Below are 71,700 nucleotides of genomic sequence, written 5' to 3' on the forward strand. Positions count from 1 at the left end.
GCCACCGTGAAGCCCCAATCAATGTTTATTTATATAGCCCTAAATCACAAGTGTCTCAAAGGGCTGCACAAACCACTACGACATCCTAGGTCAGGGGTGCCCACACTTTTTCTGCAGGCGAGCTACTTTTCAATTGACCAACTCGAGGGGATCTACCTCATTTATATATATCCATCCATCATCTACCGCTTATCCGAGGTCGGGTCGCGGGGGCAGCAGCCTAAGCAGGGAAGCCCAGACTTCCCTATCTCCAGCCACTTCGTCTAGCTCTTCCCGGGGGATCCCGAAGCGTTCCCAGGCCAGCCGGGAGACATAGTCTTCCCAACGTGTCCTGGGTCTTCCCCGTGGCCTCCTACCGGCTGGACGTGCCCTAAACACCTCCCTAGGGAGGCGTTCGGGTGGCATCCTGACCAGATGCCCGAACCACCTCATCTGGCTCCTCTCCATGTGGAGGAGCAGCGGCTTTACTTTGAGTTCCTCCCGGATGGCAGAGCTTCTCACCCTATCTCTAAGGGAGAGACCTGGAAACTCATTTGGGCCGCTTGTACCCGTGATCTTATCCTTTCGGTCATGACCCAAAGCTCATGACCATAGGTGAGGATGCGAACGTAGCTCGACCGGTAAATTGAGAGCTTTGCCTTCCGGCTCAGCTCCTTCTTCACCACAACGGATCGATACAACGTCCGCATTACTGAAGACGCCGCACCGGTCCGCCTGTCGATCTCACGATCCACTCTTCCCTCACTCGTGAACAAGACTCCTAGGTACTTGAACTCCTCCACTTGGGGCAGGGTCTCCTCCCCAACCCGGAGATGGCACTCCACCCTTTTCCGAGCGAGAACCATTTATATATATCATTTATATTTATTTATTTATGAAAGAGACATTTTTGTAAACAAGTTAAATGTGTTTAATGATAATACAAGCATGTGTAACACATATAGATGTCTTTATTTCACAAAAACAAGAATATAAGTCGGTGTATTACCTGATTCTGATGACTTGCATTGATTGGAATCAGACAGTAATGATGATAACGCCCACATTTTCAAATGGAGGAGAAAAAAAAAAGTTGTCCTTTCTGTACAATACCACTTGAAAGTGGTTGGTTTTTGGCATCTAATTCATCCAGCTTCCATACACTTTACAAGAAAAACATTGGCGGCAAATTCCGTAGCTTGCTTGATTGACATTCACGGCACCCGAGGGTCTTGTGAGATGACGCTGGCTGCTGCCAGTTCATTATTAGGAAAAAATGACAGAGAGGAAGGCGAGAAACACTTTTTATTTCAACAGACTTTCGCGCCGTCCCTTCCGTCAAAACTCTAAAGGCCGACTGCACATTTCCTATCTTCACAATAAAAGCCCTGCTTCATGCTGCCTGCACTAACAAAATAAGAGTCTCGGAACTTGTGCACGCCAGCTTTCTGAGGGATCGCTTGTGCACGCCAGTTTTCCAAGACTCTGTATTTAGTTAGCGCAGGCAGCATGAAGCAGGGCTTTTATTGTGAAGATAGGAAATGTGCAGTCGGCCTTTAGAGTTTTGACGGAAGGTACGGCGCGAGAGTCTGTTGAAATAAAAAGTGTTTCTCGCTGTCCTCTCGGTCGTATTTTCATAATAATGATCTTGCAGCAGCCAGCGTCATCTCACAAGACCCTCCGGTACCGTGAATGTCATTTAAGTGACGTCTTGGTGAAGATTGATGATCACTAATTTTTCGGTCTATTTTTTTTTAAAAGCTCGGCTCGAGATGGACTGACACACCCCCCGCGGTCGACTGGTAGCTCGCGATCGACGTAATGGGCACCCCTGTCCTAGGTAGAGCCCACATAAGGGCAAGGAAAAACTCACCCCAGTGGGACGTCCACAATGATGACTATGAGAAACCTTGGAGAGGACTGCATATGTGGGCAAACCCCCCCCTGTTTTTTTACATAAAACAGTTCGAGTTTTTTGCAAATAATCGACGTGCATTCAAATAAAACATTGCTAAATGATCTTTTGAAAATATAATTTTGTTCAGCTATTAAAATTAGTCATTTCTTAAGCAAGCTTTCATTATGAACGCGAGTAATCAATCAATGTTTATTTATATATCCCTAAATCACAAGTGTCTCAAAGGGCTGCACAAACAACAACGACATCCTCGGTAGAGCCCACATAAGGGCAAGGAAAAACTCACCCCAGTGGGACGTCGACAATGATGACTATGAGAAACCTTGGAGAGGACCAAAAGCAATAGATGTTGAGAGGATCTAAGGAGTTATTTTCATAATTAATCACAAAAAAATATTGCATTATTCATGCAGTGCTGGCTAATGTCACTCAAATGCATCCTGGAACAACTTTTTTTTTTACATAAAACAGTTCGAGTTTTTTGCAAATAATCGACGTGCATTCAAATAAAACATTGCTAAATTATATTTTGAAAATATAATTTTGTTCAGCTATGAAAATTTGTCATTTCTTAAGCAAGCTTTCATTATGAACGCGAGTAATTAATCATCCATCCATCCATTTTCTACCGCTTATTCCCTTTCGGGGTCGCGGGGGGCGCCGGCGCCTATCTCAGCTAAAATCGGGCGGAAGGCGGCGTACACCCTGGACAAGTCGCCACCTCATCGCAGGGCCCGAGTAATCAATCAATCAATGTTTAATTTTAGAGCCCTAAATCACAAGTGTCTCAAAGGGCTGCACAAACCACAACAACATCCTAGGTAGAGCCCACGTAAGAGCAAGGAAAAACTCACCCCAGTGGGACGTCGACAATGATGACTATGAGAAACCTTGGAGAGGACCGCATATGTGGGCAACCCCCCCTCCTGTCCCAGGGGACCAAAAGCAATGGATGTTGAGAGGATCTAACGAGTTATTTTCATAATTAATCACAAAAAAATATGCTAATGTGTATCCTGGAACAACTTTTTTTTTATAGATAAAACAGTTGGAGTTTTTTGCAAATAATCGACGTGCATTCAAATAAAACATTGCTAAATGAACTTTTGAAAATCTAATTTTGTTAAGTTATGAAAATTAGTCATTTCTTAAGCAAGCTTTCATTATGAATGCGAGTAATTAATCATCCATCCATCCATCCATTTTCTACCGCTTATTCCCTTTCGGGGTTGCGGGGGGCGCTGGCGCCTATCTCAGCTACAATCGGGCGGAAGGCGGGGTACACCCTGGACAAGTCGCCCCCTCATCGCAGGGCCCGAGTAATCAATCAATCAATGTTTAATTTTAGAGCCCTAAATCACAAGTGTCTCAAAGGGCTGCACAAACCACAACAACATCCTAGGTAGAGCCCACGTAAGAGCAAGGAAAAACTCACCCCAGTGGGACGTCGACAATGATGACTATGAGAAACCTTGGAGAGGACTGCATATGTGGGCAAACCCCCCCCCTAGGGGACCGAAAGCAATGGATGTCAAGCGGATCTAACATGAGTTATATTTGTAATTAATCACAAATAAAATATTGCATCAATCATGCAGTCCTGGCTAATCAATCAATCAATCAATGTTTATTTATATAGCCCCAAATCACAAATGTCTCAAAGGACTGCACAAATCATTACGACTACAACATCCTCGGAAGAACCCACAAAAGGGCAAGGAAAACTCACACCCAGTGGGCAGGGAGAATTCACATTCAGTGGGATGCCAGTGACAATGCTGATTATGAGAAACCTTGGAGAGGACCTCAGATGTGGGCAACCCCCCCCCCTCTAGGGGACCGAAAGCAATGGATGTCGAGCGGGTCTAACATGATACTGTGAAAGTTCAATCCATAGTGGCTCCAAGACAGCAGTGAGAGTCCCGTCCACAGGAAACCATCTCAAGCGGATCAGCAGCGTAGAGATGTCCCCAACCGATACAGGCGAGCGGTCCATCCTGGGTCCCGACGAGCGGTCCATCCTGGGTCTCGACTCTGGACAGTCAGTACTTCATCCATGGTCATCGGACCGGACCCCCTCCACAAGGGAGGGGGGGACATAGGAGAAATGTCATAATGTCATAAATTTAAAAAAAAAGTAATCCAATAAAAGCACATCAACATTAAAGTTGCACTTTTTGACATGCGTGCTTTGGTAAATAAGTGAATAAAAGAAAAAGTGCCTGCTAATAAAGGTTAAATATATGTAAACAAGGAAGTGAGGGTGCTGCTAAATGTTTATCCACTACATTACCCAGAAGGCTTAGCGCTGCAGACAGACAGGAAGTAGGCCTGAGCTATGCGGGAAGGTGGCAGTTGTGGCGTTTTGGTCTGTAAATAGTTGATTTATTGTTGTTTCTGCTTTGTATACAAAGGAAACACGTTTTAATCGGACGGTTGACATTGTGTGAAAATGATGCCGATTAGCCGAAATGTGCGGGACTAGTTTACAGTACAACTTTTTGTTTTATTTTGTTTTGTGAACTACTGCAGGTTTTTAAAAACCAGAAATAGAATTTACAGTAGAGCTTGCATCATTTACTGGCAACGCATGATGACCTCATCAAACAGCCCCATAACAAGAAGAGTATTGTTGCCGGTGCTGTAGCCTGCCTAAAAAGCTCGCTCGCTCGCTGACTGACTAACACAGGGGGAGGGAACCTATGGCTCTAGAGCCAGATGTGGCTCTTTTGATGACTGCATCTGGCTCTCAGATAAATCTGAGCGGACATTGCTCAACGGGATAAGTAATGAATAATTCTATTTGTAATAATAGTGTTAAAAATAACATTCATAATATAAAAAAATCTCATGCATTTTTATGTTCAAAAAGTTGCGTTAATGGTAATAAGTAATTTATTTATTATTGGTTAGTGTTGGGCTTGCCCTCCTGGGGGTTCTTCAGACCACCAAACACCGACATGAGAGCCTGTTTTAGGGTAAAATGTTGTTTTTCAATTAGTCTCTCAGTTGCTTTCCAGCAATTGTCTTTTTCTCTTTTGTCCTCGATCGCGCTCTGGCTCCAGCCCCAACCCTGTCTCTCCTCCTGGCTGCTGCTTATAACAGAGCAACAGGTGATTCGATAAAAAGGCCCAGGTGGGCCTCTACGCACCTGTCGCTGATTTCGAGGCCGGTCCTGGCAACATACCGCAGGCCACGCCCCCTCCACAGTTAGCTTCAGAATAACAATGTTATTACAAAGAATAAGAGACCTATTATACTCTGGAAATGTTGGTCTTACTTAAAAATGCACACATTTAGTTGTGTTCAGTGTTAAAAAAAAAGTATTATATGGCTCTTAGGGAAATACATTTTAAAATATTTGGCTTCTTGGCTCTGTCGACCAAAAAGGTTCCCGAACACCACGTCTATGGTTTGGGATTATTCTAAAATGTGTCTGAAAAAACTGGCAATTTGCAATGATTACAAAAAGTTGATTATGCGGAGAGGAACCAAGACTTCTTCCTCTTGATAGGATCAATTTGACCTCCCACCTCTTCAAGAATCATAAGGAGATGCAAGCGGAAGATGGATGAAAAGCAAACACCGAAAAAAAGTAGTACCACACATTTGTCGCTTAAACACTCCGCTGACAAAAAAACAAAAATACAACAAAAAACCCCCAAAGTGGAGTTTGGTGTGGCTTGTCTGCCCTGCATGGCGCACACTTTGCGGCTTGCAGTGAACGCAGGTGCCCTGTCTCAATGCAGCATGTCAGAAACTCTTACTGGCTGCGAGGCCACTTCAAGCACTCACCACTAGCTTGCAGAACATTTGTGTTACTCATACAAATAAATTGGAGCAGGGCAGATTGAGCCCAGTTTATAATTTCCTGTTATACAGCATGCCAGGGAGTCTTGCACTAAAGGAGGACTATGTTATTGTTTACTTTATTACTGTCGCATACTCCGGACTGAAGCCGTGTGCCTTCATTGTTTTTGTAGCTGTAGTTCTGAGTCATGTTTACAATAAAAAATTAAAAAATAATGCACTTTGTGAAAGTCAAAGTATAATACTTCTCATAGTTGTAGTGGGTATCAGGATTATCTCAGGGAGAGCATGTCCCAAATTCTAAGATGCTGTTTTTGATGCAGTACCGCCTGAGGGATCAAAAGCCCGTAATATCATCGCTTACGTGCAGTGATTTCTCCAGATTCTCTGAACTTTTTGAAGATTTTACGGACCGTAGATGGTAAAATCCCTAAATTCCTTGCAATAGCTCGTTTAGAAATGTTCTAAAACTGTTTGACAATTTGCTCACAAATTGGTGACCCTCACCCCATCCTTGTTTGTGAATTAATTAGCATTTCATGGAAGCTGCTTTTATACCCAATCATGGCACCCACCTGTTCCCAGTTAGCCTGCACACCTGTGGGATGTTCCATATAAGTATTTGATGAGCATTCCTCAACTTTGTCAGTATTTACTGCCACCTTTCCCAACTTCTTTGTCACGTGTGGCTGGCATCAAATTCTAAAGTTAATGATTATTTGCAACAAGGAAAAAATGTTTATCAGTTTGAACATCAAATATGTTTTCTTTGTAGCATATTCAACTGAATATGGGTTGAAAATGATTTGTATTCCGTTTATATTTACATTTAACACAATTTCCCAACTCATATGGAAACAGGGTTTGTAGAAAATGTTCCTCTAGTGTCCAAATAACTCTTACTTAAGTCTTTGTTACTTAGAATATGTTCAAACTGTCAAAATAACTCTTAAATCTTGGTTACTTAAAATATGTTCCTCTTGTGCCCAAATAACTAAGTCTTTATTACTTAGAATATGTTCCCCTAGTATCCAAATAACTATTTAAGTCTTTGTTACTTAAAATATGTTCACCTATTGTCCAAATAACTCTTAATTCTTTGTTCCTTCGAAAAGGTTCCTCTAGTGTCCAAATAACTCTTAAGTGTTTGTTACTTAAAATATGTTCCCCTCCTGTCCAAATAACTCTTAATTATGTCTTTGTTACTTGGAGTATGTTCCCCTAGAGTCCAAATAACTCTTGCTTAAGTCTTTGTTACTTAGAATATGTTCAAACTGTGTCAAAATAACTCTTAAATCTTGGTTACTTAAAATATGTTCCTCTTGTGCCCAAATAACTCTTAAGTCTTTATCACTTAGAATATGTTTTCTAGTATCCAAATAACTAAGTCTGTGTTACTTAAAATATGTTCACCTATTGTCCAAATAACTCTTAATTCTTTGTTACTTTGAAAAGGTTCCCCTAGAGTCCAAATAACTCTCACTTAAGTCTTTGTTACTTAGAATATGTTCAACCTGTGTCAAAATAACTCTTAAATTTTGGTTACTTAAAATATGTTCCTCTTGTGCCCAAATAACTCTTAAATCTTTATCGCTTAGAATATGTTGCCCTAGTATCCAAATAACTATTTAAGTCTGTGTTACTTAAAATATGTTCACCTATTGTCCAAATAACTCTTAATTCTTTGTTACTTCGAAAAGGTTCCTCTAGTGTCCAAATAACTCTTACTTAAGTGTTTGTTATTTAAAATATGTTCCCCTTCTGTCCAAAATAACTCTTAATTATGTCTGTTACTTGGAGTATATTCCCCTAGAGTCCAAATAACTCTTACTTAAGTCTTTTTTACTTAGAATATGTTCCCCTTGTGCCCAAATAACTCTTAAGTCTTTATCACTTAGAATATGTTCCCCTAGTATCCAAATAACTATTTGAGTCTGTTACTTAAAATATGTTCACCTATTGTCCAAATAACTCTTAATTCTTTGTTCCTTCGAAAAGGTTCCTCTAATGTCCAAATAACTCTTACTTAAGTCTTTGTTACTTAAAATATGTTCCCTTCCTGTCCAAATAACTCTTAATTATGTCTTTGTTACTTGGAGTACGTTCCCCTAGAGTCCAAATAACTCTTACTTAAGTCTTTGTTACTTAGAATATGTTCAACCTCTGTCAAAATAACTCTTAAATCTTGTTTACTTAGAATATGTTCCCCTTGTTCCCAAATAACTCTTAATTAAGTCTTTATCACTTGGAATATGTTCCCCTAGTATCCAAATAACTGTGTTACTTAAAATATGTTCACCTATTGTCTGAAGACTTCTTAATTCTTAGTTACTTAGAAAAGGTTCCTCTAGTGTCCAAATAACTCTTAATTATGTCTTTGTTACTTAGAATATGTTCCCCTCCTGTCCAAATAACTTCATTATGTCTTTGTTCCCCTAGTGTCCAAATAACTCTTACTTAAGTCTTTGTTATTTAAAAATATGTTCCTCTCCTGTCCAAATAACTCTTAATTATGTCTTTGTTACTTGGAGTATGTTCTCCTAGAGTCCAAATAACTCTTACTTAATTCTTTGTTCCTTCGAAAAGGTTCCTCTAGTGTCCAAATAACTCTTACTTAAGTGTTTGTTACTTAGAAATGTTTCCCTCTTGTCCAAATAACTCTTATGTCTTTGTTCCCCTAGAGTCCAAATAACTCTCCACGGCGCTTTTGTTTCATCCGGCTGTTTTTGTTCCTCCTCCTTGCAGCAACTGTTGAGCCTGGATCTGAGGGACGTGGACAACCGGCTGTCACCCATCGGCGGCGGGAAGGCGGCGCCAGGCTTCGTCGGACAGCAGCGTGGCTGCGACACGTCGCTCTCCCTGGGCGCCCTGACCCGTCTGGACGCGGGCCCCCCGGACGACGGCTTGTGGGGGCCGCAGCCGGAGGGCCGACAAGCTCCCGGCCAGTGGCGCAAGCGCGACTTTCTATCTCAGCGCTCGCTCAGCATGGTGGAGAGCGGCACGGCGCCGGAGAGCCCGGGCTGGCCCGGCTCGGACGTGATGATGATGCTGATGATGAAGAGCGGCCAGGAAGGCGCGGGCCCCGCCTCCGCCGCGCCGTCGTCCAGCTCCTCCGCCTCGTCCCGCTACAAGACGGAACTGTGCCGCTCTTTTACGGAGAGCGGCACGTGCAAGTACGGGGGCAAGTGCCAGTTTGCCCACGGGCCCGACGAGCTGCGGGATCTGAGCCGGCACCCCAAGTACAAGACGGAGCCGTGCCGCACCTTCCACACCATCGGCTTCTGCCCGTACGGGATCCGCTGCCACTTTGTCCACAACAACGAGGAGGAAATGGATCACCTGTCGCGCTCCTCGAGCTTCGCCCTCCAGTCGCGGGCCAACAGAATCCCGCTCATGAGACAGAGCGTCAGCTTCTCCGGGTTTCCGACCCCGCCTCAGCACTACCTTCCTCCCGCCGCCGCCTCTTTCGCACGCGCTCAGTCCGCCTCTCCCCCTTGCGCCGACATCACCGACCTCCTCGCTCAGGTCTTTTCAGAGACGGAACCCAGTACCCTCCAGGCCTCCGCCGCTCCGCAGTACCAACCTGTTTCCGCCGCGGATCCCCGCTCCCCTTTCCTGCCGTCCCCGGACTCGGGCTGTTCGCCCTCCGGTCCGTCGCCGCCTCCGAGCCCCGGCGTCCCGCCGCTGTTCTCGCGGTCCCTGTCCTACGCCTCGCTGTCGGATCAAGACCAGGACGAAGGAAGCTCGGCGAGCTCGCTCAGCGGACTGGAGTCCGGCAGCGAGGGGAAACGCCTGGCCGTGTTCAGCCAGCTCTCCGTCCCAGAGGACGGCGCCGGGTCGGGACTTTAGGTGCAGGACCAGAAGTACTACTCAACTCGTTTTGTATATAGAAGCGCTCCGAGTGCCTCTCCTCAAAGCCAAAGCGGACTAGACTTGTTCGAGTACGGTAGGTAGGCCTGGAGACCACGTTTCGTTGAGGTCTCCGGCCTCGGAAAGCCGATGTTGTGTTTTTTTTAACACGTCTTAAAAGTACCTGGGGTGTTACTGAGCAGGTCGTTCCTTCGTGTTTGAGGGTATTTCTTTTCCCTGTATACCAATCAAGAGTAGCATGGCTGGGGGTTTTTTTTTTTTGACAGACATCAGAAGAAAGTCGACATAAGTCACTTCAATTAAAGAATTGAAAGTGAAATGTGAAGGTATGTCCGTGTCAGTCTGCATCCTTTTCAATTATTGATGGCAAACATTCCAAGATGTTCTCTCATGTTTGGTATTAACTTTTTTTTCTTGTTGGGGTATTTTCACGATAGCTCTGCGGTTGTTGAGCCACATTTAGCACACTGTAGCCTTTCCCGTGCTAATAATAAGCCTTTTAGAAATGTTATCAGGCTCTTTATTTGTCTTTAATGTATTGTTAGATCTTGTTCTGCTATTTAAAAAGGACCTTTTTTTTTTTTTTTTTTCCATCGACGTGTTTTGAGGCTTGTTTAGTATGGTAGGTGATAGCCTTGGTAAATTAAATTTCTTTAATTTATTTTAACATATTTATAGAGGACTTTTGAGTTGGTAATGCTTGTATCAAGTTTAATATATTTGCCTTTTCTTTTTGGACATGTTTTTTTTCTACTGGAAATAAAGGTTGTTGTTTTTATTAAAACTGTCTTAAGACCTTTTCTGTGTGCTTTCAATGCATTACATTAAAATGATTATTTTCAATAGCTACTTGACACTAGGGAAGTGAAGTGAATTCTATTTATATAGCGCTTTTCATTGTGAACCCCAATATCTGAGTTATCGTATTTTTCGGAGTATAAGTCGCACCTGCTGAAAATGCATAGTAAAGAAGGAAAAAGACATTATACCGTATTTCCTTGAAAATATAATATGCGCCTGCCTAGAATTACTGCCGGTCCAACTCTTTTCGCAAGATAATTAGCGCATGCTTAGCATTAACACCGGGTCAAACTCGCTTTGCAAAATATAATTTTTATTAGCGCATGTCTAGAATTTCCGCCGGGTCAAACTCGTTTCGCCAAATAATTAGCATATGCCTAGAATTTCCACCGGGTCAAACTCGTCACGTCACGAGTGACACTTCATCTGTCATCATTTTCAAAATAGAGGAGGCTGATTTCAATCATTTCAAATCGCTTAAAGGGAAGAAGATTAAGAGCTATTCAGTAGGATTTAAGGTCCAAGCTATTGAATATGCTAAAAAGAACAGTAAGCAGCTATGTTTTAGGGATGCACCGAAATGAAAATTGGTGGCCGAAGCCGAATAAAATTTAAACGCTTGGCCGAATACCGAATGCAGTTTTTCACAATTTTTTTTATACTGCATAAATACCCTAGAAAAATATTTAGACATGTTTTTCGAATAAAGTAATTTTTTATTGAATATTGACATTTTTTTAATATTCCAGTAGCCTTTGCTTTTCAAAAAAAGCACAAAGTTTTTCATTTATATTAGGCCTTCAAACAAAACATGCATTCCACAAAAAAAATTAAGTGGATTAAACCCACAACAAATGAATTATTGTCCTTTTGGCAAAAGTCTGCTTAGCCACAGTAGATATGCTAATAATGTAAACAGAAGGCTCAAGTAAATCTCAATTAAGTGTGTGCTTGTAACCTCATACACTTATACAGGTACACAACATTGTAACCTCATACACTTATACAGGTACACAACATATCCCAACGTCACCGCACGTTGGTTGATTGCGTCACCCCTCAAAAAATTGCGTCACACGCCACTATTCGGCCTTGTTTTTAACTTATTCCACCGAAGGCCGAATGTGGCTTTTTTTGCCATATTCGGCCGAATATATTCGGTTACCGATTAATCGGTGCATCCCTAGTATATAGTATGCGCCTGCCTAGAATTACTGCCGGGTCAAACTCTTTTCGCAAAACAATTAGCGCATGCTTAGCATTAACAGGGTCAAACTCGTTTCGCAAAATATAATTTTTATTAGCGCATGTCTAGAATTTCCGCCGGGTCAAACTCGTTTCGCCAAATTAGCATATGCCTAGAATTTCCACCGGGTTAAACTCGTCACGTCACGAGTAACACTTCATGCCGTCATTTTCAAAATGGTAGAGGTTGATTTCAATAATTTCAAATCGCATAAAGGGAAGAAGATTAAATAAATGATAAATGGGTTGTACTTGTATAGCGCTTTTCTACCTTCAAGGTACTCAAAGCGCTTTGACACTACTTCCACATTTACCCATTCACACACACATTCATACACTGATGGAGGGAGCTGCCATGCAAGGCGCCAACCAGCAACCATCAGGAGCAAGGGTGAAGTGTCTTGCTCAGGACACAACGGACGTGACGAGGTTGGTACTTGGTGGGAATTGAACCAGGGACGCTCGGGTTGCGCACGGCCACTCTCCCCACTGCGCCACGCCGTCCCTAAATGCTATTAAGAGCTATTCAGTAGGATTTAAGGTCCAAGCAATTAAATGTGCTAAAAAGAACAGTAAGCAGCTATGTTTTATTAATATACCATAGCTGCGTGTGTCAAATATGAGTCATTAAATGACTCCCACCTCCTAGTAGTAGAGGGCGCTAGTGATCCTTCTTGCGACTGCTCGGCTGCAGAAGAAGTGACGACAAATGGCAAGAGTGAGCAGTGTATTTTTTCCTCTCGCTTGCACTTTTAACATGGAGGATTACATATCTAAAATAAAACAGTTTTTTAAGCTGGGCTTTCAATCGAAGCAGGAGGCAATAAAGGAAGATCTCCATCGAGACAGGGAGACTTTTAAAACTGAAGAAAGATAAGGAAAACTTCTATAAACAAGTTAACGCTTTTGATCGGAAGGAGCTGCGCATGGACTTCATTTATAAGTAAAAAGGTAAGACCATAATAACGTTTTTTTTTTTAATTAAATGTGCTTTTCCTGATGGTATCCTTATATCACACTCAAATCTATAAGCGCAGGCCTAAATTTACCACATGCCTTTGGTAAGTGCCGGACTGAGAAGAGGTTTTAAAATAATTAGCGCATGCTTGCCTTTTTTACCAAACCGGAACCCCTCAACGCCTTGACTGCGCCTAGAAATTCTGTCCATAAAAGTTATGAACACAAAGGACAGCCTTGGCGGATTCCAACCCTCACTGGAAATGTGTTCGACTTACTGCCAGCAATGCGGACCAAGCTCTGGCACTGATCATACAGGGAGTGGACCGCCACAATAAGACAGTCCGATACCCCATACTCTCTGAGCACTCCCAACTGGACTCCCCGAGGGACACGGTCGAATGCCTTCTCCAAGTCCACAAAGCACATGTAGACTGGTTGGGCAAACTCCCATGCACCCTCAAGAACCCTGCCCAGAGTATAGAGCTGGTCCACAGTTCCACGACCAGGACGAAAACCACACTGTTCCTCCTGAATCCGAGGTTCGACTATCCGACGTAGCCTCCTCTCCGGTACACCTGAATAAACCTTACCGGGAAGGCTGAGGAGTGTGATCCCACGATAGTTGGAACACACCCTCCGGTCCCCCTTCTTAAAGAGAGGAACCACCACCCCGGTCTGCCAATCCAGAGGTACCGCTCCCGATGCTGCAGAGTCTTGTCAACCAAGACAGCCCCACAGCATCCAGAGCCTTTGCCGGAAGGCAAAGCTCTCAATTTACTGGTCGATCTACGTTCCCATCCTCACCTATGGTCATGAGCTTTGGGTCATGACCGAAAGGATAAGATCACGGGTACAAGCGGCCCAAATGAGTTTCCTCCGCCGTGTGGAGGGTCTCTCCCTTAGAGATAGGGTGAGAAGCTCTGCCATCCGGGAGGAACTCAAAGTAAAGCCGCTGCTCCTCCACATGGAGAGGAGCCAGATGAGGTGGTTCGGGCATCTGGTCAGGATGCCACCCGAACGCCTCCCTAGGGAGGTGTTTAGGGCACGTCCAACCGGTAGGAGGCCACGGGGAAGACCCAGGACACGTTGGGAAGACTATGTCTCCCGGCTGGCCTGGGAACGCCTCGGGGTCCCCCGGGAAGAGCTAGACGAAGTGGCTGGGGAGAGGGAAGTCTGGGTTTCAATCAATCAATCAATGTTTACTTATATAGCCCTAAATCACTAGTGTCTCAAAGGGCTGCACAAACCACCACGACATCCTCGGTAGGCCCACATAAGGGCAAGGAAAACTCACACCCAGTGGGACATCGGTGACAATAATGACCCAGTGGGACGTCGGTGACAATGATGACTATGAGAACCTTGGAGAGGAGGAAAGCAATGGATGTCGAGCGGGTCTAACATGATACTGTGAAAGTTCAATCCACAATGGATCCAACACAGTCGCGAGAGTCCAGTCCAAAGCGGATCCAACACAGCAGCGAGAGTCCCGTTCACAGCGGAGCCAGCAGGAAACCATCCCAAGCGGAGGTGGATCAGCAGCGCAGAGATGTCCCCGGCCGATACACAGGCAAGCAGTACATGGCCACCGGATCGGACCGGACCCCCTCCACAAGGGAGAGTGGGACATAGAAGAAAAAGAAAAGAAACGGCAGATCAACTGGTCTAAAAAGGGAGTCTATTTAAAGGCTAGAGTATACAAATGAGTTTTAAGGTGAGACTTAAATGCTTCTACTGAGGTAGCATCTCAAACTTTTACCGGGAGGGCATTCCAGAGTACTGGAGCCCGAACGGAAAACGCTCTATAGCCCGCAGACTTTTTTTGGGCTTTGGGAATCACTAACAAGCCGGAGTCCTTTGAACGCAGATTTCTTGCCGGGACATATGGTACAATACAATCGGCAAGATAGGATGGAGCTAGACCGTGTAGTATTTTATACGTAAGTAGTAAAACCTTAAAGTCACATCTTAAGTGCACAGGAAGCCAGTACAGGCGTAATGTGATCAAACTTTCTTGTTCTTGTCAAAAGTCTAGCAGCCGCATTTTGTACCAACTGTAATCTTTTAATGCTAGACTTGGGGAGACCCGAAAATAATACGTTACAGTTTCCCTGCTTAGGCTGTTGCCCCCGCGACCCGACCTCAGATAAGCGGAAGAAGAGGGATGGATGGATAGATGGGTGGATGCTTGCCTTTACCAGCAGTGAGAAAAGGTTTTAAATTAATTAGCGCCCCGGCGGCAATTCAAGGAAATATGGTATAAGTAGCACTGGAGTATAAGTGGCATTTTTGGGGGAAATTTATTTGATAAAACCCAACACAAAGAATAGACATTTGAAAGGCAATTTGAAATAAAGAATAGTGAATAAGAGGCTGAATAAGTGTACGTTATATGAGGCATAAATAACCAACTAAGAAGGTGCCTGCTATGTTATGGTAAGAGTCATTCAAATAACTATAACATATAGAACATGCTATATGTTTAGCAAACTATCTCTCACTCCTAATCCATAAATCCCATGAAATCTTATACGTCAGGAGTCGGCAACCCAAAATGTTGAAAGAGCCATATTGGACCAAAAATACAAAAACAAATCCGTCTGGAAGTAGCAAAAAAATAAAAGCCATATTACACACAGAAAGTGTGTCATGAGATATCAATTGAAGTATGAGGACTTAAAGGAAACAAAATGAGCTCGAATATAGCTATAAATGAGGCATGATGATGCAATATGTACATACAGCTAGCCTAAATAGCATGTTAGCATCGAATGGCTTGCCGTCATGCAGTTTTGATTGATTGATTGATACTTTTATTAGTAGATTGCACAGTTGAGTACATATTCCGTACAATTGACCACTAAATGGCAACACCCGGATAAGTTTTTCAACTTGTTTAAGTCGGGGTCCACGTTAATCAATTCATGGTAACCATGGTGACCATATATGTCTGATTAGCACTACACACAAGTCAATAACAACAACAAAACTCACTTTTGTGCATTCATGCACAATGTTGATAGTTTGGTGGACAAAATGAGACGGAGAAAGAAGTGGCATAAACACGTCTTAGGAAGTCGGAGAAAGCTGCTCTACATGTAAGTCAGGGGTGTCCAAACTTTATCCACTGAAAAATCAAAGCAAGCGGGGGCCATTTTGATATTTTCTATTTTAAAAAACAATACAATATATGTATAAAAAATATACATTTCAGCCTCCACTCCAAGGGGTTTTGGTCAAAAAATATATAAAAAAATGTCATTATTCAGGATTATTTTTTTAAATTATTATTCAAGTTTTAACATTAGGTCCATCTGTCAATATAATGATTTTAAATATTTAAGTTGCTCTTTTTGTCACCAAAAAAAAAGTTTATGGAAAAAATCACAAAATATGCAATATTTTCCACCCAATATTTTTTTTAAGTGGAATAGTTGAGATTTTATAATAATGGGAGCATTAAAAAGGTCAATAACTCATAACACCATTGATTTTAAATCTTTTTTTTTTTTTGAGCAATGACACCTAAAAACAAATCATACAAAAAATTATTAGGGATCCAAAAGGGTCCTCCTACTCATTAAAGTGTTAGAAAATAAATTATACATTTTTTTTAACCGTTTTTTATTTTTAACACAATAATCTCGACATCAACTTCAGATCTATCCGTCAATTATAAGTTTTATTGTTGTTTATGTTTTTTATTTGTTCGTTTTAAGCCCTTCTTTAAAAAAAAAAAAACAGCTCAGTTTGTTTAAATGGCAAACACAAAATATGCTACATTTTCCCCCAAAAAAATCTCAAAGTGGAAAATTTTACGTGACATAATTGGAGCCTTGAATAGGTCAATAATTCATAATGACATTGATTTTGATTCATTATTATTTTTTTAAAGAAAGAAACAGCCTGCATGGCAGCTTTGTGTTATTAGAGTAAACATTTTCTTGTTACATTTCACCCGTTTCCACTTTTTTATCACTTTTTATGCGTAAAAAATGTTTCAATCGTATTTTTAAAATGTGCCATGGGGCCATTAAAAAGTTACCTGCGGGCCGCAAATGGCCCCCAGGCCGCACTTTGGACACCCCTTATGTAAACAAAGTGCGGTGAGTTCAAAGACCGCCAAAATTAGTAGGACAAAACGGCGCTCACCAAATACTCAAATCAGTGAAGCATGTTTAATATAAACATGCTTTATAACATGTGCTTTATAACAATTAGGGATGTTTGTGTCATGTTTGTCCTCCTACAGAAACCCTATTAAAACAAAAAAAACACAATTTTTACCATGTAGCATACTTTTTAAAATAAAAATAAAAACCTTGAAAAAGAAAATGAAATACAAAACAATATGCACTAAACTGCTATATTAAATGCATTCACATAATTAAAACAAAATGTTTCTAACTGTAATAAGGGAAATGTTCCATTATAATCTTGTCAGTGTCTGAGCAGGAACAGGCTAGGAAGCGCCCTGTCAATCCATTTTAAATGCGCTTCTTCACGCTCGTAACTTACGTTCATGCTCGCAAATTTAAGCAAAGAGACTCGTAACAATGGGTTTACCTTGGGGAGTAGACTTCAACGGCTTCTCCATATTTTCATGGATAAATGTTTGCCATTTAGATACAGGGCGTGGCTCAAATAGTGGCACGGTCGTCCAGAAACTTCCAAATTCTTACTAGTTCCTGCCGTTGTGTTCTAGGTAAGACACCTGTGGAAATAAAAATAGAATGTAGTACAAACAAGTACAGAATTTTTATGAAGGAATAATAATGTGCAGTATTTTTACCTTGGAGTGTGGACTTCTACGGTATATCCATCCAGCTGCTTCTCCATATTTTCATGGATAAATGTACGCCATTTATATACGAGGCATGGCTCAAATAGTGGTGCGGTCGTCCAGAAACGTCCAACTTCATACTAGTTCCTGCTGTTGTGTTCTAGGTAAGACACCTGTGGAAATAAAAATAGAATCTAGTACAAACAAGTACAGAATTTTTATGAAGGAATAATAATGTGCAGTATTTTTATCTTGGAGTGTGGACTTCTACGGTATATACATACAGCTGCTTCTCCATATTTTCATGGATAAATGTACGCCATTTATATACGAGGCATGGCTCAAATAGTGGTGCGGTTGTCCAGAAACTTCCAAATTCTTACTAGTTCCTGCTGTTGTGCTCTAGGTAAGACACCTGTGGAAATAAAAATAGAATGTAGAACAAACAAGTACAGTATTTTTATGAAGGAATAATAATGTACAGTATTTACCTTCTGCAGTATATTCATCCAGCTGCTTCTCCATATTTTCATGGATAAATGTCTGCCATTTAGAATCGAGGCATGGCTCAAATAGTGGCGCGGTCGTCCAGAAACGTACAACTTGCGTCTTCCTAGTTCCTGCTCTTGTGTTCTAGGTGAGAGACCTGTGAAAATAAAAATAGAATGTATTACAAACAAGTACATTATTTTTATAAAGGAATAATAATATAAAGTATTTACCTTCTGCGGTATATTCATCCAGCATCTTCTCCATATTTTCTTGGATAAATGTACGCCATTTAGATACGGGACATGGTTCAAATAGTGGAGCGGTCGTCCAGAAACTTCCAACTTCGTACTAGCTCTTGCTGTTGTGTTCTAGGTAAGACACCTGTGGAAATAAAAATAGAATGTAGAACAAACAAGTACAGTATTTTTATGAAGAAATAATCATGTAGAGTATTTACCTTCTACGGTATATCCATCCAGCATCTTCTCCATATTTTCATGGATAAATGTCCGCCGGTTAGGTATTATTGCGACCTCCTTGGCTGTCAACTCGTTCAGCAGTGCTACCGATTTGTCATGTTTTTGGAGATTTCTTTCTTTAATTTAACGAATATCGTCCGCTTTTCCGTCCTTCGCACTCTTTCTTTCTTCTAAGACTTGGAAAAACCAAGGTATGTCCACCTCGAGCTATAAGACACCTGTCGAAATAAAAATAGAATGTAGAACAAACAAGTACAGTATTTTTTATGAAGAAATAATAATGTACAGTATTTACCTTCTACGGTATATCCATCCAGCATCTTCTCCATATTTTCATGGATAAATGTCCGCCGGTTAGGTATTATTGCGACCTCCTTGGTAGTTCAGCAGTGCTACCGATTAGTCATGTTTTTTGATGATTTCTTTCATCCGCTTTTCCGTCCTTCGAACTAAGACTTGGAAAAACCAAGGTATGTCCACCTCGAGCTATAAGACACCTGTCGAAATAAAAATAGAATGTAGAACAAACAAGTACAGTATTTTTATGAAGAAATAATAATGTACAGTATTTACCTTCTACGGTATATCCATCCAGCATCTTCTCCATGTTTTCATGGATAAATGTCCGCCGGTTAGGTATTATTGCGACCTACTTGGCAGTTCAGCAGTGCTCCCGATTTGTCATGTTTTTGATGATTTCTTTCTTTAATTTAACGAATATCATCCGCTTTTCCGTCCTTCGAACTAAGACTTGGAAAACCCAAGGTATGTCCACCTTGAGCTATAAGACACCTGTGGAAATAAAAATAGAATGTAGAACAAACAAGTACAGTATTTATATGAAGAAATAATAATGTACAGTATTTACCTTCTACGGTATATCCATCCAGCATCTTCTCCATATTTTCATGGATAAATGTCCGCCGGTTAGGTATTATTGCGACCTCCTTGGCTGTCAACTCGTTCAGCAGTGCTACCGATTTGTCATGTTTTTTGATGATTTCTTTCTTTAATTTAACGACTTTTCCGTCCTTCGCACTATCTTTCTTTCTTCTAAGACTTGGAAAAACCAGGGTATGTCCACCTCGGGCTATAAGCTAATGCTGGACCCGATGTTTTGGTCGGATCTTACGGGATTTATTGTGACAAAGTACTTCTGAGTTCTGATTGGCTACCGCAACTACCAACCTAAAAGGTAATAATTAGCCTGCGGACGGCTGGTGATCCGAGGTAAACAGACCTATATTAACCACAATAATAAACTATTTTTTCAAACAGGAACCAGGCCTATATTCACCACAATAATACCAAAAAAAACAATCAAACTGGGAATAACTAACATCATGTAATACTTTGAAAGCAAAACACTTAACGTTGAATAAACCTAAGTGTATATTAACAGTACTTATTATTTAATTAGATCCTGTCCCTGTCCTGTGATCTATAAGGAGTCTTTTGGGGACGTCTGCGTGTTTTGCAAAAAAAGGAGCACTTGAGGCCTGCTGGAACCTGTGCTGCTGTGCAGATCTCATGTGGAGATAAGAAGCCTTTTGTTTGGGAGTTTAATCTTACCAAGCATGGTCTCCCACCCATTTCCTTTCTCCCTGTAACTCGCCACCGCCGCCCCCCTCTTCTCTTTCTTCCCCCTCGGTGATGCCCCCCCCCCCCGGTCACGTTGTATACTCTTCACTGCTTTTTACAGGGCTTCTGGGAGCCATTGGCTTCATTAGCACAACACTGCCTAATTATTATGACCTATTATTGGACTTTATTCCTCCCCCGAGCGAGAGTTCCTTTACACCGGGCTCTATTTCTGCTTTTAGTAGACAAAAGGCATCAGTCCAGGCACATGCACGAATGTTCCCCTGCTACAGACTACATGTTGCATCCATGAGCAGGTTGCCACTAACTTAAATTTTTTGTCATCCAGAAATCTATCCATTAGTTTGTTCCATTAGTCGCGTAGTCAGATGAAAACACTTTCGAGCCTCATTGCATATTTTATGGGAGCAATTTTAAATTAAAACATGTTTCCAATTTGCCATGAACTATATTACCTTTTATTTACCTCCTATTTATCTTATTTTAGCTTCTATTTACCTTCTATTTTAATTATTTCAGCTTCAATTTGCCTTCTAATTATCTTCTTCCAGGTATAATTTACCTTATATTTAATTTGTTTTTACTTTCTTGTACCTATTTACATTTTACCTTATATCAAATTTTTATTGATCTTTTTTAACCATATATTTAACTTTTATTTATCTTTTCTCAAGCATATACATAACTTTTTTCACATTATTTTACAATTTTTAATTTAGCTTTTACTTTTATTTACCTTATTTTGCCTTCTATTTTAATTATTTTAGCTTTGATTTGCCTTCTAATTATCTTCTTCCAGGTACAATTTACCTTATATTTAATTTGTTTTTACTTTCTTGTACCTATTTACACTTTACCTTATATCAAATTTTTATTGATCTTTTTTAACCATATATTTAACTTTTATTTATCTTTTGTCAAGCATATACATAACTTTTTTCACATTATTTTACAATTTTTAATTTACCTTTTACTTTTATTTACCTTATTTTGCCTTCTATTTAGCTTATATTTAACTAGTTTTTACTTTATTTTACCTTTTTGTACCTATTTACATTTTACCATATATTTAACTTTTATTTATCTTTTTGTAAGCATATATTTAACTTTTATTTATCTTTTTTAAGCATATATTTAACTTTGTTCACATTATTTTACTTTATATTTAATTTAGCTTGTATTTTTATTTACATTGGTGTGCCTTCTATTTACCTTATATTTAACTTGTTTTTACTTTATTTTACCTTCTTGTACCTATTTACATTTTACCTTACATTTAACTTTTATTTATCTTTTTTAAAGCATACATTTAACTTTTATTTAACTTTTTTTAAGCATATATTTAACTTTTATTTTTTAAGCATATATATAACTTTTTTCACGTTATTTGACCTTATTAAATTTACCTTTTACTTTTATTTACCTTATTTTGCCTTCTATTTACCTTGGGTTTATTTACCCTTTATCTTATTTTACCATCTTTCACTTTCTATTTAACTTGTTTTACTTTCTTTTACCTCCTAATTACATTCTATTTAACTTATTAACCTTCCACCTTTTATCTACCTTATTTTGCTTTATTTAACTTCTATTTACCTTTTGTCTTCTTTTAGCTTTCACCTCATATTTAATGTCCCTTTTTATTTAACCATATTTTGCTTTCAATGTATTTATTCTTTACCTTTTTTAACCTTCTACAAAACCGGTAAAGTTGGCATGTTGTGTAAAAGGTAAATAAAAACAAAATACAAGGATTTGCTAATCATTTTGAACTTATATTCAATTGAATAGACTGCAAAGACACGATATTTAATGTTCACACTGGAAAACCTTTTAGCTCATTTTTAATTAAAAAAAAATGGCATAAATGGCAAAAAAGACTGAGAAAGTTGAGGATTGCTCATCAAACACTTATTTAGATCATCCCACAGGTGTGCAGGCTAATTGGGAACAGGTGGGTGCCATGATTGGGTATAAAAGCAGCTTCCATTAAATGCTCAGTCATTCACAAACAAGGACGAGGCGAGGGTCACCACTTTGTCAACAAATGCGTGAGAAAATTGTCCAACAGTTTAAGAACAACATTTCTCAACCAGCTATTGCAAGAAATTTAGGAATTTCACCATCAAAGATCTGTAGTATCACCAAAAGGTTCAGAGAATCTGGACAACTCACTGCATGTAAGCGGCAATGCCCGTGACCTTGGATCGCTCAGACGGGACCGCATCAAAAAGCGACATCAGTGTGTAAAGGATATCACCACATGGGCTCAGGAACACTTCAGAAAACCACTGTCAGTGACTACAGTTCGTCGCTACATCTGTAAGTGCAAGTTAAAACTCTACTATGCAAAGCCAAAGTCATTTATCGACAACACCCAGAAACGCCGCCGGCTTTGCTGCGCCTGAGCTCATCTAAGATCAGTCAATCAACCAAAGTTTATTTATTTAGCCCTAAATCACAAGTGTCTCAAAAGGTTGCATAAGCCACAACGACATCCTTGGCTCAGATCCCACATCAGGGCAAGGAAAACCTCAACTCAACTAACCACAAAAGGTCTGTAGTATCATCAAAAGGTTCAGAGAATCTGGAGAAATCACTGCATGTAAGCGGCAATGCCCGTGACCTTGGATCGCTCAGACGGGACTGCATCAAAAAGCGACCTCAGTGTGTAAAGGATATCACCACGTGGGCTCAGGATCACTTCAGAAAACCACTGTCAGTAACTACAGTTCGTCGCTACATCTGTAAGTGCAAGTTAAAACTCTACTATGCAAAGCCAACGTCATCTATCAACAACACCCAGAAACGCCGCCGGCTTTGCTGCGCCTGAGCTCATCTAAGATCAGTCAATCAACCAAAGTTTATTTATTTAGCCCTAAATCACAAGTGTCTCAAAAGGCTGCATAAGCCACAACGACATCCTTGGCTCAGATCCCACATCAGGGCAAGGAAAACCTCAACTCAACTAACCACAAAAGGTCTGTAGTATCATCAAAAGGTTCAGAGAATCTGGAGAAATCACTGCATGTAAGCGGCAATGCCCGTGACCTTGGATCGCTCAGACGGGATCGCATCAAAAAGCGACATCATTGTGTAAAGGATATCACCACATGGGCTCAGGAACACTTCAGAAAACCACTGTCAGTAACTACAGTCCGTCGCTACATCTGTAAGTGCAAGTTGAAACTCTACTAAGCAAAGCCAAAGTCATTTATCAACAACACCCAGAAACGCCGCCGGCTTTGCTGCGCCTGAGCTCATCTAAGATCAGTCAATCAATCAAAGTTTATGTATATAGCCCTAAATCACGAGTGTCTCAAAGTGAAGTGAAATGAATTATATTTATCTAGCGCTTTTCTCTAGTGACTCAAAGCGCTTTACATAGTGAAACCCAATATCTAAGTTACATTTAAACCAGCGTGGGTGGCACTGGGAGCAGGTGGGTCAAGTGTCTTGCCCAAGGACACAATGGCAATGACTAGGATGGCGGAAGCGGGAATCGAACCTGCAACCCTCAAGTTGCTAGCACAGCCGCTCTACCAACCGAGCTATATGACAAGGGCCGCATAAGCCACAACAACATCCTTGGCTCAGATCCCACATCAGGGCAAGGAAAAACTCAACTCAACCAATGTGAGGAAACTGATGCAAAGTGTAAAAGTGTTCTGTGATCTGTGGAGTCCTCATTTCCAATTGTTTTTGGAAATTGCGGACGTCTTGTCCTCCGGACCAAAGAGGAAAAGAACCATCCGGACTGTTCTAGGCGCAAAGAGTAAAAGCCAGCATCTGTGATGGTATGGGGGTGTATTAGTGCCCAAAGGCCTGGGTAACATACACATCTGTGAAGGTACCATTAATGCTGAAAGGTACATACAGGTTTTGAAGCAACATATGTTGCCATCCAAGCAAGGCTATCATGGACGCCCCTGCTTATTTCAGCAAAACGATGCCAAGCCACGTGATAGAACGGCGTGGCTTCATAGTAGAACTTGCGCGGCGCATTATGAAGCCTAAAATACCACAACGGAGACTGTTGAACAAGCAAGAATGGAAGAGAATGCCGCCTGAAAAGCTTCCAAAATTGGTCTCCTGAGTTCCCAAATGTTTACTGAGTGTTGTTAAAAGGAAAGGCCATGTAACACACTGGTAAAAAATGCCCCTGTGCCAACTTTTTTGGAACATTAAATATCTCGTCTTTGAAGTCTATTCAATTGAATATCAATCAATCAATCAATGTTTACTTATATAGCCCTAAATCACTAGTGTCTCAAAGGGCTGCACAAACCACCACGACATCCTCGGTAGGCCCACATAAGGGCAAGGAAAACTCACACCCAGTGGGACGTCGGTGACAATAATGACTATGAGAACCTTGGAGAGGAGGAAAGCAATGGATGTCGAGCGGGTCTAACATGATACTGTGAAAGTTCAATCCACAATGGATCCAACACAGTCGCGAGAGTCCAGTCCAAAGCGGATCCAACACAGCAGCGAGAGTCCCGTTCACAGCGGAGCCAGCAGGAAACCATCCCAAGCGGAGGCGGATCAGCAGCGCAGAGATGTCCCCAGCCGATACACGGGCGAGCAGTACATGGCCCCCGGATCGGACCGGACCCCCTCCACAAGGGAGAGTGGGACATAGAAGAAAAAGAAAAGAAACGGGAGATCAACTGGTCTAAAAAGGGAGTCTATTTAAAGGCTAGAGTATACAAATGAGTTTTAAGGTGAGACTTAAATGCTTCTACTGAGGTGGCATCGCGAACTGTTACCGGGAGGGCATTCCAGAGTACTGGAGCCCGAACGGAAAACGCTCTATAGCCCGCAGACTTTTTTTGGGCTTTGGGAATCACTAATAAGCCGGAGTCCTTTGAACGCAGATTTCTTGCCGGGACATATGGTACAATACAATCGGCAAGATAGGCTGGAGCTAGACCGTGTAGTATTTTATACTTAAGTAGTAAAACCTTAAAGTCACATCTTAAGTGCACAGGAAGCCAGTACAGGCGTAATGTGATCAAACTTTCTTGTTCTTGTCAAAAGTCTAGCAGCCGCATTTTGTACCAACTGTAATCTTTTAATGCTAGACATGGGGAGACCCGAAAATAATACGTTACAGTAGTCGAGGCGAGACGTAACAAACGCATGGATAATGATCTCAGCGTTTTTAGTGGACAGAATGGAGCGAATTTTAGCGATGTTACGGAGATGAAAGAAGGCCGTTTTAGTAACGCTTTTAATGTGTGCCTCAAAGGAGAGAGTTGGGTCGAAGATAATACCCAGATTCTTTACCGTGTCACCTTGTTTAATTGTTTGGTTGTCAAATGTTAGAGTTGTATTATTAAATAGAGTTCGGTGTCTAGCAGGACCGATAATCAGCACTTCCGTTTTTTTGGCGTTGAGTTGCAAAAAGTTAGCGGACATCCATTGTTTGATTTCATTAAGACACGCCTCCAGCTGACTACAATCCGGCGTGTTGGTCAGCTTTAGGGGCATGTAGAGTTGGGTGTCATCAGCATAACAGTGAAAGCTAATCCCGTATTTGCGTATGATGTCACCTAGCGGCAGCATGTAGATGCTGAAGAGTGCAGGGCCAAGGACCGAACCCTGGGGAACTCCACACGTTACCTTAACGTAGTCCGAGGTCACATTGTTATGGGAGACACACTGCATCCTATCAGTAAGATAAGAGTTAAACCAAGACAGGGCTAAGTCTGACATGCCAATTCGTGTTTTGATACGTTCTAATAAAATATTATGATCGACGGTATCGAAAGCAGCGCTAAGATCGAGGAGCAGCAACATAGATGACGCATCAGAATCCATCGTTAGCAATAGATCATTAGTCATTTTTGCGAGGGCTGTCTCCGTGGAGTGATTTGCCCTGAAACCGGATTGAAAGGTTTCACATAGATTGTTAGACGCTAAGTGTTCATTTAACTGCTCCGCAACAATTTTTTCAAGGATTTTTGAAATAAAGGGAAGGTGAGACACCGGTCGGTAGTTTACCATGAGGTCAGGATCGAAGTTAGGTCTTTTAAGAAGAGGATGAATAACCGCTTTTTTGAATGCTAGGGGAACAGGGCCCGAGGAGAGTGATAAGTTTATAATATTTAGCACTGATGGACCTAATAATACAAAGAGCTCCTTGTGAAAAGGATTTCCAAATCATTGTATTCTGTTGTTATTTACCATTTACACAACGTGCCGACGTCACCGGTTTTGGGTTTTGTCGGGCTTGTGGAGGCGGATACACGCTCATACCAGCAAGAATGAGCAAAATAAGTATGCCGACGTGTCCCCGGCTTTGAAAGTCCTCCATCCAAACACTGCCCTATCTTGTCACTTAACATGAGAGGGGGTGTCTGGGAGTGATTAGTGGCTGTAAAGGCATGTGTGTGTGTGTGTGTGTGTGTGTGTGTGTGTGTGTGTGATAGACATTCTCCCACACTCTTGCCCCGTGGGGGCATAGGAGAGGCAGGCAGATGGCTACATTCAGGTCCACCGCGGGTCAACATATGGCCCACAGAGACAAAGTTTGTCCTTGTGTGTGAGAGTAAGAGACCGGAGTCATTCTCAGTGTGCCCGAGTAGAGGAGGCTGAATGACGAGGGAAAAGAGCGTAAAGAAGTAATCTCACAGGCAAAGGGGGTTAAAAGAAGAAGGAAAAAAAAAAAAAAGAAGCCGTGGGTTCGTTTGAGAGGATAAGAGTGAGCGGCGTCCCCGTGAGATCAATCGTAGAAAAGACGGCAATAGAAAGGCGACGGAAATATTTCCTTGATTGCATTTTACTGAGAGAGAGAATCAAAGCGCTCATTTTGGTCCAAGTACAAACCCCGTTTCCATATGAGTTGGGAAATTGTGTTGGATGTAAATATAAACAGAATACAATGAAAATCATTTTCAACCCACATTCAGTTTAATGCACTATAAAGAAAAGATATTTGATGTTCAAACTCATAAACTTTTTTTTCTTTTTTGCAAATAATAATTAACATGTGCCAAAGTAGTTGGGAAAGGGCATGTTCACCACTGTGTTACATCACCTTTTCTTTTAACAACACTCAATAAACGTTTGGGAACTGAGGAAACTAATTGTCGAAGCTTTGAAAGTGGAATTCTTTCCCATTCTTCTTATATGTAGAGCTTCAGTCGTTCTCCGCTGTCGTATTTTACGCTTCATAATGCGCCACACATTTTGGATGGGAGAGAGGTCTGGACTGCAGGCGGGCCAGGAAAGTACCCGCACTCTTTTTTTTTTTACGAAGCCACGCTGTTGTAACACGTGCTGAATGTGGCTTGGCATTGTCTTGCTGAAATAAGCAAAGACGGCGCTTAGATGGCAGCATATGTTGTTCCAAAACCTGTATGTACATTTCAGCATTAATGGTGCCTTCACAGATGTGTAAGTTACCCATGCCTTGGGCACTAATGCACCCCCATACCATCACAGATGCTGGCTTTTCAACTTCGCGTCGATAACAGTCTGGATGATTCGCTTCCCCTTTGGTCCGGATGACACGATGTCGCATATTTCGAAAAACAATTAGAAATGTGGACTCGTCAGGCCACAGAACACTTTTCCACTTTGCGTCAGTCCATCTTAGATGATCTCGGGCCCAGAGAAGCCGGCGGCGTTTCTGGGTGTTGTTGATAAATGGCTTTCGCTTTGTATAGTAGAGCTTTAACTTGCACTTACAGATGTAGGGACCAACTGTATTTTGTGACAATGGTTTTCTGAAGTGTTCCTGAGCCCAAGTGGTGATATCCTTTAGAGATTGATGTCGGTCATTCAATGTTGGTTTCCGGCCATGCCGCTTACGTGGAGTGATTTCTCCAGATTCTCTGAACCTTTTGATGATATTATGGAGCGTAGATGTTGAAATCCCTAAATTTCTCGCAATTTCACTTTGAGAAACGTTGTTCTTAAACTGTTTGACTATTTGCTCACGCAGTTGTGGACAAAGGGGTGTACCTCGCCCCATCCTTTCCTGTGAAAGACTGAGCATTTTTTGGAAAGCTATTTTTATACCCAATCATGGCACCCACCTGTTCCCAATTAGCCTGCACACCTGTGGGATGTTCCAAATAAGTGTTTGATGAGCATTCCTCAACTTTATCAGTATTTATTGCCACCTTTCCCAAATTTTTTGTCACGTGTTGCTGGCATCAAATTCTAAAGTTAATGAGTATTTGCACAAAAAAAAAATGTTTATGAGTTTGAACATCAAATATGTTGTCTTTGTAGCATATTCAACTGAATATGGGTTGAAAAGGATTTGCAAATCATTGTATTCCGTTTATATTTACATTTAACACAATTACCAACTCATATAAGTTGTAGAAATTTGTTATGTTTTAGCAGCATAAATGCTAACCTTAGACTTGTTCTAATATAAGTTGTATATTTTTTTATTGTTCTGCACAAATGCTAAAATTAGCCTTGTTACAATATAAGTTCCATCCATCCATCCATTTTCTACCGCTTATTCCCCTTTTTGGGGTCGCTGGCGTCTATCTCAGCTACAATCGGGCGGAAGGCGGGGTACACCCTGGACAAGTCGCCACCTCATCGCAGGGCCAACACAAGTTGTAGGTGTTTTTTTTTTTTGCAGCAAAAATGCTAACATTAGCCTTGTTATAAGTTGTAGGTGTGTATGTTTTAGCAGCAAAAATGCTAACATTAGCCTTGTTATAAGTTATAGATGTTTCTTTTTAATGTTTTAGCTGATCTCCGAGGAAAAGGCTTTATCAGTATCAGGCAGTATAACGCTTCAAACCCCGCTTTGAGAAGCTGTGCATTACAAAATGTACTCGTTGTCGTTATTAATCCTGACCTCCTCATTTTCATTTATGAAAAACAATGGTCACATTTTTTTTTTTATCCCTTTTTGTTTTGCAACCTGAGTTAAGGTTGCTGATCAATTATAATTCATTTTATTTTTCACTCTCAAAAGTTCATCAAAAATTATATATAATTTAAAGAAGGATATGGGTTTTTTTTCACATTTCCGGCAAATCGATACACTTTGAATTCTTTATGCTACGGACTAAAAACAAAGTTAATAAAGTTATTATTTTTTGTAAATGCATGTATATATTTTGTATGGCCATAAAGATACAATCTCATGCAGAGGTGTACTTATAACAATGCTATAAACAAATGATACTATTTATGGTCTCGGCTGAGCGTGTACCAGGAAATAATTGAGTAACAGCACTGTTACTTGTGTCCAATTTTTACTACTCGACCCACCCCTGCGGGTGACTCACACCCCCCTCCAGTTCACACCCTCCTCCACGTCTTCCTGTCCTGATTCCTACCCTCCCCGCCCCCCCCCCCCCCCAGCTCCTCCCAACTCTAATAAACTCTTCTTCTCGGCCTTTCCTTTCCCCTCAAATCTCCTAATTCTCTCCATCCCCAGTTTGTTCAGACTCAAGTGACACACTCTCCACCCGGTTTCTGCCTTCCTTCCTTCCTTCCGCCTTGCCTCTCTAATCCTGCCTTCAGACTTTGTTTTCCTGCTTTCAGAGAGGATTTGGGGGTTTTCGGTGGATTGCAGCTAATGGGCTGAACACGTGCGAAAGCTAGTTTGGTTTCAATCAACCCACACTTGGTTTTTGGACTTTGAATTGCAAGGGATCTATACATGCTTCACTTTTGTGGAAAGTACTTCACGTGTGGATTCAAACATGTTAGAGTGGGGCAGAAGTGCAGACACTGCATTGATCAAGTCGGTTTCAGAGTTAGTCCCCGTAGTTGACCAATTGGAGAGGGTACGGCCAGACCATCTCTTAAATGATTGGTCCAAAGCCCCTCACGTGACTACAGTGCTCCATGTTTGGGACAAACTTTTTGAGTTGACCATACTCTCCCTGGCAATAACAGTGTTGTGTGTCCCTCTGGTGTTCAAACAGGAAATTACATCAACATGAGACACGAACTGTACTTTTTCCTAGTTATTCAAATGTCCATCCATCAATCCATCATCTTCCGCTTATCCGAGTTCGGGTTGCGGGGGAAGCAGGCTAAGAAGGGAAGCCCAGACTTTCCTCTCCCCAGCCACTTCGTCCAGCTCTTCCCAGGGCGTTCCCAGGCCAGCCGGGAGACAGTCTTTCCAACGTGTCCAGGGTCTTCCCCGGACGTCCTCGAAACATCTCCCTCAGGACGCGTTCTGGTGGCATCCTGATCAGATGCCGCAACCACCTCATCTGGCTCCTCTACATGTGGAGGAGCAGGGCTTTACTTTGATCTCCTCCCGGATGACAGAGCTTCTCACCCTATCTCTAAAGGGAGAGCCAAGCTCATTTCGGTCGCGTGTACCTGTGATCTTGTTCCTTCGGTCATAACCCAAAGCTCATGACCATAGGTGAGGATGGGAACGTAGATCGACCGGAAAATTGAGAGCTCCTCCTTCACCACAACGGATCGATACAGCGTCCAAATTACTGAAGACGCTGCACCGATCCGCCTGTCAATCTCATGATCAACTCGTGAACAAGACTCCGAGGTACTTGAACTCCTCCACTTGGGGCAGGGTCTCCTCCCCAACCCGGAGATGGCACTCCACCCTTTCCCGGGCGAGAACCTCGGACTCGGAGGTGCTGATTCTCATCCCAGTCGCTTTACACCCGGCTGCGAAACGATCCAGTGAGAACTGAAGATCCTGGCCAGAGGAAGTCATCAGGACCAAGTCATCTGCAAAAAGCAGAGACCTAATCCTGCAGCCACCCAAACCAGAGCCCCTCAACGCCCATACTCCGCCTCGAAATTCTGTCCATAAAAGTTATGAACAGAATGGGTGACAAAGGACAGCCTTGGCGGAGTCCAACCCTCACTGGAAATGTGTTCGACTTACTGCCGGCAATGCGGACCAAGCTCTGACACTGATCGTCAGACTGAGTTTTTATATCATATTTAAGCACCTGCATGGTTTTTCATTGGACCATCATCATAGCTGCCAACAGGCAATCTAACAGATCTATCCCCCATCTAACTTGGTTGATCTGAGAATCGATTCTGAATCGAATCGCCACCCCAAGAATCATCCATCCATCCATCTTCTTCCGCTTATCCGAGGTCGGGTCGCGGGGGCAACAGCCTAAGCAGAGAAGCCCAGACTTCCCTCTCCCCAGCCACTTCGTCTAGCTCTTCCCGGGGGATCCCGAGGCGTTCCCAGGCCAGCCGGGAGACATAGTCTTCCCAACGTGTCCTGGGTCTTCCCCGTGGCCTCCTACCGGTTGGACGTGCCCTAAACACCTCCCTAGGGAGGCGTTCGGGTGGCATCCTGACCAGATGCCCGAACCACCTCATCTGGCTCCTCTCCATGTGAAGGAGCAGCTGCTTTACTTTGAGTTCCTCCCGGATGGCAGAGCTTCTCACCCTATCTCTAAGGGAGAGACAGGAAACTCATTTGGGCCGCTTGTACCCGTGATCTTATCCTTTCGGTCATGACCCAAAGCTCATGACCATAGGTGAGGATGGGAACGTAGATCGACCGGTAAATTGAGAGCTTTGCCTTCCGGCTCAGCTCCTTCTTCACCACAACGGATCGATACAACGTCCGCATTACTGAAGACGCCGCACCGATCCGCCTGTCGATCTCACCATCCACTCTTCCCCCACTCGTGAACAAGACTCCTAGGTACTTGAACTCCTCCACTTGGGGCAGGGTCTCCTCCCCAACCCGGAGATGGCATTCCACCCTTTTCCGGGCGAGAACCATGGACTCGGACTTGGAGGTGCTGATTCTCATTCCGGTCGCTTCACACCCGGCTGCGAACCGATCCAGTGAGAGCTGAAGATCCCGGTCAGACGGAGCCATCAGGACCACATCATCTGCAAAAAAAAGAGACCTAATCCTGCGGTCACCAAACCGGAACCCCTCAACGCCTTGACTGTGCCTAGAAATTTCTGTCCATAAAAGTTATGAATCAGAATTTAAAAATGTAATCGTGAGTTTTTGGAAAATTCACATCCCTATTGGTTGATAATCAAATGACATATTGCTAGAATCGATGTGAATCGCGGTGTGCGATGTGGAACAAAAGCATGCAGTCGTGGTCAAAAGTTTACATACACTAGTGAAGGACAAAATGTCGTGGCTGTCTTGCGTTTCCAATACTTTCTACAACTGATTGATTTAAACTTTTATTAGTAGATTGCACAGTACAGTACATATTCTGTACAATTGAAGACTAAATGGTAACACCCCAATAAGTTTTTCAACAATTCATGGTACACATATATACTATCAGCATAACACTGTCATCACGGAAGTTAATCATCATAGTATGTACATTGAAATATTTACATTATTTACAATCCGGTGGGGTGGGATGTGGAGGGAGTTAGGTTTGGTTGATATCAGCACTTCAGTCAACAACAATTATATCATCTGAGAAATGGACATTGAAACAGTGTATGTGGTGGGGGGAGGGTGTTAGTCTAGGGTTGTAGTTGCCTGGAGGTGTTCTTTTAGTGCGGTTTTGAAGGAGGGTAGAGATGCACTTTCTTTTACACCTGCATTCCATATTGTTGTGGCATAGAAGGAGAATGAGTTAAGACCTTTGTTAGATCGGAATCTGGGTTTAACGTGGTTTGTGGAGCTCCCCCTGGTGTTGTGGTTACGGCGGTTATTTACGTCCTGGAAGTAGTTTGACATGTACTTCGGTATCAGGGAGTTGTAGCGGATTTTATAGACCAGGCTCAGTGCAAGTTGTTTTACTCTGTCCTCCACCTTGAACCAGTCCACTTTGGAGAAGTGGGTAGGAGTGAGGTGTGATCTGGGGTGGAGGTCTAGAAGTAACCTGACTAGCTTGTTCTGGGATGTTTGAAGTCTAGATTTTAGGGTTTTGGAGGTTCTGGGGTACCAGGATGTGCATGCGTAATCGAAAAGGGTTAAATGACAGTTCCCGTCCGAATCTTCAAGGTGCTTTTGTTGACCAGAGAGGAGATTCTGTAGAGAAATCCTGTTCGTTGGTTGTCCTTTTTTGATGACCTTGGTTGCCATTTTATCCCAGATAAGATTAGCCTCTAGAATGGAACCTAGGTAGGTGACCTCATCTTTCCTGGTGAAAACAATATCACCCTGTTGTGATCCGCTACCCGGATCACACCATAAACTCAGACTCTTTCGGTGCTGAGTTTGTGTGCACTTCCTGTTTTTGTTACCATGGTTTCTGATTTGTCCCACCTGCTATTGTTTCTACGCACACCTGTTAGTTATTGTCTACTTGTGTATTTAAGCCTGCCTGCTACCTTAGTCCGGGAAGCGGATCACAACACACCCACTTTAATAGTGAAGTCACTGACTTTCTTAAAGGTTGATTTGGGACCCAAATAGGATGGATTCCGTTTTACCTAAGTGTATGGATAGTTTATTGTCAGCGAGACAGGTGCAAATTCTACAGAGTCCTGCACTGAGGATTTGTAAATTCATTAAAATGTCACTGTGAAGTTATCAAGTCTGTTGAGTTGATTGGAGTTACCTCCCGCAGCGAGTGGGTCCATACGATGACTTCTGTTTTAGCCGTTTTACTGCCGTTACATACAAAATTAGGAAACAATTAAAGTATGCATATAAACATTTACAAAATCTGACATATATCTGTGGTTTACAGTCTGGTGCGGCTAATATATGTTTAAAAAATTCTAAAAGAAGTTCTAAAGCTTGGAAAATACAGTCTATATATATATATATGTATATATATATATATATGTCTTGATTGGATTATCCAGAGAATAGTGCTCGATACCGTGGTAGAGCGCAATATGTAGGTGTGGGAAAAATCACAAGACTACTTCATCTCTACAGAACTGTTTCATGAGGGGTTCCCTCAATCAACAGGAGATTTTAATGGAAGCATTCACATACAATGGTTTATATAGGGCACAGAGTGGGTGGGTACAGGCAGGCGTAGGGGCGTGGTGATTGGCTCATGTGTTACCTAGGAAGTGTTTCCGTCTGTGGCGGCATGTTGAAATGATTTCACTGCGCTTGTTGAGGGATGATAGATCTGGATGATATATAATAAATAGTTTCTATTTTAAGCATAGGTTGCATCTTTTATTACCACTGTTGTAAGGTGTGCTGGATGCAAGAATTTGCCATGTTATTGAATATTCAACATTATTGTCTTTGAGGTTCCAAATGTGTTTGCTGAGTTCTGTAGAATTCCGCAAAATCTGATTTGTAATTGTCGCAAGAAACCTGATTGCCCTCTCAACGGAGGGTGCTTACAGACATCAGTCGTTTACCAAGCAAAGGTAACACGCAAGGACATTAACACATCCGACACTTACGTAGGCTTAACCGAAGGAGCGTTCAAAACAAGATGGAATAATCACAACGTCTCCTTTAGAAACCAGACTTTGCGGAATTCTACAGAACTCAGCAAGCACATTTGGAACCTCAAAGACAATAATGTTGAATATTCAATAACATGGCAAATTCTTGCATCCGGCACACCTTACAACAGTGGTAATAAAAGATGCAACCTATGCTTAAAAGAGAAACTGTTTATTATCTATCATCCAGATCTATCATCCCTCAACAAGCGCAGTGAAATCATTTCAACATGCCGCCACAGACGGAAACACCTCCTAGGTAACACGAGCCAATCACCACACCCTACGCCTGCTTGTACCCACCCACTCTGTGCCCTATATAAAGCATTGTATGTGAATGCTTCCATTAAAATCTCCTGATGATTGAGGGAACCCCTCATGAAACAGTTCTGTAGAGATGAAGTAGTCTTGTGATTTTTCCCACACCTACATATACATATACATATATATATACAAAAATAATAATAATTTCCGCTCATCACTAGGTTTGATTCAAGAATCGTGTTGAATCAAAAATCAAATCGCCCCCCTAGGAAACAGAATCAAATTAAATCCTATGTCGTTTTCAAATTTTCATCCCTCATGGTCAAAGAACTGAAATTGTCGTTCAGTGTTTTCAATTTATTTCCAAATACATCCATGTGACACAAACAGACATTTACTATACAACGACAACGACCCTTCACACCCAATTGGGGTCTAGTTCCATAATATCTCCATACAATAAATGAAGTTTCAACAGGGAGTACATTTATTTGTGTGTGTGGAGAGTACAAGTCAAAAGCAGCCATTCTTATTTGAGACTCATCAGTTAGGCAATCAGAACATGGGAGTGGCTTGTGTTGTTTGGCTTTATATTTGATTATCTCTGTTGGTGCGGTAATGAGAGGAAGAGGGAGATACATTACTGTTCAGGAATGTCAGAACCCGACATGAAGGACAAGGGTGCATGCACTCTGAAGGAGGGACCAGGTCATAATTTTTGGATCACCACTTGAAACTTACCTGCAAAAAGCAAACAGCAGGCAATAGGTCAAACATTTGGTTTAACTCGGAAGTAACCTTAATGGACTTGTGCAAAAGTCTACACATTTTTAAAACCAGTCGGATGAATATCAAGACTGTGAATTCTATTTAATAAAAACAGTGGGACCTCTAATGATGAAGACTGGTTGACATCAACATTAATTCCGATTTATTTTCCATATAGGAAATAAAAAGGGAAACTATTAGTTCTGCCACTAGTATTAACATAGGATATCTGTTTTACATAGAAAAAATAAAGTGTGATATTATATAAGCATGCATCCAAAACGTCAAATATAAAAAAATCGATACAGGCAGTCTGTTCTGCTCCCGCGAACGTCTCTTCTTGCTAGCTTAGCAGAAAGATAGGTTTCCATCTGAGAGTCTTTACTTCGAAACACTGTTGAACTGAATACAATATGTCAATATAACTTACATGGGAAAACAAATAACCTCTCTATGACATTCCGACATAAAATAAATGCATTAAAAAATGTGTTAGCTTAATGCCAATTTACATTAGCCATATGCATGCTTGTATTTAGCATTAGCGATTTTACAATGCTATTTCAACGCATCCAAATTTGGCAATCCGACCAACTAAAATACGCGTTGCAATCAAACAGCAGGTGTGTCATAGGTACAATACTTATAGCAGGGGTCCCCAAAACTGGCACGCGTCAAAACAAAAATATATATATATATTTTTTTGTTTTGTTTTTTTTCTGTCCATTCTATATACATGTATATATATATATATATATATCCATCCATTTTCTACAGCTTATTCCCTTTTGGGGTCGCTGGCGCCTATCTCAGCTACAATCGGGCGGAAGGCGGTGTACACCCTGGACAAGTCGCCACCTCATCGCAGGGCCAACACAGATAGACAGACAACATTCACACACTAGGGCCAATTTAGTGTTGCCAATCAACTTATCCCCAGGTGCATGTCTTTGGAAGTGGGAGGAAGCCGGAGTACCCGGAGGGAACCCACGCATTCACGGGGAGAACATGCAACTGGATTTGAACCCAGGACTGCAGGAACTTCGTACTGTGAGGCAGACGCACTAACCCTTCTGCCACCGTGAAGCCCTATATGTATACATATATATATATATATATATATATATATATATATATATATATATATATATATATATATATATCATCCACGGAGTCCGCGGGTAAACCGCGGGTCGGGCAGTTGACATGACGAAAAAATAGATCTTAATTAGATTCGGGCAGGTGGCGATTGAACCATCCGGAGATATATGATATACATGGTTCTGGGATCGGTATCCTTTGCCACTCAAAGAGCCATTTAAGACCCGTGTCATAAAGCGAAGAAGTCAATAGGAGACGCTATTATTCTCTTGGATGACTACTGGCAGTCACCCGGATATTAAGTATTAGTGCGTGCTATGAAGCCATTGACTTTGTCGCCATAATAAACGATCTGCTTGTCAGTCCAGCATCATGTTGTGTGTCGCTTCCGCGGCAATACGCGCACGACTGCAAGGCCTACTGGGTGACACAGAGTACACTAATGGTTGTGATATAAACAATTTTAACACTCTTAGTAATATGCGCCACGCTGTGAAGCCACACCAAATAAGAACGACAAACACATTTCGGGAGAACATCCACACAGTAACTCAACACAAACGCAACACAACAAATACCCATAATCCTTTGTATTCATGACACCTCCTGACTATTTTATACACCCCAAAGGTCTGATGGTACTTACAAGATGGCATGACAGACACCTCAGCTGTCACCACACTTTCCAGACCAAGATTCGACAGGGCTCCTCTCACCACGCCACATGAGAATGCCAGGTACTGACGGGTTAAACACACGGCGACATCAGAACCACTGATACAAGTTTATGTAAGGTGTGGACTGACCTTCGGTGCTTGATCCAGAAACTGTTTTCCATTCGAGAGCTGCGTGAGCAAAGTAAACTTGTTGTCCTGCAACACGTAGGTTCCCTGCGATGACAGACACATCGGTGGAAGGTGAATCATAAAGAAAACGACCGCAAATAAAAACCCTTCACATTTTCACCTGGTGGTTGGTTCGGAGATTGTCCACCTGCCTCCTGAAGACCTTTGTCCAGAAGTCTTTACAAACAAACTTCATTACATCCAACTCGTCCTTGAAGCAGGGGGAGTCCCTTGTTAACCTTGGAAGGCAAAGACACAACATACAAATCAGGATTATAAATATAGTGTTACAAAAATTGTTAATGGGAGTTATTTACCGCTCAATAAGCCCTTGCCCGACTCTGAAGCCCATTCCCTCCAGGACAGAAACACGGGAAGCTCTGTCCTGTATAGAAAAGTAATATTGACATGCGCTACAGTACAATTTATTAAGACATGGTGTAGGTATGTGTGTATTCCTTTTGACTGTACGTGTACTGTAAATGTATAATGCTTATCCGAGGTCGGGTCGCGGGGGCAACAGCCTAAGCAGGGAAACCCGGACTTCCCTTTCCCCAGCCACTTCGTCTAGCTCTTCCCGGGGAATCCCGAGGCGTTCCCAGGCCAGCCGGGAGACATAGTCTTCCCAACGTGTCCTGGGTCTTCCCCGTGCCCTCCTACCGGTTGGACGTGCCCTAAACACCTCCCTCGGGAGGCGTTCGGGTGGCATCCTGACCAGATGCCCGAACCAGCTCATCTGGCTCCTCTCCATGTGGAGGAGCAGCGGCTTTACTTTGAGTTCCTCCCGGATGGCAGAGCTTCTCACCCTATCTCTAAGGGGGGGAAACTCATTTGGGCCGCTTGTACCCGTGATCTTATCCTTTCGGTCATGACCCAAAGCTCATGACCATAGGTGAGGCTGGGAACGTAGATCGACCGGTAAATTGAGAGCTTTGCCTTCCGGCTCAGCTCCTTCTTCACCACAACGGATCGGTACAACGTCCGCATTACTGAAGACGCCGCACCGATCCGCCTGTCGATCTCACCATCCACTCTTCCCTCACTCGTGAACAAGACTCCTAGGTACTTGAACTCCTCCACTTGGGGCAGGGTCTCCTCCCCAACCCGGAGATGGCACTCCACCCTTTTCCGGGCGAGAACAATGGACTCGGACTTGGAGGTGCTGATTCTCATTCCGGTCGCTTCACACTCGGCTGCGAACCGATCCAGTGAGAGCTGAAGATCCCGGTCAGATGAAGCCATCAGGACCACATCATCTGCAAAAAGCAGAGACCTAATCCCGCGGTCACCAAACCGGAACCCCTCAACGCCTTGACTGTGCTTAGAAATTCTGTCCATAAAAGTTCTGAACAGAATCGGTGACAAAGGACAGCCTTGGCGGAGTCCAACCCTCACTGGAAATGTGTTCGACTTACTGCCGCCAATGCGGACCAAGCTCTGGCACTGATCATACAGGGAGCGGACCGCCACAATAAGACAGTCCGATACCCCATACTCTCTGAGCACTCCCCACAGGACTTCCCGAGGGACACGGTCCAATGCCTTCTCCAAGTCCACAAAGCACATGTAGACTGGTTGGGCAAACTCCCATGCACCCTCAAGAACCCAATGTATAATGTATTGATATTATTCACATGTGATTAATGCTGTATAACAGACTGTATTTATGTTATTCACATGTGAATAATGCTGTATAATAATAATACTATTCACATGTGAATAATGCTGTATAATAGACTGTATTTATATTATTCACATGTAGAAAATACCCAAGTGTTTATTGTCTATTGTGAGCGAACTGTGTAGCTGAATTTCCCCCAGGGATCAATAAAGAACAGACAACAGTAATATGTCATGGATGCAGCAAAAGCGTTGCTACTTTTTGTAGCATAATTTGAAAAGTCACTTGCTCGGGAATGAAGAGTGCTTGAAACTCCGCATGTCAACCATGTCCACATCAACACCGTATGAAACAAATAGTCAACAACAAGGAGATAACGTCCGCAGGAACCAACCTCATAGCGAAGAACAAACACTATTCGATTTCCTGTTATGTGGCTCATTTTTATTGGAGAGTTATTGAAATATCTTGTGTGACATCATGCACAAAAGTGCACTTTGTTTGTTTTAAACTATTGTAGTGGCATTCTGTACAACAAAGTGCTCTTTAATTAGGGTCCTTGGCCCATGGCAAAGGACTCCACAGGAGTCCTTTGCCATGGGCCAAGGACCCTATTGAAACTGCTGTTTTATTATTATTCCGCACCTACGCGCTTAACATGCTTCAAAACTCACCAAATTTGACACACACGTCGGTATAGCAAACCTTCCCAACATATTAAGCAACCAATCCCCCAAAATTAAAATTGCGCTCTAGCGCCCCCTACGAAAAAATTACAGACAAAACTGCATGTAACTTCTGTTAGGAATGTCATAGCGACATGAAACAAAAACTCCTATGTAGGTCTGACATAGACCCAATTTTCATACATTCACTTCTTTCAGCAAAAATCTACAGGAAGTTGGCAAAAACCCCTTCAAAATAAAATTTTCGCAAAAAATGCAATTTTTGCCTCTTTGCGCTGTAATTTGCCCCCTTTAATATGCTTCAAAAGTCACCAAACGTGGCGCACACATAAGGACTGGCGAATATTGCGATCTAATGAAAAAACCAAACCCCAAAACTCAAAATTGCACTCTGGCGCTATTTTTGAATAAAACACTGAAAAAACTGCCCCTAGGAAGAAAACACAGACAAAATTGCTTGTAACTTCCGGTAAGAATGTCAGAGAGACATGAAACAAAAACCTCTATGTAGGTCTCGCTTAGACCTACATTTCATAGATTGACAACCCCCAACAAAAATCAACAGGAATTTTGCAATCCCCCCCTTCAAAACAAAAGTTTTGTTAAAACCGGTCACCTTTCTTCAAACATTATCTCCTCTGAGTGCGTTTGTTGTATTGGCTTCAAACTCGCACAGGAGAGAGATTGAACCCTTCTGATTAAAAGTATAAAACAGAGTTTTGATAAGTTCTCAGGTTTGGATTTTACGCGCCTTCAAAAGGACCCCTGCACAAAGTCTCCTAAAAAATGTCATTTTTGCCTCTTCGAGCTGTTATTTGACCCCCTTAAAATGCTTCAAAACTCACCAAACTTGACATACACATCAGGTCTGGCAAAAAATTGCGATCTGATGAAAAAACCAAACCCCAAAACTCAAAATTGTGCTCTACTGCCCCCCTAGGAATACAACACAGACAAACTGCTCCTAGGAAGAAAACACAGACAAAACTGCTTGTAACTTCCGGTAGGAATGTCAGAGAGACATGAAACAAAAACCACTATGTAGGTCTCATTTAGACCTACATTTTAATAATTAACATACTTTAGCAAAAATCAACAGGAAGTTTGATATTTTCACTTCAATACAACAACTGCTTTACTTTCACAATGCGTTAGATTCTCAAAATAGTGGCACCAAGTCGTCTTCTACCGTTTATCCGGCCGTGGGTCTCGGGGGCAGCAGCCAAAGGCGGACCCGACCAACGCTGCCTGCAGCTTTAATTTAGTGTTGTTTTCATATATCATCTTAGTGACATCATGCATAAAAGTTTACTAACAGCTTGTTTTAAAATGTCTCGGACAATCTTGCACGTTCTGTTTTGGAAATGACATGAATGTTTGTGCCATTGCTTAATAAATACGGTTTTGCTAAATTGACTTAGTTGTGATTTCCCTCTCTGCATGAAAGTTTAAAAGAAGCTTATATTAATGCAGCATGAATAAGAATGTTTAAAGGCCTACTGAAACCCACTACTACCGACCACGCAGTCCTATAGTTTATATATCTATAATGAAATCCTAACATTGCAACACATGCCAATTCGTCCGATTTAGTTTACTAAATTGGAATTTTTAATTTCCTGCGAGGTATTCTGTTGAAAACGTCGCGGAATGACGACGCTTATGTTGACGTGTGCTTGTGACGTTATTGGTGGAGCGGACATGTTCTCCCAGCACCACTCATGGCTAATAGTAGTCTGTTTTTATCCCATAATTACACAGTATTTTGGACATCTGTGTTGCTGTATCTTTTGCAATTTGTTCAATTAATAATGGAGACGTCAAAGAAGAAAGCTGTAGGTGGGAAGCGGTGGATTGCAGCTGCCTTTAGCAACCGGTGTTTGTGAAGTGAAGTGAATTATATTTATATAGCGCTTTTCTCAAGTGACTCAAAGCGCTTTACATAGTGAAACCCAATATCTAAGTTACATTTAAACCAGTGTGGGTGGCACTGGGAGCAGGTGGGTAAAGTGTCTTGCCCAAGGACACAACAGCAGTGACTAGGATGGCGGAAGCGGGAATCGAACCTGCAACCCTCAAGTTGCTGGCACGGCCACTCTACCAACCGAGCTATACCGGTTATATATCAAAGTTTTTTGGTTGTGAAGCTTTAGCGAACATGTTTCTCTACCACATGTCAACCAGCAAGTTTTTGGATGAGAAAATTGTGATATTAAGTCGACACTTGAGCGGAGCTAGTGTCCTCCTGCAGCAGCTGTCAAAAAGCCAGCTGTGATTTTGGCTCCTCCATTGGCGTTTCTCAGAGACACTGGCGGTCACCGCAGCCCTCCGACTTTCAGGTGTGACTTTATAATCTAACTAAAACACTATAGTGTGGCGGTATAGCTCGGTTGGTAGAGTGGCCGTGCCAGCAACTTGAGGGTTGCAGGTTCGATTCCCGCTCCCGCCATCCTAGTCACTGCCGTTGTGTCCTTGGGCAAGACACTTTACCCACGTGCTCCCAGTACCACCCACACTGGTTTAAATGTAACTTAGATATTGGGTTTCACTATGTAAAGCGCTTTGAGTCACTAGAAAAAAGTGCTATGTAAATATAATTCACTTCACTTCACAACACAAAAAGCAGATAATGGATTTTCCAGAATTAAGCAGCGACGGCCATCCCATCGCCTTTTTTTTTCTTAGTGCTTCACTCTCACTTTCCTCATCCACGAATATTTCATCCTCGCTCAAATTAATGGGGAAATCGTCGCTTTTCTCGGTCCGAATCGCTCTTGCTGCTGGTGGCTATAATTATAAACAATGTTCAGATGTGAGGAGCCCTACAACCCGTGACGTCACGCGCACATCGTCTGCTACTTCCGGTACAGGCAAGGCTTTTTAATTAGCGACCAAAAGTTGCGAACTTTATCGTCGATGTTCTCTACTAAATCCTTTCAGCAAAAATATGGCAATATCGCAAAATGATCGAGTATGACACATAGAATGGACCTGCTATCCCCGTTCTCATTTCAGTAGGCTTTTAATGTAGGCACATAGAATCCTCATCCATCCATTTTCTACCGCTTATTCCCTTTGGGGTCGCTGGTGCCTATCTCAGCTAAAATCGGGCAGACGGCGGCGTACACCCTGGACAAGTCGCCACCTCATCGCAGTAGAATCATCATGCTGGTGTGATTATAAGCATCAAGTGTTCATTCAAACATCCAGATAAATATCATGTATGGCCTAAAAATATCGAGATATTAATAAAAAGGCCATATCACCCGGCCCTAGGGTACAAACCTATTTATTATCATATACGAACCTTGTTGTCTGTTTCCCCTTTACATGGTTGACTGTCCCTATAAACATGTGACACCATCTCCATGTGGAGAAACTCGAACAGAGCTTCGTCAGCCATTCCTGGCAAGGAGGACAGAATAAATAAAACAATATTAATACAAAATAAGGATTTTTTTTTAAATGATCAATTCAAGCAAGGTTTAATGTCAATCAATCAATGTTTATTTATACAGCCCCAAATCACAAATGTCTCAAAGGACTGCACAAATCATTACGACTACAACATCCTCGGAAGAACCCACAAAAGGGCAAGGAAAACTCACACCCAGTGGGCAGGGAGAATTCACATCCAGTGGGACGCCGGTGACAATGCTGACTATGAGAAACCTTGGAGAGGACCTCTAATGTGGGCAACCCTCCCACTCTAGGGGACCGAAAGCAATGGATGTCGAGCGGGTCTAACATGATACTGTGAAAGTTCAATCTATAGTGGCTCCAACACAGCCGCGAGAGTTCAGTTCAAGCGGATCCAAGACAGCAGCGAGAGTCCCGTCCACAGGAAACCATCTCAAGCGGAGGCGGTTCAGCAGCGTAGAGATGTCCCCAACCGATACACAGGCGAGCGGTCCATCCTGGGTCTCGACTCTGGACAGCCAGTACTTCATCCATGGTCATCGGACGGGACCCCCTCCACAAGGGAGGGGGGGACATAGGAGAAAGAAAAGAAGCGGCAGATCAACTGGTCTAAAAAGGAGGTCTATTTAAAGGCTAGAGTATACAGATGAGTTTTAAGGTGAGACTTAAATGCTTCTACTGAGGTAGTATCTCGAACTGTTACCGGGAGGGCATTCCAGAGTACTGGAGCCCGAACGGAAAAGGCTCTATAGCCCGCAGACTTTTTTTGGGCTCTAGGAATCACTAATAAGCCGGAGTCTTTTGAAGGTTGATGTTGCCTAGCACAGTATTTTCCGACCACCGTGCCGCGGCACAATAGTGCAGTGTTTTTCAACCTCTTTTGAGCCGAGGCACATTTTTTTGCGTTGAAAAAATCCAACTGAGTTTTGTTTTTTAATGATTTCTCCTAATCATTAAAAAACGAAACTCAGTTGACAGTAAAAAATCGTTGTCGCAATTGTTGGATATGAATTCGAACCATAACCAAACATGCATCAATATAGCTCTTGTCTCAAAGTAGATGTACTGTCACCACCCTATTTTGAGTTTTTGCTGTTTTCCTGTGTGAAGTGTTTTACTTCGTCTTGCACTCTTTTGCACTATTTTGGTGGCATTTTTAATTTTGTGGGTATTTTCCTGTAGCAGTTTGAGCGATACTTCCCGCATCTACTTTGTTTTAGCAATCAAGAATAGTTCAGTTGTTTTTATCCTTCTTTGTGGGGACATTTTTGATTGTCATGTCGTGTTCCACAGTAAGTCTTTGCTGTCGTCCAGCATTCGGTTTTTGTTTACTTTGTAGCCAATTCAGTTTTTGTTTCGTTCTGCATAGCCTTCCCTAAGCTTCAATGACTTTTCTTAGAGGCACTTACCTTTGGTGTATTTTAGTTTTAAGCATTAGACACCTTTTTACCTGCACTCTGCCTTCCGCTGTTTCCGACGTCTGTAAAGCAATTAGCTACCTGCTGCCACCTACTGATATGGAAGGGTATTACACGGTTACTCTGCCGAGCTCTAGACAGCACCGGCACACAACAACAACACATGAAGTGAAGTGAATTATATTTATATAGCGCTTTTCTCAAGTGACTCAAAGCGCTTTACATAGTGACACCCAATATCTAAGTTACATTTAAACCAGTGTGGGTGGCACTGGGAGCAGGTGGGTAAAGTGTCTTGCCCAAGGACACAACGGCAGTGACTAGGATGGCACAAGCGGGAATCGAACCTGCAACCCTCAAGTTGCTGGGACGGCCACTCTACCAACCGAGCTATGCCGCCATCATTTGCAGACTATAATTAATGGTTTGCAAAAAATATTTTTAACCCAATTAGGTGAAATTAGATAATATCTCGCGGCACAGTGTGACGCGGCACAGTGGTTGCAAAACACTGCACTAGTGTACCGTGAGATACAGTCTGGTGTGCCAGGGGAGATTATGTCATTTCACCTAATTGGGTTAAAAACATTTTTTGCAAACCAGTAAATGTATTCCGAAAAAAATAGTTTCTCATAATCACAATATGCAGACTACAGCGGGAGGCAGGGTGCAGGTAAAAAGGTATCTAATGCCATCCATCCATTTCCTACCGCTTGTCCCTTTCAGGGTTGGGGGGGGTCACTGGCGCCTATCTCAGCTACAATCGACCGGAAGGCGGTGTACACCCTGGACAAGTTGCTGCTCATCGCAGGGCCAACACAGATAGACAGACAACATTCACACTCACATTCACACACTAGGGACCATTTAGTGTTGCCAATCAACCTATTCCCTATATCAGGGGTCACCAACGCGGTGCCCGCGGGCACCAGGTCGCCCGTAAGGACCAGATGAGTTGCCCGCTGTTCTAAAAAAATAGCTCAAATGGCAGCACTTACCAGTGAGCTGCCTATATTTTTGAAATTTGATTTATTTAAAAGCAAGCTGGTCTTGCTTTGCTCGACATTTTTAATTCTAAGAGAGACAAAATTCAAATAGAATTTGAAAATCCAAGAAAATATTTTAAAGACTTGGTCTTCATTTGTTTAAATAAATTATTTTATTTATTTTACTTTGCTTCATATAACTTTTAGAAAGACAATTTTAGAGAAAAAATACAACCTTAAAAATTATTTTAGGATTTTAGAAACACATACCTTTTTACCTTTTGAATTCCTTCCTCTTCTTTCCTGATCATTTAAATCAATGTTCAAGTAAATTCAGTTTTTCATTGTAAAGAATAATAAATATATTTCAATTTAATTATTCATTTTAGCTTCTGTTTTTTCGACGATTAATATTTGTGAAATATTTCTTCAAACTCATTATGGATAAAATTAAAAACAATTATTCTGGCAAATCTAAAAAATCTGTGGAATTAAAATTTAAATCTTATTTCAAAGTCTTTTGAATTTCTTTTAAAAAAAAATTTCTGGAAAATTTAGAAGAAATAATGATTTGTCTTTGTTAAAAATATAGCTTGGTCCGATTTGTTATATATTCTAACAAAGTGCAGATTGGATTTTAACCTATTTAAAACATGTCATCAATATTTTAAAAATAATCTTAATCAGGGAAAATTACTAATGATGTCCATAAATTTTTTTTTACATTTTCAAAACGATTCTAGTTAGCTAGTTTTTCTCTTCTTTTTTTTCGGTTGAATTTTGAATTTTTAAGAGTCGAAATTGAAGCTAAACTATTTCTAAATGGTCCCTAGTGTGTGAATGTGAGTGTGAATGTTGTCTGTCTATCTGTGTTGGCCCTGCGATGAGGTGGCGACTTGTCCAGGGTGTACTCTGCCTTCCGCCCGATTGTAGCTGAGATAGGCGCCAACGCCCCCCGCGACCCCGAAAGGGAATAAGCGGTAGGAAATGGATGGATTTTTTCTCCTCTTTTAAACCGTTCAATTAAGTTTTTTTTCATCATTTATTCTCTGCAAAAAAACCTTCTGTAGAAAGAAATAAAATTTACGACGGAATGACATTTATCTGTTTCTATATATAATTATTGAGATAAATCATTAAGATGATCAGTGTTTCCACAAAGATAAATATAATTAATTATTAACAATAACAGAGTTAAATAGACCTCCTTTTTAGACCAGTTAATCTGCCGCTTCTTTTCTTTTTTCTCCTATGTCCCCCCCCTCCCTTGTGGAGGGGGGTCCGGTCCGATGACCATGGATGAAGTACTGGCTCTCCAGAGTCGAGACCCAGGATGGCCTGTGTATCGGTTGGGGACATCTCTACGCTGCTGATCCGCCTCCGCTTGGGATGGTTTCCTGTGGACGGGACTCGGTTCGGTCCTTGGCCCTGCACTCTTCAGCATCTACATGCTGCCGCTAGGTGACATCATACGCAAATACGGTGTTAGCTTTCACTGTTATGCTGATGACACCCAACTCTACATGCCCCTAAAGCTGACCAACACGCCGGATTGTAGTCAGCTGGAGGCGTGTCTTAATGAAATTAAACAATGGATGTCCGCTAACTTTTTGCAACTTAACGCCAAAAAAACGGAAATGCTGATTATCGGTCCTGCTAGACACCGACCTCTATTTAATAATACAACTCTAACATTTGACAAACAAATAATAAAACAAGGTGACTCGGTAAAAAATCTGGGTATTATCTTCGACCCAACTCTCTCCTTTGAGTCACACATTAAAAGCGTTACTAAAACGGTCTTCTTTCATCTCCGTAATATCGCTAAAATTCGCTCCATTTTGTCCACTAAAGACGCTGAGATCATTATCCATGCGTTTGTTACGTCTCGTCTCGATTACTGTAACGTATTATTTTCGGGTCTCCCCATGTCTAGCATTAAAAGATTACAGTTGGTACAAAATGCGGCTGCTAGACTTTTGACAAGAATAAGAAAGTTTGATCACATTACGCCTGTACTGGCTTCCTGTGCACTTAAGATGTGACTTTAAGGTTTTACTACTTACGTATAAAATACTACACGGTCTAGCTCCATCCTATCTTGCGGATTGTTTTGTACCATATGTCCCGGCAAGAAATCTGCGTTCAAAAGACTCCGGCTTATTAGTGATTCCTAGGGCCCAAAAAAGTCTGCGGGCTATAGAGCGTTTTCCGTTCGGGCTCCAGTACTCTGGAATGCCCTCCCGGTAACAGTTCGAGATGCTACCTCAGTAGAAGCATTTAAGTCTCACCTTAAAACTCATCTGTATACTCTAGCCTTTAAATAGACCTCCTTTTTAGACCAGTTGATCTGCCGCTTCTTTTCTTTCTCCTATGTCCGGTCCGATGACCATGGATGAAGTACTGGCTGTTCAGAGTCGAGACCCAGGATGGACCGCTCGTCGGGACCCAGGATGGACCGCTCGCCTGTATCGGTTGGGGACATCTCTACGCTGCTGATCCGCCTCCGCTTGAGATGGTTTCCTGTGGACGGGACTCTCGCTGCTGTCTTGGATCCGCTTTGAACTGAACTCTCGCGGCTGTGTTGGAGCCACTATGGATTGAACTTTCACAGTATCATGTTAGACCCGCTCGACATCCATTGCTTTCGGTCCCCTAGAGGGGGGGGTTGCCCACATCTGAGGTCCTCTCCAAGGTTTCTCATAGTCAGCATTGTCACTGGCGTCCCACTGGGTGTGAGTTTTCCTTGCCCTTCTGTGGGTTCTTCCGAGGGTGTCGTAGTCGTAATGATTTGTGCAGTCCTTTGAGACATTTGTGATTTGGGGCTATATAAATAAACATTGATTGATTGATTGATTGAAAGGTAAATTGAGCAAATTATTTCTGGCAATTTATTTATGTGTGTATCAAACTGGTAGCCCTTCATATTTATCAGTACCCAAGAAGTAGCTCTTGCTTTCAAAAAGGTTGGTGACCCCTAAAATATATGAAGATATATTTTGTTAAAATTCTTAACTCGAGCAAGGTTGATGTTGCTTAGCAAACAGAGCTAGCTTAGTCATTAGCTTACACCAGGCAACAATTCATCGCACATTTATAACGTTAGTCCACCCCCCGTCCCCCAATTGCGATAATTAATTAAATATGCATTAATTCGACGACATGAGTATAGTTTCGAGAGTATAATGAGACAGATAATGAGTGAAATAAAGAGTCAAACCTACTTGCCGGACGAACAGAAACAACTGACGTAACCGGGGTGCACTCGTAATATTCACCCGCGCACACCGCGGAGTTTAACACACAAAGCACGGTTGGTTAAACAACATCAATTTAAAAGAGTGTTCTGCATCCGACAAAAATAAACTAAAATACGTTACATTATTTTTTAAAAATATATAAGATAGTCGTGGAAAGATGTACCCGCCATTTCGGTGTACGCTCGGTTAATAATAAAGCCTATCAACGGCAGCAAATTCGTCCAATCACAGCTCGAAGCACTCAGTCCACGTGATAGCCATACTACGTTCTGATTGGTAGCTGGCAATGAAAACAAAAAACATCTTCCTGTCCGGTCATGTGATCGTTGGACTGTGAAGTCCAGGTAGTTGGATTCCCGGGTCCATTTCATCAATATTTAAAAAAAAATAATATCTCAATTGAATCTGTGCGCAGGGTCGTGCAGTCATGTCGAGGAAATACCCGATAGTGGTGCAGGGCGAGGCGTCGGAGACGGACTCGGACGAGGAGGTCTACATCACCTCTCTGCCCGCCGCCCAGCCCTCCATCGTGGGGGCCAAGGTACCTTTCTTGTGCAGAATGCAAAACCCCAAAGCAGTGAAGTTGGCACGTTGTTTAATTCGTGAATATCAATCATCCATCCATCTTCTTCCGCTTATCCGAGGTCGGGTCGCGGGGGCAGCAGCCTAAGCAGGGAAGCCCAGACTTCCCTCTCCCCAGCCACTTCGTCCAGCTCTTCCCGGGGGATCCCGAGGCGTTCCCAGGCCATAGTCTTCCCAACGTGTCCTGGGTCTTCCCCGTGGCCTCCTACCAGCTGGACGTGCCCTAAACACCTCCCTAGGGAGGCGTTCGGGTGGCATCCTGACCAGATGCCCGAACCACCTCATCTGGCTCCTCTCCATGTGGAGGAGCAGCGGCTTTACTTTGAGTTCCTCCCGGATGGCAGAGCTTCTCACCCTATCTCTAAGGGAGAGACCTGGAAACTCATTTGGGCCGCTTGTACCCGTGATCTTATCCTTTCGGTCATGACCCAAAGCTCATGACCATAGGTGAGGATGGGAACGTAGATCGACCGGTAAATTGAGAGCTTTGCCTTCCGGCTCAGCTCCTTCTTCACCACAACGGATCGGTACAACGTCCGCATTACTGAAGACGCCGCACCGATCCGCCTTTCAGTCAATGTTTATTTATATAGACCTAAATCACCAGTGTCTCAAAGGGCTGCACAAACCACAACGACATCCTCGGTACAGCACACATAAGGGCAAAGAAAAACTCACCCCAGTGGGACGTCGGTGACAGTGACAATGATGATTATGAGAAACCTTGGAGAGGACAGCTTTTCAACTTTGCGACTAGAGCAGTCTGGATGGTTCTTTTCCTCTTTGATCCGGAAGACACAACGTCCACAGTTTCCAAAAACAATTGGAAATGTGGACTCGTTAGACCCATCCATCCATCCATTTTCTACCGCTTATTCCCTTTTGGGGCCGCTGGCGCCTATCTCAGCTACAATCGGGCGGAAGGCGGGGTACACCCTGGACAAGTCGCCACCTCATCGCAGGGTCAACACAGATAGACAGACAACATTCACACTCACATTCACACACTAGGGACCATTTAGTGTTGCCAATCAACCTATCCCCAGGTGCATGTCTTTGGAAGTGGAAGGAAGCCGGAGTACCCGGAGGGAACCCACGCATTCACGGGGAGAACATGCAAACTCCACACAGAAAGTTCCCTAGCCTGGATTTGAACTGCAGGAACTTCGTATTGTGAGGCAGACGCACTAACCCCTCTGCCACCGTGAAGCCCACTTGTCAGACCACAGAACACTTTTCCACTTTGCATCAGTCCATCTTAGATGAGCTTGGGCCCGGCGAAGCCGGAGGCGTGTCTGGGTGTTGTTGATAAATGGCTTTAGCTTAGCATAGTAGAGTTTGACTTGCACTTACAGATGGAGCGACTGCAAATACAAAATATTTAATGTTTAAACTGTGAACTTTTTTATTTATTTTGCACATGATCATTAACTTACACATCAATCAATCAATGTTTATTTATATAGCCCCAAATCACAAATGTCTCAAAGGACTGCACAAACCATTACGACTACAACATCCTCGGAAGAACCCACAAAAGGGCAAGGAAAACTCACACCCACTGGGCAGGGAGAATTCACATCCAGTGGGACGCCAGTGACAATGCTGACTATGAGAAACCTTGGAGAGGACCTCAGATGTGGGCAACCCCCCCCCTCTAGGGGACCGAAAGCAATGGATGTCGAGCGGGTCTAACATGATACTGTGAAAGTTCAATCCATAGTGGCTCCAACACAGCCGCAAGAGTTCAGTTCAAGCGGATCCAAGACAGCAGCGAGAGTCCCGTCCACAGGAAACCATCTCAAGCGGAGGCGGATCAGCAGCGTAGAGATGTCCCCAACCGATACAGGCGAGCGGTCCATCCTGGGTCCCGACGAGCGGTCCATCCTGGGTCTCGACTCTGGACAGCCAGTACTTCATCCATGGTCATCGGACCGGACCCCCTCCACAGGGGGAGGGGGGGACATAGGAGAAAGAAAAGAAGCGGCAGATCAACTGGTCTAACAACACATCAACAACACATTGCAACAAAGTTGTCACTAGGGCATTTTTACCACTGGCTTACATGGCCTTTCCTTTTAACAACACTTGGTAAACGTTTCGGAACTGAGGAAATCAATTTCCGAAGTTTTTCAGGTGGAATTCTTTCCCATTCTTGCTTGATGTACAGCATAAGTTGTTCAACGGTCTCCGTTGTGGTATTTTAGGCTTCATAATGTGCCACACATTTTCAATGGGAGACAGGTCTGGACTACAGGCAGGCCAGTGTATTACCCGCACTCTTTTTTTTACTTGGCATTGTCTTGCTGAAATAAGCAGGGGCGTCCATGATAACGTTGCTTGGATGGCAACATAATAATAATAATAATAATGGATTAGATTTATATCGCGCTTTTCTATTGTTATATACTCAAAGCGCTCGCAGAGAAGTGGGAACCCATCATTCATTCACACCTGGTGGTGGTAAGCTACACCTGTAGCCACAGCTGCCCTGGAGTAAACATATGTTGCTCATAAACCTGTAGTCCAGATTGTTATTTTCCTCTTTGGTCCGGAGGACACGACGTCCACAGTTTCCAAAAACAATTGGAGATATGGACTCGTCAGACCACAGAACACTTGTCCACTTTGCTCGGGCTCGGGTGTTGTTGATAACAGCCTTTAGCTTAGCATAGTAGAGTTTAACTTGCACTTACAGATGTCGGGACGAACTGTAGTTACTGACAGTGGTTTTATGAAGTGTTCCTGAGCCCATGTGGTGATATCCTTTACACACTGATGTCACATTTTGATGCAGTGCCGCCTGAGGGATTGATAATCATGGGCATTCAACGTTGGTTTTTGGCCTTGCGGTGATTTCTTAAGATTCCCTGAACCTTTTGATGATATTACAGACCGTGGATGGTGCAATACCCAAATTTCTTGCAATATCCTTGTTTGTGAATGACTGAGCATTTCATGGAAGCTGCTTTCATACCCAATCATGGCACCCACCTGTTCCCAATTACCCTGTTCACCTGTGGGATGTTCCAAATAAGTGTTTGATGAGCATTCCTCAGCTTTCTCCGTCTTTTTTGCCACTTGTGCCAGCTTTTTTTAAACATGTTGCAGGCATCAAATTCCTAATGAGCTCATTTTTACAACAAAAATAAATAAATGACCAGTTCCAACGTTAATTATCTTGTCTTTGCAGTCCATTCAACTGAATATAGGTTGAAAATGATATGCAAATCATTGTATTTTGTTTTTATTTACCGTTTAACGCGCCAACTTGACTGGTTTGGGGTTTAGTTTAAATACACCTCCTCTGACAAAAGTCCCATCTTGGTTGTTGATGCTGCCAGGTTGCAGGCGAAGCTTCTGAAACTGACAGTGAGGATGGAGCAGAGGATGCAGATCCAGGTTCTGCACGGACTTATGAAAAGACCCAAGTCCTCAGACGAGATCTACCGGCACTTATTGTAGTGAGAGATCACCCTGATATACAGTCAGTGGTGGAGGACCGACCGAGCCCCACACATAAACCTTTTGGTGAGTACTACTTCATGGAAAAGGTACTGGAGTTCTCAAATGAAATTAAAGGTAAATCCGCCCTCCTCATGGGGTCGCTGTGTTCCATTTGCAGGGGACACTTTATTACAGCAGAAGTTGCAGGAGTCCAACAGCCGGCTGTATTCGGACGTGAGCCTGATGCTGCGACATCTTTATGGCAGTGCCAGCAAGGAGGTACACCTTCTTTTTATACCTGCGGCACCAGGTCATGACATCCAGTACAAAAGAAACAATTCTATCTTTTAATTGTGCAGTCATATTGTTTTATGTGTCTGTGTGTATATATATATGTATATATACATATATATATATTGCAATAATTGTCAAAAAGTTGCACAACATCTTGTCCTTTAACATTGCCCCTTTGTTCATAAATAAACAATAATTATAGTGAATGTTATATATCCAAAAATACAGGGAAATGTGTACACACACACATTCTGTACATAAACACACACATATATATTCAGTATGTATATATATATACACACACACACATATATTCTGTATATAAACACAACACATACATATACACACACATTCATATTTAGTATATATACATGTCAATATATGTATATACATGTATATATATATATATGTATGTATGTGTACTGAAAATATGTGTGTATATATGTATGTATATATACACACACACACACACGTATATTTTCAGTATATATACATACATATATATGTGTGTATGTATTTATGTATGTATATATGTGTGTATACTGAATATATATGTGTGTGTGTGTGTGTGTTTGTATACAGAAAGTGTACGTGTGTGTCTACACATTTGCCTGTATTTTTGTATATATAACATTCACTATAAATATTGTTTATTTCCGAAAAAAGGGGCAATGTTAAAGGACAAGATGTTGTGCAATTTTGTGAAAATCTTTACTATATATAAATATATATATATATATATATATATATACATACATACAAAATATATATATATTTTTTTTATGTATGTATATATATATATATATACACATGTATATTCATGTCAATATATATGTATATATGTATGTATGTATGTATGTATGTGTACTGAAAATGTGTGTGTATATATATATATATATATACACACACACATTTTCTGTATATATACATAAATATATATATTTGTGTGTGTGTGTATGTATGTATATATATATATATATATACTGAATATATATGTGCGTGTGTGTGTTTATATACAGAAAGTGTATGTGTGTGTCTACACATTTGCCTGTATTTTTGTATATATAACATTCACTATAAATATTGTTTATTTCCGAAAAAAGGGGCAATGTTAAAGGACAAGATGTTGTGCAATTTTGTGGAAATCTTTACTATATATATATATATATATATATATATATATATATATATATATATATATATATATATATTTTTTTTTTAATATATATAGGTATATAAATATATATATATACATATATATATACATACATACATATATATACATACATACATCCGTCCATCCATTTCTACCACTTATTCCCTTTTTGGGGTCGCGGGGGGCGCTGGCGCCTATCTCAGCTACAATCGGGCGAAGGCGGGGTACACCTTGGACAAGTCGCCACCTCATCGCAGGGCCAACACAGATAGACAGACAACATTCACACTCACATTCACACACTAGGGACCATTTTGTGTTGCCAATCAACCTATATATACATACATATATATATACATACATACATATATATATATATATATATATATATATATATATATATATATATATATATATATATATACATATATGCATATATATATATATATATATATATGCATATATATATATATATATATATATATATATATATGCATATATATATATATATATATATATATATATATATATATATATATATAAAGGGACAGCGTGGCGCAGCGAGGGAGTGGCCGTGCACAACCCGAGGGTCCCTGGTTCAATCCCCACCTAGTACCAACCTCGTCACGTCCGTTGTGTCCTGAGCAAGACACTTCACCCTTGCTCCTGATGGGTGCTGGTTGGCGCCTTGCATGGCAGCTCCCTCCATCAGTGTGTGAATGTGTGTGTGAATGGGTAAATGTGGAAGTAGTGTCAAAGCGCTTTGAGTACCTTGAAGGTAGAAAAGCGCTATACAAGTACAACCCATTTATCATTTATATATATATATATATATATATATATATATATATATATATATGGTTGTAAATTAGTATATATATATATATATATATATATATATATATATATATTTATATATATATATATATATATATATATATATATGTGTGTGTGTAAATTAGTACAGGCCAAAAGTTTGGACACACCCTGGGGCGGTATAGCTCAGCTGGTAGATTGGCCGTGTCAGCAACTTAAGAGTTCCAGGTTCAATCCCCGCTTCCGCCATCCTAGTCACTGCCGTTGTGTCCTTGGGCAAGACACTTGACCCACCAGCTGCCAGCGCCACCCACACTGGTTTAATTGTAACTTAGATATTAGGTTTCACTATGTAAAAGCACTTTTAGCCACTCGAGAAAAGCGCTATATAAATATAATTCACTTCACTTTCTCGTTCAATGTGTTTCCTTTATTTTCATGACTATTTACATTGTAGATTGTCACTGAAGGCATGTGAAGTTATGTTCTTAACAAAAAAAAAAGGTGAAATAACTCAAAACCTGTTTTATATTCTAGTTTCTTCAAAATAGCCACTTTTTGCTCTTATTACTGCTTTGCACACTCTTGGTATTCTCTGGACAATTTGGCCATGGCAAGGAAATCTCTGCATTTCGGCCAAGTTAATAACATCTACATCGCGCTACCTTAAGATGTACATAATCTTACTCTTGTTTTAGATCTCATCAAATGCATGTGTGAATGTTCATCATAACAGTTGGTTCCATCATGTCCAACCTGCTTGGTTGCCATTTCCTCTTGATGAAAATCCTGCCATGTCTGTCCTCCAAAGGTGCGCAGTGCCACAGTGCAGCTCACAGCCTCACAGGGCGCCGTCATCAGTGCTTCCCACAGCATCCGACTGATCTTGGACGACCTGAAAGCCATGTCTGAGAAGATCGACATCATCACCAGCTGTCAGATACTGCCCGATATCAAGTTCAACCATTCCGAGGATGACGACGCTCCCGCTCCTTTACCTGAAAGAAATGAAGATCAGTAGATGACATGCGAGCAGAATGTTGGATTTTTTGGGAGGTTAAAAACTGTTTACAAAGTGTGCATGTATAGTAAAAAACTATATAGCTTCACTTGGTTTAAATGTCTTGTTTGTAAAAGACTAATATTTATGTACCCCTCTGATTTGATCAAATGTATAAATATGTAATAATCAAGGAACTTTTGCTGCCTCAGTTTTAAACCGAGGTTTTTTTTTCCTGTGTACAAAGTGTATTTTATCCTACATAATGTAAACATGTATGTATATATATATATATATATGTATGTATGCATAAATATATATTTTTATATATATGTATGTATATATATATGTATATATACACATATATATGTATATATTTTTATATATATGTATGAATGTATGCATATATATATATATATGTATGCATAAATATATATTTTTATATGTATGTATGCATATATATATGTATATATACACATATATATGTACAAATATATATGTATGTATGCATATATATATGTATATATATATATGTATGTATGCATAAATATATATTTATATATATAGATATATATGTATGTATGCATATATATAAATATATGTATGTATATATGTGTGTATATGTATACATATATATGTATATATGTGTGTGTATGTATACATAAATGTATATACATACATATATGAGTATGTTTATATATGTATGCATATGTATATATGTATATATATGTATGTATGTATTCATATATACATATATATATGCATATATTTATATATATGCATACATATATACATACATATATGCATATATATATTTATATATATATAAATATATGTATGTATATATGTGTGTATATGTATACATATATGTATATACATATGTATATAAGTATGTATATACATACATATACAAGTATGTATATGTATGTATATATATCTAAGTATGTATGTGTATATATACACAAATACATACATATATATACACTTACACACACATATATACATGTATATATATTGATTGATTGATTGATACTTTTATTAGTAGATAGCACAGTACAGTACATATTCCGTACAATTGACCACTAAATGGTAACACCCGAATAAGTTTTTCAACTTGTTTAAGTCGGGGTCCACGTTAATCAATTCATGGTAAAGTATATATACATGTATATATATATATATATATATATATATATAGTGTGTGTGTGTGTGTGTGTGTGTACAAAGTGTTTTATTCTAAGCAATTCAAAATGATAATAAAGGACAAGAAAATGGATGGATGGTTTAAATATATACACATATAGTTATTAATACTATATATATATACATCAATATATGTGTATATACAGTATATTTTATTTCATTTTCTATGTAAAATAATAATATATAATTAATATATATATATATATATATAATAATTTTACATTATTTTACAAATAGCAATGCATTTGTATATATTATATATATATATATTTAATTATAATATATAATTCGTATAAATATATGTGCACATATTATAATTTTGTATAATTATATATATATATATATATACACATATTTATTCGTTTTATTTCATTCATATATACATACAATAGTTTATTTAAAAAAATAAGATTCATCAATTCAATGAATTCCACATTATACACTTAGAATTATACTAGTTGTAATTTTACCTTTGACCAGCAGGTGGTGTCTTCTGCCAAAGCTTTTACTGATGCCTTCGAGAGATCCTCACATCAATTGGTTTGTCTAAAACTTTTGTAATCTGACAGAGAACATTGCCAGATTCTTCTCTACAACAACAGCAATTTAGTGTGGAATCAGTAATTTAAGGTCTGCTGTGATTTACAAAAATATTTTCCGTATTATTGCAGTAACCATGTGAATTATCCAGGAGCATTTAGCTTTTCCACACTTCATTCTAAATCACGGCATCAACAAAATGCCCCTGTGACATCTTTTTTTTTTGCACAATGTCATTGCTATTAAATTCTAAGTTATTGATTATTTGCAAAAAAAACAAGTTTCTCAGTGTGAACATGAAATATTTTGTCTTTGCAGTCTATTCAATTGAATATAAGTTGAAGAGGATCTGCAAATCATTGTATTCTGTTTGTATTTACCATTTACACAACGTGCCAGCTCCACTGGTTATGGGCTGTCAAGTTCAAACACTGAGGACATTATTAAACAGACCAGAAACAAGGAATTATGCAGAGACAAAGTAACATTTTGCTCAATTGAGGAGAGACGTGTGTTGGGTTGTGCTCGAGTTACAGATCCAAACTAGACTCTAAAGTCCAAACCACGTGCTTCCTCTATTTATTTGGGAGGTCACTTGTTACATCACTGAAGCTGTCGCTGAGGGACGGGGGGTAATCTCGACAGCTCCAGTTAGACACAATATATGACTATTAATGAAATGCAACCGTGTTGATCTGGGGTCCCCAAAACCCCGCCCGCGGGGAGTCCCAAGTTTAAAAAAAACAAACTATAATTCTAATCATTGTGTTTTTAAATCCATCCATCCATCCATCATCTTCCGCTTATCTGAGGTCGGGTCGCGGGGGCAGCAGCCTAAGCAGGGAAGCCCAGACTTCCCTCTCCCCAGCCACTTCGTCTAGCTCTTCCTGGGGGATCCCGAGGCGTTCCCAGGCCAGCCGGGAGACATAGTCTTCCCAACGTGTCCTGGGTCTTCCCCGTGGCCTCCTACCAGCTGGACGTCCCCTAAACACCTCCCTAGGGAGGCGTTCGGGTGGCATCCTGACCAGATGCCCGAACCACCTCATCTGGCTCCTCTCGATGTGGAGGAGCAGTGGCTTTACTTTGAGTTTATTTATTTTTTATTTTTTATTTTTTAAGTATATGTTTAGGGCACGCCCAACTGGTAGGAGGCCACGGGGAAGACCCAGGACACGTTGGGAAGACTATGTCTCCCGGCTGGCCTGGGAACGCCTCGGGATCCTCCGGGAAGAGCTAGACGAAGTGGCTGGGGAGAGGGAAGTCTGGGTTTCCCTGCTTAGGCTGTTGCCCCCGCGACCCGACCTCGGATATATATATATATATATATATATATATATATATAGGCACCGCAAATTCCTGGTGGGACTAATAATGAGGGATCGTCTGGTTCAGAAAAAGTTTATTCAATATATGATGAACGACCTTTAGCATGATATACAAACGACACTCTGACTGATGCCAAAGGCATTCATCTTTTTATGTAGTAGAAAAGTCGGGGATTTAACCCGGGGCCTCACCCTGTTCGTGACGGCAATTTTATATGATAGTCTGTACGGGGACGCCAATTCTACGTGGTCGAAAAGCCCGAATCTTAAGCAAGAACAATAGAGAGTTTGTTACAACTGTTTTAATTACTCATAATCAGATAGTACAAAGTTGGATTGAATCGATATGAAAACAGACAGTGTCTCCGGAGTCGAAAGATTAGATTAGATTAGATTAGATTAGATTAGATAGTACTTTATTTATTCCGTCAGGAGAGTCCCTTCAGGAAAATTACAATTTTCAGCACAATCCCATTCAAGATCAGACAAACATTGCAGGGAGACAGAACAGGATCGCTGACGGGTCTGCCGGCTTCCAGCGCCCCTTACAAAAAAGATGACATACAGGTCAACGGGGGGGGGGGGGGGGGGGGGGGGGGGGGGAAGATGGGAGAAAAAAATAGAAGATTAAAATAAAATTTAAAAAAATCGGTCTTAGCCTAGGCCCTGGAGTGGGGGTGCAGACTGAGGCCAAGGGAAAAAAACAACAACTCATAGCCATAGTACACATCCCTCTTACATGTGTGTAAGAGGGAAACATCAAACATCAAAGAACACAGAGGACATTAAAGACATTAAAGCAGCAGATACAAGCAGACACTTCTACATACAGCTATGAATAAAAAGTAAAAGAAAAATATCCACTGTGGTGGCCTCTGCGGTGTTCCACGCTATTGTCCGCTGGGGAGGAGGGAGGATGGCCAGAGACAGAAGCAGACCCAACAAAGCAACCAAGACAGCCGACTCCACTCTCGGCCGCCAACCAACTCTCGGCCAGTGTCTAGTCCGCATGGATGAGCGAGGATACGTCGGAGGTGACTGAGGTGTCCGACACCTGCTCACCCAGTCAAGACACCGCGAAGCTTCTCCGAAAGATGGTGAACCCTCATGAAAGGAATTAAGAAAGAGCGCACATCAGGCTTGGTCTTCCCTTCTTATTTATACGCTCCATGATGGACTGATTTGTATCATAACTTATGTAACTGTCCAATTTTCAGGGTGACTTGTCCTCTCATGTCGTGTCCTTCCCAATGCATTCAGTTTGGAGGTAACCCTAGGACAGAAATGTTTCCACCACAGTACATGCGTGATTCCGCATCATCAACATCTTGATTAAACTGTCTCGGATCCCTGCTTGGAATTGCTCCGCTGCACATTAAGGGAACAGCGTCCGCGCACCAAGCAAGTAGAGACATCATTAATCCATTGATCGGTTCCTCCGTGGTGCAGATAACACGAGCATAATGAGACCTCGGGGACCGGAATCTTAATTTGAGGGATCAGTGTTTCAGCTAAAGAAGCATTTCTCATACCCCATGATATCTATTATCCACGTTTTAATGAGAATCTACCGTACGCACGCGTGGTATCCTCGCCCCGGCGGTGCTTGAATGAGCGCCAATATTGGAGGCCCGGTTGAGGCATTCGGTGTATTGGCAAATGTCGAGATGAGACGAGGCAAATGAACGGATCGCAGAAACATACTTCATCAATCAATGTTTATTTATATAGCCCCAAATCACAAATGTCTCAAAGGACTGCACAAATCATTACGACTACGACATCCTCGGAAGAACCCACAAAAGGGCAAGGAAAACTCACACCCAGTGGGCAGGGAGAATTCACATCCAGTGGGACGCCAGTGACAATGCTGACTATGAGAAACCTTGGAGAGGACCTCAGATGTGGGCAACCTCCCCCCTCTAGGGGACCGAAAGCAATGGATGTCGAGCGGGTCTAACATGATACTGTGAAAGTTCAATCCATAGTGGCTCCAACACAGCCGCGAGAGTTCAGTTCAAAGAGGATCCAAGACAGCAGCGAGATTCCCGTCCACAGGAGACCATCTCAAGCGGAGGCGGATCAGCAGCGTAGAGATGTCCCCAACCGATACAGGCGAGCGGTCCATCCTGGGTCCCGACGAGCGGTCCATCCTGGGTCTCGACTCTGGACAGCCAGTACTTCATCCATGGTCATCGGACCGGACATAGGAGAAAGAAAAGAAGCGGCAGATCAACTGGTCTAAAAAGGAGGTCTATTTAAAGGCTAGAGTATACAGATGAGTTTTAAGGTGAGACTTAAATGCTTCTACTGAGGTAGCATCTCGAACTGTTACCGGGATGGCATTCCAGAGTACTGGAGCCCGAACGGAAACGCTCTATAGCCCGCAGACTTTTTTGGGCTCTAGGAATCACTAATAAGCCGGAGTCTTTTGAAGGCAGATTTCTTGCCGGGACATATGGTACAATACAATCGGCAATATAAGATGGAGCTAGACCGTGTAGTATTTTATACGTAAGTAGTAAAACCTTAAAGTCACATCTAAAGTGCACAGGAAGCCAGTACAGGCGTAATGTGATCAAACTTTCTTGTTCTTGTCAAAAGTCTAGCAGCCGCATTTTGTACCAACTGTGATCTTTTAATGCTAGACATGGGGAGACCCGAAAATAATACGTTACAGTAGTCGAGGCGAGACGTAACAAACGCATGGATAATGATCTCGGCGTCTTTAGTGGACAGAATGGAGCGAATTTTAGCGATATTACGGAGATGAAAGAAGGCCGTTTTAGTAACGCTTTTAATGTGTGACTCAAAGGAGAGAGTTGGGTCGAAGATAATACCCAGATTCTTTACCGTGCCGCCTTGTTTTATTATTTGGTTGTCAAATGTTAAAGTTGTATTATTAAATAGAGGTCTGTGTCTAGCAGGACCGATAATCAGCATTTCCGTTTTTTTGGCGTTGAGTTGCAAAAAGTTAGCGGACATCCATTGTTTAATTTCATTAAGACACGCCTCCAGCTGACTACAATCCGGCGTGTTGGTCAGCTTTAGGGGCATGTAGAGTTGGGTGTCATCAGCATAACAGTGAAAGCTAGAAAGCTAATACCGTATTTGCGTATGACGTCACCTAGCGGCAGCATGTAGATGCTGAAGAGTGCAGGGCCAAGGACCGAACCCTGGGGAACTCCACACGTTACCTTAACGTAGTCCGAGGTCACATTGTTATGTACTGTATATATTCATGCAATACAACATTGTAAATAAACATAAATGAACTGTAATAATCTGTTCCCCAACTTGTGTTTAAATCACTCACAATTTTTCCCTTCATCTACTTCTTTCTATTGCTGCTTTTGTACTGTAAACTAAAAAATAATAAAAAAAATAAAACGGAAAGGTGAAATCCGGCGATCTGATTGGTTTAAATATTGAGCACGGCTACTATTCTAAAGCCTTATCACAGCGTAGGCTATCACTCCGCCTCAGGCACGTATGACTGCTATGAATGGAAGTTGTTGTCATGTATCCATGACAACGGACTGTTGCAGTCCGTAAAAAAAGACAGCTGATGATTTTACGATGTTAAAAAACGGACTAAAGTAGTTGAATTCACATGTTTAAGATTAACTTTCACCTCCGGGGAGGGTTAACAATGGTATTGACTTTCACCTGAAAAAAAGCGTAGGAAAAGACGAGATGCAGTGCTAAAAGATTACAGTTGGTACAAAATGCGGCTGCTAGACTTTTGACAAGAACAAGAAAGTTTGATCACATTACGCCTGTACTGGCTTCCTGTGCACTTAAGATGTGACTTTAAGGTTTTACTACTTACGTATAAAATACTACACGGTCTAGCTCCATCCTATCTTGCCGATTGTATTGTACCATATGTCCCGGCAAGAAATCTGCGTTCAAAAGACTCCGGCTTATTAGTGATTCCTAAAGCCCAAAAAAAGTCTGCGGGCTATAGAGCGTTTTCCGTTCGGGCTCCAGGACTCTGGAATGCCCTCCCGGTAACAGTTCGAGATGCTACCTCAGTAGAAGCATTTAAGTCTCACCTTAAAACTCATTTGTATACTCTAGCCTTTAAATAGACCTCCTTTTTAGACCAGTTGATCTGCCGCTTCTTTTCTTTCTCCTATGTCCCCCCCTCCCTTGTGGAGGGGGTCCGGTCCGATGACCATGGATGAAGTACTGGCTGTCCAGAGTCGAGACCCAGGATGGACCGCTCGTCGGGACCCAGGATGGACCGCTCGCCTGTATCGGTTGGGGACATCTCTACGCTGCTGATCCGCTTGAGATGGTTTCCTGTGGACGGGACTCTCGCTGCTGTCTTGGATCCGCTTTGAACTGAACTCTCGCGGCTGTGGTGGAGCCACTATGGATTGAACTTTCACAGTATCATGTTAGACCCGCTCGACATCCATTGCTTTCGGTCCCTTAAAGGGGGGGGGGGTTGCCCACATCTGAGGTCCTCTCCAAGGTTTCTCATAGTCAGCATTGTCACTGGCGTCCCACTGGATGTGAATTCTCCCTGCCCACTGGGTGTGAGTTTTCCTTGCCCTTTTGTGGGTTATTCCGAGGATGTTGTAGTCGTAATGATTTGTGCAGTCCTTTGAGACATTTGTGATTTGGGGCTATATAAATAAACATTGATTGATTGATTGATTGAATTTGGAGCTAACGTCCGGATAGGTGGGACTATTTTTTTCCACAGTGAGGAGTGACAGCGGGGACAGAACAATCACACGTAAGTGAGCATGAAACTGGTAACCAATCAGGGAGCGCTATTTAGATTAGAGGCGGGACTTCTAGCAGTGACCGACATTTAACCCTTTCTGTGCCATAATCAATCAATCAATCAATGTTTATTTATATAGCCCCAAATCACAAATGTCTCAAAGGACTGCACAAATCATTACGACTACAACATCCTCGGAAGAACCCACAAAAGGGCAAGGAAAACTCACACCCAGTGGGCAGAGAGAATTCACATCCAGTGGGACGCCAGTGACAATGCTGACTATGAGAAACCTTGGAGAGGACCTCAGATGTGGGCAACCCCCCCTCTCTAGGGGACCGAAAGCAATGGATGTCGAGCGGGTCTAACATGATACTGTGAAAGTTCAATCCATAGTGGCTCCAACACAGCCGCGAGAGTTCAGTTCAAGCGGATCCAAGACAGCAGCGAGAGTCCCGTCCACAGGAAACCATCTCAAGCGGATCAGCAGCGTAGAGATGTCCCCAACAGATACAGGCGAGCGGTCCATCCTGGGTCTCGACTCTGGACAGCCAGTACTTCATCCATGGTCATCGGACCGGACCCCCTTCACAAGGGAGGGGGGGACATAGGAGAAAGAAAAGAAGCGGCAGATCAACTGGTCTAAAAAGGAGGTCTATTTAAAGGCTAGAGTATACAGATGACTAAACATTAATCTAATCATTGACTAATTATTACGGGCATCGCTTGTATTGATAGTGACTACACAGTAGCGGCTGGATATTGGTAGGGACGTGTCCCTAGCGTCCCTACCCAATTCTACGCCCTTGGCTTATCGTACGAATAAAATAAACAAAAACAAAAATGGAGCAAAAAGGGCATCACGCACTGAGAAAAAGGCTGAAATGAATAAGCTGTAAATCTCTGATCGGTACTGAGGGGAGTGGATTACTTTCTAGGCAAGTGGGTGACTTGTGTGACGCGTGCTCATCCAGTGCTTCCTTGAAGGCACTAACTTCATGGAGTCGCTAGTCACAGAGCAATGTTTTCCTCCAGTGTTGTGGCAATGGAAGATCTGGGCTGTTGTGTGCAGCCATGCTTAGCCAGCCAGATAAACTAAGAGGGCGTCCTCGGGCATTCCGTGAACCCGCCAATGACCTGACTAATGTGGGTGAATACCCCTCTGCTCCCCCCCCCCCACACGCACACACACACAAACGCACACACAAGCACCAAAAAACGTATATACATACATACATATATAAATATATGTAAATACACACACACACACACACACACACACATATATATATATATATATATACAGAGGTGGGTAGAGTAGCCAGAAATTGTACTCAAGTAAGAGTACTGTTACTTTAGAGATTAATTACTCAAGTAAAAGTAAGGAGTAGTCACCCAAATATTTACTTGAGTAAAAGTAAAAAGTATGTTGTGAAAAAACTACTCAAGTACTGAGTAACTGATGAGTAACCTGTTTGTTTAATGATTACGGCAACAAGTAATGCACAAAAACACAAAAATAGCAATGAGCAAATTCATATCCAGGAAAATCTCTTAAGCAACTAAAACAATAATATATATCAAATATTGCCGGCAGTAAGTCGAACACATTTCCAGTGAGGGTTGGACTCCGCCAAGGCTGTCCTTTGTCACCGATTCTGTTCATAACTTTTATGGACAGAATTTCCAGGCGCAGTCAAGGCGTTGAGGGGTTCTGGTTTGGTGACCGCAGGATTAGGTCTCTGCTTTTTGCAGATGACGTGGTCCTGATGGCTTCATCTGACCGGGATCTTCAGCTCTCACTGGATCAGTTCGCAGCCGAGTGTGAAGCGGCCGGAATGAGAATCAGCACCTCCAAGTCCGAGTCCATGGTTCTCGCCCGGAAAAGGGTGGAGTGCCATCTCCGGGTTGGGGAGGAGACCCTGCCCCAAGTGGAGGAGTTCAAGTACCTAGGAGTCTTGTTCACGAGTGGGGGAAGAGTGGATCGTGAGATCGACAGGCGGATCGGTGCGGCGTCTTCAGTAATGCGGACGTTGTACCGATCCGTTGTGGTGAAGAAGGAGCTGAGCCGGAAGGCAAAGCTCTCAATTTACCGGTCGATCTACGTTCCCATCCTCACCTATGGTCATGAGCTTTGGGTCATGACCGAAAGGATAAGATCACGGGTACAAGCGGCCCAAATGAGTTTCCTCCGCCGTGTGGCGGGTCTCTCCCTTAGAGATAGGGTGAGAAGCTCTGCCATCCGGGAGGAACTCAAAGTAAAGCCGCTGCTCCTCCACATGGAGAGGAGCCAGATGAGGTGGTTCGGGCATCTGGTCAGGATGCCACCCGAACGCCTCCCTAGGGAGGTGTTTAGGGCACGTCCAACCGGTAGGAGGCCACGGGGAAGACCCAGGACACGTTGGGAAGACTATGTCTCCCGGCTGGCCTGGGAACGCCTCGGGATCCCCCGGGAAGAACTAGACGAAGTGGCTGGGGAGAGGGAAGTCTGGGTTTCCCTGCTTAGGCTGTTGCCCCCACGACCCGACCTCGGATAAGCGGAAGATGATGGATGGATGGATGGATGGATATATATCAAATAATAATACATTAAAATAAAAAAATTAAGGCAAATTGAGCCACAATAACTTAACAGCACCATAGGCTCAGTAGGCATTTATTGATTGATTGAGTGATTGATTGAAACTTGTATTAGTAGATTGCAGTACAGTACATATTCTGTACAATTGACCACTAAATGGTAACACCCCAATAAGATTTTCAACGTTAATCAATTACTTAATAAATGACCAAGTCGAGGTGATCTACCTCATATATACATATACACACATATCATATATATATATATATATACATATATATATACAGTATATAATTTACATTTATTTATTTTGCCGTTTTTCTTGACATGTTAAAGGTGTTTTAATGAATATACATGCATGTTTAACATATAGATTCCTATCTTTCATGAAGACAAGAATATAAGTTGGTGTATTACCTGATTCTGATGACTTGCATTGATTGCAAACAGACAGTATAGTGCTAGTAATGCCCACATTTTCAAATGGAGGAGAAAAAAAGTTCCTCTTTTCTGTCTAATACCACATGAAAGTCGTTGGTTTTTGGCATCTTATTTGTCCAGCTTCCATATTCTTTTTTTTATACACTTTACAAGAAATACATTGGCGGCAAACTCCGTAGCTTGCTGGCTTGTTTGCGCTGGCTTTCGGAGACTCTTATTTTGTTAGCGCAGGCGCGATGGAGCGGCGCTTTTATTGTGAAGACAGGAACTGTGCGATCAGTTTTCAGGCTCTTGACGGGAAGTACGGTTGAAATAAAACGTGTCTTTTTTCCTTTACACTTTTGACTGAAACCTTTATTAGTAGATAGCACAGTACAGTACATATTCTGCACAATTGACCACTAAATGCTAACACCCCAATAAGTTTTTCAACTTTTTTAGGTCGGATTCGACGTGTGACGGTCACGTGACCGCCTGGTTTTGTTTGATTGGTCCAACGTCACCAGTGACTGCATGTGATTGGTGGAACGCAAGCATGCGTAGTTCCTACTTTGAATGCGTGTCTGACAAAATCAAAACAAAGCGTGCATTAACAGATCGATAAAAAAAAAGTAGCGAGTAGCGACCTGATTGTAGATAAATGGAGCGGAGTAAAAGTAGCGTTTCTTCTCTATAAATATACTCAAGTAAAATTAAAAGTATGTTGCATAAAAACTACTCTTAGAAGTCCAATTTATCCCAAAAGTTACTGAAGTAGATGTAACGGAGTAAATGTAGCGCGTTACTACCCACCTCTGTATATATGTAACGGTAACGGTGTAGAAAACAGAATATCCTTATGCTTAATTAAATTATGAATGAAGTGTTGCAACAGCGCCTCTTGCTGGCGAGAAGTGGTATGTACAGTCACCTGTGGGAAGTGCTCAGAAGTGTGACGCCTCCAAACTGGTGAGACATATTTTTGTATTGATTACTAATTAGTGAATATTGACTGTTTATATTTTGATTAGTACTTTGTAACAGACACATAAAAAAGTTCGCTAATTGGCATTGACCAAAACTGCGTCCTAGAGTGATATTTTAAAGACAATAACACACTTTTACTGTGTAAACTAATTGGTGATTGTTGATGTGTTATTTAGAGAATCCCGTGACCCAAGTGGACTCACATTCTCACAATTTGCACTTTAGGTAATATTATATTTCATGCCACTGTGTTTGTTTGGTTGTTGACATATTTGTCCTCACATATTGTTATGATGCTAATGCTAACTCGGCTAGGCCGCAGCCTGGTTTATCAACCGCATGTTTTGAAGCAGCCATTTTGGATGCGAGGTGTGTTTAGGGACATCCCGTAAAATGTAGTTTCTGTAAATGTACTGTAAATTTTGCATATAAAAAATAGGATTATTGTTAATTTGAGTACACCATTGTCAGTACATGTCGAAACCAATGGAGAAATGAATATGAAAATTAGTATGAAGATCGAATGGTCGATCTCGGAGGGTGTGTCAGTCGATCTCAAGCCAGGCATTAAAAAATAGACATCAATCAATCAATCAATGTTTATTTATATAGCCCCAAATCACAAATGTCTCAAAGGACTGCACAAATCATTACGACTACAACATCCTCGGAAGAACCCACAAAAGGGCAAGGAAAACTCACACCCAGTGGGCAGGGAGAATTCACATTCAGTGGGACGCCAGCAACAATGCTGACTATGAGAAACCTTGGAGAGGACCTCAGATGTGGGCAACCCCCCCCCTCTAGGGGACCGAAAGCAATGGATGTCGAGCGGGTCTAACATGATACTGTGAAAGTTCAATCCATAGTGGCTCCAAGACAGCAGTGAGAGTCCCGTCCACAGGAAACCATCTCAAGCGGATCAGCAGCGTAGAGATGTCCCCAACCGATACAGGCGAGCGGTCCATCCTGGGTCCCGACGAGCGGTCCATCCTGGGTCTCGACTCTGGACAGTCAGTACTTCATCCATGGTCATCGGACCGGACCCCCTCCACAAGGGAGGGGGGGACATAGGAGAAAGAAAAGAAGCGGCATAAAAATGAGCAATCATCAATCATACCAAGACTTCACTTTCGTCAGTTGTTTGACATTCTCGTACGTTGAGGGGTTCCGGTTTGGTGGCCACGGGATTAGGTCTCTGCTTTTTGCAGATGATGTAGTCCTGATGGCTTCATCTGGCCGGGATCTTCAGCTCTCACTGGATCGGTTCGCAGCCGAGTGTGAAGCGACCGGAATGAGAATCAGCACCTCCAAGTCCGAGTCCATGGTTCTCGCCCGGAAAAGGGTGGAGTGCCATCTCCGGGTTGGGGAGGAGACCCTGCCCCAAGTGGAGGAGTTCAAGTACCTAGGAGTCTTGTTCACGAGTGGGGGAAGAGTGGATCGTGAGATCGACAGGCGGATCGGTGCGGCGTCTTCAGTAATGCGGACGTTGTATCGATCCGTTGTGGTGAAGAAGGAGCTGAGCCGGAAGGCAAAGCTCTCAATTTACCGGTCGATCTACGTTCCCATCCTCACCTATGGTCATGAGCTTTGGGTCATGACCGAAAGGACAAGATCATGGGTACAAGCGGACCAAATGAGTTTCCTCCGCCGTGTGGCGGGTCTCTCCCTTAGAGATAGGGTGAGAAGCTCTGCCATCCGGGAGGAACTCAAAGTAAATCCGCTGCTCCTCCACATCGAGAGGAGCCAGATGAGGTGGTTCGGGCATCTGGTCAGGATGCCACCCGAACGCCTCCCTAGGGAGTTGTTCAGGGCACGTCCAACCGGTAGGAGGCCACGGGGAAGACCCAGGACACGTTGGGAAGACTGTCTTCCGGCTGGCCTGGGAACGCCTCGGGATCCCCCGGGAAGAGCTAGACGAAGTGGCTGGGGAGAGGGAAGTCTGGGTTTCCCTGCTTAGGCTGTTGCCCCCGTGACCCGACCTCGGATAAGCGGAAGATGATGGATGGATGGATGGAGTTTGAAGATCGAATGGTCGATCTCGGAGGGTGTGTCAGTCGATCTCAAGCCAGGCATTAAAATATAGACATAAAAATGAGCAATCATCAATCATACCAAGACTTCACTTTCGTCAGTTGTTTGACATTCTCGGCACCCGAGGATCTTGTGAGATGACGCTGGCTGCTGCGAGCTCATATTTAAGAAAAAAATCACTAACAGGGCGGACGCAGAGAAAACACATTTTATTTCTGCAGACTCCGTACCTACTGTCAAAACTCTAAAGACCGACAGCACAGTTCCTGTCTTCACCATAAAAGACCTGTTTCATCCTGCCTGTGCTAACAAAATAAGAGTCTCAGAAAGCTAGCGTGCACAAGCTAGCAAGCTACGGAGTTTGATGCCAATGTATTTCTCCCCCGCCCTCAGCGACCGCTTTCTCACTTGCTTGCCCACCCGCACACTCACTGACGTCACTCACCTGCAAAAGGGCCACACACATATGCTACTCTCATAACAAAGTGTTTAAAAACGAGTATGCAAGTTGGACAAATGAGATGCCAAATCCAACCACTTTCATGTGGTATTGGACAGAAAGGAGGACTTTTTTTTTCCCCTCCATTTGAAAATGCGGACGTTATAAGCACCACTGTCTAATTCCAATCAATGCAAGTCATCAGAATCAGGTAATACACCAACTTATATTCTTGTCTTCATGAAAGAAAGGAATGTATGTGTGTTAAACATGCTTGTATTATCATCAAACACCATTAACTTGTTAACAAAAATGTCTCTTTCATAAATAAATAAATATGAATTATAAATAGGAATGAGGTAGATCTCCTCGACTTGGTCAATTGAAAAGTAGCTCGCCTGCAGAAAAAGTGTGAGCGCCCCTGGTTTAAACACTATACCAGGGGTAGGGAACCTATGGCTCTAGAGCAGGGGTGTCAAACTCAAATTCGGAGTGGGCTAAAATTTAAAACGGAACAAAGCCGCGGGCCAAGGTTGAACAAATTACCCTTTTAATAGGGACCCAAACAAGTTTTGTAATGAATATTGAACAAGCATGGCTTAAATAGGGCAGCATGGTGGGACAGGGGTTAGTGCATCTGCCTCACAATACGAAGTTCCTGAGTAGGGATGCACCGGAATGAAAATTTGTGGCCGAAGCTGAATAAAATTTAAACGCTTCACGGTGGCAGAGGGGTTAGTGCGTCTGCCTCACAATGCGAAGTTCCTGCAGTCCTGGGTTCAAATCCAGGCTCGGGATCTTTCTGTGTGGAGTATGCATGTTCTCCCCGTGAATGCGTGGGTTCCCTCCGGGTACTCCGGCTTCCTCCCACTTCCAAAGACATGCACCTGGGGATAGGTTGATTGGCAACACTAAATGGTCCCTAGTGTGTGAATGTTGTCTGTCTATCTGTGTTGGCGACTTGTCCAGAGTGTACCCCGCCTTCCGCCCGATTGTAGCTGAGATAGGCGCCAGCGCCCCCTGCGACCCCGAAAGGGAATAAGCGGTAGAAAATGGATGGATGGACTAAACCAGGGGTAGGGAACCTATGGCTCTAGAGCAGGGGTGTCAAACTCAAATACAGAGTGGGCCAAAAATTAGAACCGAACAAAACCGCGGGCCAAGGTTGAACAAATTACCCTTTTAATAGGGACCCAAACAAGTTTTGTAATGAATATTGAACAATAGGGCAGCATGGTGGGACAGGGGTTAGTGCATCTGCCTCACAATACAAAGGTCCTGAGTAGGGATGCACCGAAATGAAAATTTGTGGCCGAAGCCGAATAAAATTTAAACGCTTCACGGTGGCAGAGGGGTTAGTGCGTCAATACGAAGTTCCTGCAGTCCTGGGTTCAAATCCAGGCTCGGGATCTTTCTGTGTGGAGTTTGCATGTTCTCCCCGTGAACGCGTGGGTTCCCTCCGGGTACTCCGGCTTCCT

General features: G+C 42.2%; 3 protein-coding genes across 3 annotated transcripts in view; 2 read left to right on the forward strand and 1 right to left on the reverse strand.

The window, feature by feature from the left end:
- The window catches only part of zgc:114130 (uncharacterized protein LOC570332 homolog), an 11,526-nt gene extending 1,165 nt beyond the window's left edge, over positions 1–10,361 (forward strand). Inside the window, exon 2 of the mRNA XM_061919229.1 lies at positions 8,453–10,361. Coding sequence (XP_061775213.1) covers positions 8,453–9,556 — 1,104 coding nt within the window. The 3' untranslated portion in view covers positions 9,557–10,361. The remainder of the gene's footprint in view (positions 1–8,452) is intronic.
- Positions 10,362–34,894: 24,533 nt separating this feature from the next.
- On the reverse strand, positions 34,895–48,685 carry trappc6bl (trafficking protein particle complex subunit 6B, like). The gene is made up of 7 exons (XM_061919230.1): positions 48,622–48,685; positions 42,881–42,978; positions 37,584–37,651; positions 37,388–37,505; positions 37,228–37,311; positions 37,068–37,161; positions 34,895–35,293 (listed from the first exon to the last, which is right to left on the reverse strand). The coding sequence occupies exons 2-7, from the start codon at positions 42,974–42,976 to the stop codon at positions 35,262–35,264; spliced, it is 492 nt and encodes a 163-aa protein (XP_061775214.1). The 5' UTR covers positions 42,977–42,978; positions 48,622–48,685; the 3' UTR covers positions 34,895–35,261.
- A 228-nt stretch (positions 48,686–48,913) lies between these two features.
- On the forward strand, positions 48,914–56,171 carry bloc1s3 (biogenesis of lysosomal organelles complex-1, subunit 3). The gene is made up of 5 exons (XM_061919231.1): positions 48,914–49,001; positions 49,073–49,198; positions 52,584–52,770; positions 52,865–52,965; positions 55,764–56,171. The coding sequence occupies exons 2-5, from the start codon at positions 49,085–49,087 to the stop codon at positions 55,971–55,973; spliced, it is 612 nt and encodes a 203-aa protein (XP_061775215.1). The 5' UTR covers positions 48,914–49,001; positions 49,073–49,084; the 3' UTR covers positions 55,974–56,171.
- Positions 56,172–71,700: the final 15,529 nt, after the last annotated feature.

This window comes from Nerophis ophidion, linkage group LG13 (assembly GCF_033978795.1).
Source record: "Nerophis ophidion isolate RoL-2023_Sa linkage group LG13, RoL_Noph_v1.0, whole genome shotgun sequence".
Classification (NCBI taxonomy): domain Eukaryota; kingdom Metazoa; phylum Chordata; class Actinopteri; order Syngnathiformes; family Syngnathidae; genus Nerophis; species Nerophis ophidion.

Bases quoted from the DNA above. Each gene is read 5' to 3' on its own strand.
- trappc6bl (XM_061919230.1), bottom strand. From the start codon at position 42,976: ATGGCTGACGAAGCTCTGTTCGAGTTTCTCCACATGGAGATGGTGTCA. The intron at 37,652-42,880 runs GTTCGTATATGA...TTTTCTATACAG, and splicing joins AAGGGGAAACAGACAACAAG to GACAGAGCTTCCCGTGTTTC. The intron at 37,312-37,387 runs GTGAAAATGTGA...CTGTCATCGCAG, and splicing joins ATCTCCGAACCAACCACCAG to GGAACCTACGTGTTGCAGGA.
- bloc1s3 (XM_061919231.1), top strand. From the start codon at position 49,085: ATGTCGAGGAAATACCCGATAGTGGTGCAGGGCGAGGCGTCGGAGACG. The intron at 49,199-52,583 runs GTACCTTTCTTG...TGATGCTGCCAG, and splicing joins CCTCCATCGTGGGGGCCAAG to GTTGCAGGCGAAGCTTCTGA. The intron at 52,771-52,864 runs GTGAGTACTACT...TTCCATTTGCAG, and splicing joins CCCCACACATAAACCTTTTG to GGGACACTTTATTACAGCAG.